The sequence below is a fragment of the Carassius carassius genome, chromosome 5 (assembly GCF_963082965.1).
Source record: "Carassius carassius chromosome 5, fCarCar2.1, whole genome shotgun sequence".
NCBI lineage: Eukaryota > Metazoa > Chordata > Actinopteri > Cypriniformes > Cyprinidae > Carassius > Carassius carassius.
In genome coordinates, this window is record NC_081759.1 from 35,938,531 (window position 1) to 36,003,648 (window position 65,118).

A 65,118-nucleotide genomic window follows, 5' to 3' on the forward strand; every position below is an offset into this window, starting at 1 on the left:
CGCAAACACACATACAGTAAACACTTGACGAGAGATGTCAAAATAATGTCCCCATATAGGCCCTGTCAGCGAAGTGAGATCATTTTAACATGCCACCCAAAAATTCTCATCATATTTTATATATAAAAACAAAACATCCTCCCACAGAGGGTGAGCAATGTTTAGGGGGAAAAATTACTTTTTTTTTGTATTCAAGTAAGATATGTGCTTTTTAGATAGCAGCCACATATCTAAGATGAATCAGAAAAGATTTATGATGGCGTTACACCTAGATGGGACATCAACTGATCATAGTGACACAATGCTAAAAGGTCTAACAGACAGCATTCCTGTTGTGGCTCATACAACAGAATTCGATTCCAGGGATAGTTCACACAGAAATACAAACCGTCATCATTTACTCATCCTCATATCATTCCAAACCAGTTGCCACTTGCTTTCTTCTCTTAAACACGGAAGATATTTTCAAGATGTCTCTCCTTTTCTCTGTTTGTTGTCATTGCTGTTTTCCACATAAAAAAAAGACAATGATGTCCAATGTTGTTTTGGACCCTCCTGACTAAAACTAAAACTAAAACTGAAATTATGAAAAGACATTTTTGTTAATTGAAAAAAGCAGAAATAACAAATATTATGCAAAATACTTACAAAACAATTTGTATTGCCTTGACAACTAACAGAACATGTTTTAAGTACTAAAATTCAAACAAAAAATTAAAATATAAAATGCAATTAAAAACAGTAATGAAGATTATAATATATAAATAATATATAAAGAACTACAAATTCATTGTGACTGGCAAATTCTTAAAAATATTATAATTTGTGCTCAGCAGAAGAAATAGAGTTTACAGACTTGGGTGTCAGAACATGACAGAATTTACATTTTTGTGTGAACTATCTCTTTAAGCTTTCCTGTTTCTACCAAATGAGCCCTACCGTACAAAAAAAATAAACCTTGTATGATAGTGAAATCAATCATATTCCGTTGTGATTTAAATCAGGTTAAAATATTTTTCCCTTGAATTGAAAAAGAATGGGGGTGTAGGTGTAGGTGAAAATATGGATAGAGACTTAAAAAAAAAAGAAGAAGGAAAAAAAGCTAAAGTTAACAAAGAGAAAAGGATTAAGTGCATCCTCTGTGGAGAAAAGAAAAGAGGAATTGGTGGAGGAGTGGAACAGAGAAAAGAAGGGGAGATAAGGAGGAGGATAGTCCATCTTCGCTCTACCCTGTGGGAAGAGATTTGGGTGGAGAACCTCCCTCGTATCCACACATGGGGAAGGCAAATGTGCGTTTTTCCCCCGCCGCATGTGTGCGTTTTATATCTACAGAGAAATGTGATTTGGATTTTGGAACTTTGATCTCCTAAAAGGCTTTGAGATTTACACAACAATAATTCTTCTTGGCCAGATAAATGATGTGCCTATGGCAGAAGTCCAGAGCAGATTTTAATAGACTGTAGGGAGAAGGCCTGGAAACAGAAGACATTCAGCCCGCATGTATCTGAAAGGCTCGCACAGACTATGCCGCACACTGGAGAGAGTCAGAGGTTAAAACAGTGTATAAATATCATAGGTAATAAAAAGCAAGGGCAGGGAGACTGCTGAATAACATTACAGGCATCCTGTCTTTCTCATCACTGCTTTAATACGAGCCAGTTAAGACCCTCATGTTTAACAAATGTTAATGGACACAAATGATAGCTTTAGCTCTGTCTGTGGAAGGAAGAGGGGTCATATATTGTAAACCTCAAGTTTTTTTAAGCATACGAAGGTTAAATGCCTTTTACATGTTTTAAAATAAAGACAGGAAGGGCAGCTATTAAGGTGAACGGAACAAAATGGCTACCAGCATCTGGTTATAACATTTCAACATTTTTGATCATTAATGAAATACTGATTGTATGACTTGAAGTACATACAACATCCATATTTTGGCATGTGCTTTGACCTATGATATAACAACAAAAGATACAAAAACTATATATTTACGCTTGAAAAGACCCAATCATTTCATAGTTCTCCACCAGTTTTTTTTTTCATGACCTCTTGTCATGAAAATACTGCATTTCAGTGATATCAATAAAAAAAGACAAGAAAAAGACTAGAAAGTCACACAGGTTTGGAATGACATGAGGGTGAGTAAATAATACCAGAATATCCATTTTTGAGTGAACTTATCTCTTTAAGGTCCTAAAAATGAGCACAAGGCATGTAGGGTAAAGTCACAAGCATTTGATTTAGACACATACTAGTTTTCAAGTGTTCAGACAGGCGAGTGTGAAGACAGACAGAAAAACAGAGAGAAAAGGCGGGGGGAGACATAAACGAAGACAGAGAGAGCACGAGCGCCAGCCTTTTGTCGTTTCATGTGTAATTTGTGCTCTCTTTCACCTTTCGCTGAGGGACTGTTTCTGTCATGAGAGGAATGCTCTACAGCAGCTCTGAGAATGGATGACTGACAGGCAGCTCTGGGTTTGGTTTCAATAACACCAAGCACAAACACTGTAAATTTACAGCTACGGATGACTCTCTGAAAAGATCACCCAAATCTCAGCAGTCATAACTCATTCTCTCTCTCTTTCCCCACCTCTCACTCTCTCGGTGTAGCAGCTGGTTGTACTCAGTATTGGGCCTGACACGGCACTTTGAAATAGCAATCAATGCCTTTATACTGCAGGGAGGACTCGTAAAAGTGTCACGGCTGGAATATACAGCACCGTATTTCACCGCTTTTCTCTATTTTTAAACGCTGAGTTATGGTGGTGGAAATGTGTACCTATTAAAGGTGATATGATGTATTCTCTGCCTTGTTCTGAGGCGCATTCATCAAGTGGGGACCGAAAAGAAAACTGCACCCACTTCTTCACCCATATTCCCTCCCCTCTTCCTCTCCTCCAGCTCCCCGGTTCTAGCAGCCTGTCGAGGGTAATTTATAGCACGCAGGCAGTGTAACCTTCTGGCAGGTTTTGTGGAAGAAGCTTGTGCGCTCTCTCTCTTGGCAACTAATAACCTTTTATAAGGCTCAAACTTGGCCAGGTCATTGGGCACGGGAGACAAATCCAGACAGGATCAGAAAAGTAAAATGCAAATGAACCCGAGTTTGCTCTCTACAAAGAATCATGGGGAATCGTGTCTTAACGAAATGGCAAAAAACTTCAGTGAGGATTCCAATGACAATTTTAGCACATCATCATCATCTGATGTTAATTTGGCTCTTTACTATGTGTGATTTAGTGTCACACATAAAGACGGTGAAAGAGGAAAGGGAAAGAGTTTTAGCAATACTGCAAGAGTTAGCTATTGTTAGCTTATGCTTAACATAGCATCTGAAAAGAGTATGCACAAATGACTTTGCCGTGATCTTGTACAGTGAAGCAGTTAACTTTTTCCTCTGCTATATTTACCATTATTTATTAGAGTATTTTATTTAGGAACCGGATAGAAAATAGCACTTTTTATTACAAAAGTAAATTATCTTTAATTTAATAAATTAAAAACCATTATACAGTTGCAATGCTAGAACTATAATGTATAATTATGAATACAGCCAAGAAGACAAGATAAAAAAAAAATCATATTCATAATATCCTGTTTCTCGAGTGAGCTCGCATTTAAGTTAGAACAAATGTTTTGAGATCCGTTTCCTTATCCAGTTTGTCTTATGAGTTCCTCGGTTGTGACCTCGTCTTGACAGGCGAACAGTGCAAGATTAATGAGGTGGGCGGAGCAGTATAATAAATGTTTGTTTGAAGTGACAAGGCTGATAGGTGTTGATTTACTTACACGCTGATAGGCTTTTAATTGAGCGCCTACATCTCTCATCACTTAAAAGTCACTGTGACCGACAGGGCGCTCCTCCATACCGCGGCCTGTGATGACTGACAGCTGACAATCTGCCAGAGTTTTTCTACATGCATTTAAATCTCCCTCCATAACTTCATTCTAATCCTGTATTAATAAATATAATCCAGCAATACAAACAATAATACAGATTATGCAACGACAGGTCTAAAAAACAGAAACAGTGTTCTATTTGCCCCCAAAGTGTAATAATAGAATATATATTTTAAATAATATTAACATTTATAATGCTTTCAAAATAAAAAAATATTAATATATTTTAATTGAATAGCAATGAAAAATGTGTTATCGAATGGTGCATACTCCTGTATTTTATTCTAACTGCTATTAGTAAATGGTGGAAAATGTAATGAAGAAAATGCGCCATCATGTACTTGTCAGTATATGAATATATGATGTAATCTTATTTTCAGGACTGATGGAGGACTCCAGGGAGGTGATGAAGGAAAACATCTGCGTTTTTACTGCAATTTTTACAAGCCGCCAAGAAACGGCTTGTTGAGTTGTTATTGTTCAGGCAGCAAGTTTACATCTTTTCATAATGTGTGACACAATGACACAACCTGCTTAGAGCTCAACTGGCAAGCGTTTGAGCCTTGTCAGTCAACTGTGAGCTGATCGACAAGACTAATACAGGATAGGTCAGTATCATCTTTTACTTTGACATCTGTTTTGTGTGACAAAGTTAATTATTAACTTTGGCGGTGCGCGCCAGTGAGTGTGACTCAGAAATGAAATGTGGGAATGAGCGTGGAACTTGTGAACTCTAAAAAGTGAATCAGACTTGCCTGAGGAATAGAGAGATTTCATTTGCCCCATGTATTACTAAAATGGAACGTGTCATGAGCCTCATGAATGGTGTGACTGTTGCTCCACGCTAGTGGTTTCTGAGCCAGCAACAGATAAAAAATACCTTTTGATGTCTGCTTAGATTTCACACAACAATATAGAGCAATCTGATTTGTGGCTCTGCTGTGTGTAGCCGGGTAGTTCTCCTACCCTTCCTGATAACTTCACCATGTGGAGGACAATGGGACCTTTTGTTTGAGCGAGAAGGGTGCATTTAAGTTCATTGTGTGTGTGTGCTTGTGTGTTTTGGTACACATGAAATGTTTGAAAGCTAAATAAAGATCTGTCATTAACTGTAGGGCATGTACATAATCACTCAGAGATAATCAGTGAGACAGGAAGATAAGCAGATCTGCCAAGCCCTTGATCACAGTGGCGACAAGAGAGACAAGCTATTAAGCCTGTGAGAGCACTCAACATCATCGATATCATGAAAAAAATGGAAATAAGCTTTTACTGGGTATATAACAATTACTCAAGTCTAGTTCATACCTCTTATTGTACAATATTCCATTCTGTCACATGTGGTTTCACACAAATATTTATCCTGTCATCACACCATCACTCACGTCTTTGGATCAGAGAGACTCAAGATGTTCAAGTCTGATTATACCAAAACACAGAGATGAGTCATTAAATCAACCTGAGAACCTCCCATTCTCTGAGGATTCTGGGAAGAGCCTTTTGTGCCATTGGTTCTCCCTGCATGTATGTTGTGTGCGCTATTCATGCTGAACTAAATTAATCTTCATTCTCGGCTCTTTTTTTGGCTCCGTTTCCTGACACATTCCTCATTTGATAAGCTCTCTCTATCATCTCTTCCACACGCACAAACATTACTCTTAGAAATACTGCACCAAGTTTCACAGTGGAACAGTGCACTTTTAAATATCTGATCTTAAAAAACTCACAATCACTCCGAACGATTGTGAGGTTTGTGAAAGCAACGAGAGAAAGAGAGTGCTATGTTTTACAGTTCTCCAGGGTTGGTCTCACATGTCGGCTACACTCCATAAAGCTGTCCTGTCCCTCTTTTTTCACAGGATTATTTTTTCTGGAGAACAGACCAGGCATGAGCAGCAGACTCCCTGCCTCTGGGCTCCCTTTACATACCACTCACCTCATAAATCAGTCACAGGTAATTAAATGCAAATGATTTGCATCCTTTTTGTTTGATTGGTTTTGCCGTCTCTCAGTCTGTACCAAAGAGTGACAAACTGTTCTGTGCCAGTCAAGTATAAAAATATTGAGAACTGCAAACACCAGTTTTGTTTTAGCAGACAAAACAAGGTATTTTAGTATTAATTAAATTATTCTTTTTATTTTTGTACTTTAAAATCTTTTCTTCTTCTCATGTTCATCTCCATGTTACATATCCTTTGCTGTTTCGTATTAACATGAATGATGGCCTTCTATAAAATTCTGGTAGGTTTTCAATAATCTGTTCTGATTGATCTCTCACAAGAAACAGTGAGGGATGTGAGTGGGCTATGGTCAAGCAGGATGTCTAGCCTCTGCTTTTAGCCCTTTGTTTAGTCAAAGTTATGGTAAAGCCCGTTGCTTTGATACAGTCATGCATAGGCGAACGCCTTCGGGCTTAACAGGGATTGGTCAGACAGGCCTCTTAAAGGGGAGGCCTGCCCCTTAAAATCCACAACAGGAAATGACCATCCGTCATTTATACGTCAAAACAGCTGTTAGCAGCCCACTTCAAGGCCAGACTTGAAAGGAGCTGTTCCCCGTTGTTCCAGCCCGCCCTCAGTTCTTTCTCTCACTCTTTTTCTCTTTTTTTTATTTTCCCTTCCTCCTCCTCTAGGGTGCCTTTAAACTCCCTCCATTCCACCCACACCTTTGCCCCCTGCCAAACTCACTTATCCTGAAAATGTTTTTGTAAGGCAATCCATCTTAATTCTAAACCATTGGAATTCTAAGATTTGAGGTTTTCAAGAAAGTGATCCTTCATTTTCTTTGCAGTCCTAAGAATACAACAATGGTTACACCCTGTGATTCTGGGTTTCTGACCAGTAACATCATTTCTAGTCAAACGGAAACATTCCAGACATCTCGACCAAACTATACAGAGTGGCAAAAGGGATGGATGACTGTAAAAGCAGAAAAAAAAAAAACATCTACCCGCATTAATATACTCGTTGACAGACCACACCTGTCATAACCTGAAGTATCTGTTTGTGTGGAGCAAAGACAACTGATCTGTTCAAAGAAAGCGATCGCATCATATCACTTAACCCTGAGTGCATCTGAATTTGAATGTTCCTGTAGTTTTTCAGATTTGCAAGTGATGGATGACACTAATAATGACAAAGTAAACAGCAAGGCTGTTGACAGAAGGATAGGTAACTTCATCCATCGCTGCTATCTCTCAACACACATGTGCATGCACACACACACACACACGTGCAGAATGTTAAATGGCTTTAGACGCCACGGGTAAAGAGATCCTTGTTTAACAACGGCAGATGTGCCTTTACGTTGACTCAACAATGTGCAGTTCCTGAATAAATAAGACAATGTGGGCTTAAAACCTAACAAACACTATATTTTGAGATGGATCTTTGTGTTGTGAGACAGAGAGACAGTTTAATTAACTTAACAGATTAGATTAGCAAAACAGAAATAACTGTTGTGTATGATTGAGAGCGGTTTAATACTTTGCTACTCCAGTCAACTTTGATCGTCTGTAGGTACTTGTGAAAATGTGGGAGCCTGTTTGTGTGTGTGCTGTATGTGGGATCTAAAATGACAGGTTGCTGACAAGCTTAAAACTCTTTCTGCCTCTGAAATGCAGTGTCCCGAGGCTTTCATTCCTCCCTGCACACCATTATTAAATGAATATTCACCTCTGCCACCCAGATACGCGAGACAAAGCCCTGCAAACACATGTTTGCCTGTGGCTCCTCCTCTCTCTAGGTCAACAGTTCATGCATTCTGTCTTTTTGTCATTTTTATTACACTAAGGCAGGCAACATCACCTTTCAAGAAGCTTCCCAGGTGCTCTTTGTTTTTAACCCAGAGAACAGCTCCAGATATCAGGCCATTGTCATCTCTCTGACTCACTTGACAGGTATTGCCATTCAGAGAAACATAAATATTCTCTTCCGTCCATATGTTTACAGCACTGTGCAAATGGGGGCAACTTTTACGCTGGCAGTTTAAAATATGGCTCATCCTAACGACAATGCATTAGTAATACATCACAGCTAAAGCAAATTAAATAAATTTACACACACACACACACAATGTACAACTATCATATCATATTTGATTGAATACAAAAGTCACAAAAATGTTTGCCTATACATGCAAAATTGCTTTGAAATAACACTTGCCAAAATAGTGTCATACAACTCGGTCCAGTGTCTGAGGTTTAATAATACAGGGTATAAGCACTTACGAACAATCAAAGCCATTAAATATACTAAACTTCAAAGTTACTTAGACACAAATTAGCACGGTCTCCCTGTAATAGCCTCTGTCAGGCTTCATTTTTCAATGATTAAGCCAATTCATTGCATAATTAAGTTAGCTAAATTACTTCAATGGCAAAGTAACATGGGATAATGTAATAAAGTTATTAACATTCCAGAACTGGAGGCGCACATCGGCCTGTGCTGTTATTATGTATTAATGTATTGCTCAATATCATTTGACTTAAAATAAGAAACTGCTACCACATTCTCAGCTTTTCCTTTTAACACAACGCTGTATTATTACAATTAATCTTGTACGGTAAAACTATATAGCATTGGCAGCATTAAATTAGAATTTTGTGTTTAACTGTGAAATACTCATTAGACTTTATTATTAAAATAATGTTTGGACCTTATACAAAGACAAGTTATAGTAATATGAACGTATAAATACATCTGAATTAGTTTACTTATTAATAGCAACTTAGTGTTTAATCTATAATTGTTCACAAGGTGTTTAAATGTTTATTCTTTAACTATGCTTTACTCATATTTAAAATTAGTGACTAGTAATTCAATAGTGACTATTCCAATACTTATCCATAAAGAATTCAGTAGCAAAAATGTCCACTTAAACAGTTTGGACCTTATACAAAGACAAGTTATAGTAATATGAACGTATAAATACATCTGAATTAGTTTACTTATTAATAGCAACTTAGTGTTTAATCTATAATTGTTCACAAGGTGTTTAAATGTTTATTCTTTAACTATGCTTTACTCATATTTAAAATTAGTGACTAGTAATTCAATAGTGACTATTCCAATACTTATCCATAAAGAATTCAGTAGCAAAAATGTCCACTTAAACAGAACAGACTAAGAAAGGTACTTGAAGTGACTAGTATACTGCAAGGAATTAATTACTAGTGTAAAGTCTACTCTAATTAAAGTTACTATTGCAATAACTAGTAAATACAAAATTAACTACTATTAATTCAAGCCATACTACATTACTGGCGATTAAAAAATTGACTATAAAAATAACCACTATTATAACAAAACTAGATACGTAATAAAATAAATGGTCAAACGGCATGTGAGAGTCTTTGCATGTTTTGACACACAACCAGCAAGCACTTGGCCATCGAGTCCGGAGCGAGGAGGACAGTCTCCGCCTCTGTTGTGCCGACCCACTTATTACTAATATAGATGCAGGCGATTGGACGGCGGCGGAGCGCTTTGAAGTTCTCCCTCAGATCTTCATGAGCAGAGTGTATATGCGTACTGAGGCTGTAGAGCTCACACCGGAGCGAGCACGGCCCAACGGAATGCCATTATTTGACACCATAATTTCCCAGTAGTTCTGTTGCGTAGTTTCTTTATTTTTATATTACGAAAAGTATACAAGACTTCTCTTATTTCTCTTACAAGTCGTCGTTTGCGCGTAAAGGACTCGTGATCGTTTTGCGGTTCAAGGCAACACTGAGTCGGTGACGGAACGATGTGGAGACGGAGTGTACGTTCTTCTTAGAGACTATAACAGCTCTCTTTCTCTGGACTACGCACAGAGCTGATGTTTCAACGGGATATTTAACTGCCAATAGTAGAGGATATAAAGTCGTTTGGCTCTTTTTTTGAAAACACTGGATATCTCTAAATGAAAACTGAAGGACACCCGCCCCGTCGCTGCCCTCGACAGGTCTCTGATCCGCCCCGATCCAGATGAGCGAACTGCCTCCTGGATTTGCAGTCAGTTCACGGAACCAGCAGACCCTTAAAAGTCGTTTTATTATTAACAATAGTTCGCCCACCGGTTTAAGACCCCAAACCGACTCGATCGCCTCGCTGCCGTACCGTGATCCCGCGCGTCAGGAAAAAAGGTTGCCTATACGGATTCTCAAAATGTTGACCGCTCACACAAGTCACATACTTCACCCAGATTATCTCCAGCCGCTCAACTCCGCGCCAGTGAGCATCGAGGTAAGAGTTACGACTTTCTAATGCATCTGTTTCTTACTTCATTCTAATTAAAAATAACGAATATTTTCACTCAGAAAGCTACTCGGTTATCCGAGTTTGTGTGTTTCTACTAAGTGAAAGGGGGTTAATACATGTTTAGTTTTCGTTTGTTACGTTTTATATCGTTTCTTAGTATTAGAGTTTATCTCTGGCGCCTCGAATTTAATTAGAAATTAAATTTTGAATGCGATTCAGCGCCGATTTGAAAGAATAGTCCGGATCTGGATGAGCCACTTTCTGGCAGCATTTTAAGGTTTCACATTTCCTGATGGCTACTGGCGTGTTTTTACGGTACTTACATAAAGCAATAGATGCTCAAAGTATAACATTGCACAGTGATAAAACATCAAAAATAAAACATTGCACAGTGTGTAATAAATAAAAATGTTCCACCTAATATATTTAAAATGTGACTATACCACGGAAACATATCGATTCGCATTTTAGGATGATGTCACAGTTTCAAACCTAATCTTAACATTGTCCAGAATTGGTTTTGAATTGGACATTTCTTTCAGTCCATGAGAAGGAAAATAAAGAGTTAATCGAAAATGTATTTTTTGTCCCTGTAGCTGGATGCTAAAAAGAGTCCCCTAGCATTGCTGGCCCAGACCTGCTCCCAGATCGGTAAACCAGATCCTCCTCCCTCCTCTAAACTGGGATCCCTTTCCTCCAGCAGCCATGGAGACAAGGACAGCCGCTCCACAAGCTCCAGCCTGAAGCCTGCGGAGCATCAGAACCTAGATGACAAGTCCAGCTTTAAGCCTTACTCTAAAACTGGATCAGAATGCCGGAAGGATGGCACTGGGATCAACAGCTCAGCAGATAAAGTGGGGTTCAGAGTGCCAAATAGCAGTTCTGCAGCTGTGACATGCCCCTCTTTACCTCCTCATGCCCCTTCTCCACGGGTCAGCTCTCCTTCTCAGCAGACATCAGGACAGTCGCACACACACCGGCAGGCTCAGTCTCCCGTATCGCAGAAACCAACGCATCTACAAACCTCCCACATGGACTCCAAATCTGCAGGTTCGGACCCAGGGAATGACAGCAGCAGCGGTAGCGATCGCAATGGGAAAAAAGATTCAGACCACAGTAAATCTGGAAGCCTGGACATTGCACAGATCGCTAACTCCAGTCATGCACGTGCTAGTACGAACTCCAGCAGTGCCAGCTCCTCTAGCAGTCCTCAACCTGACAGTAAGTCTGATGCCCAACCCCCTCAGCAGAGCCTGGGCACTGGCCACATCGCCCCAGTGTCTCCCTTCAAACCGGGCCACTCTGTGTTTCCCCTCCCATCCTCCACCATGGGCTACCACGGTTCCATTGTCGGGGCCTATACTGGCTATCCTTCTCAATATGTGCCTGGGCTGGATCACACTAAATCTAGTTTAGTTAGTGCTGGGATGGGTATTCCAGGAAAGCATCCCAGCTCCAGTCCTCTCACAGGGGCCTCGCCTCCCTCTTTCATGCAGGGTCTGTGCAGGGATCCATACTGCCTCACCTACCACAATGCACCCCATCTCGGGGGCAGCAACTGCTCATCCTGCGTTCATGATCCATCATCTGCCCTAAAGACTGGCTTCCCTCTTATGTATCCCACCCATCACCTCCACTCCCTCCACCCCAGTTCTCTGTCCTCTAGTGCCACCTCATCTCTATCCCATCCTCTGTATACTTACGGTTTCATGCTGGCCAATGAAACGCTCCCTCACGCCTGTAACTGGGTCTCAGTGGGTGGCCCGTGTGACAAACGCTTCGCCACCTCAGAGGAACTCTTGGCCCATTTGCGTACGCACACAGCTCTGTCAGGTGTGGATGGGAAGCTGCTCTCTGGCTACCCTTCATCCGTCTCCTCTGCCGCTTCCTGCCACCTCCACTTGCCTCCTCCCAGCAGCCCAGGAGCCCTCCCCAGTTCCCTCTCTTTGCGTGGATCACCAGGGCTAGGTTTGGCACGGTATCACCCCTACGGAAAGGCACACTTGCCAGGAGCTCCATCCCTTCCTATGCACTCTCTCCCAGCCACAGCGCCCTACTATTCTCCCTATGCTCTATACGGCCAGAGACTAGGCCCTGCTTCAGCTCTTGGGTACCAGTGATTATAAGACTTTGGACAGTGTAAAGATATTGGCATAAGCTTGCTGGAAAGCACAGGAACATGCAGGATTCCCCTAAAAAGAATGAAGCAAAAAACATTGGATAGTTCTATTCACAATGAGGAATAAAATCTAATTTACTTTGGATGACTGTTGCTTAATTAATGGTCACTCCAAATTTCAATTAGGTTATTAGGGAACCCTTATGAACTTAAAAAGGTGGAGAGCTAATGAGAATGCCGGAACTCAGTTTATTTTATCTGATCTTTTTTTCCTTCTTTCAATTTACCAAAAGTGTGTATTTATTTTTCACTTGAGCGCTTGACTTTTAGTTTTCTTTAGGACATTTACCGCCAAAATCAGTTGATTATCATTTTCACAGAGGAGCAATATTTTCACAGTATGAACATGGTTGTTCCTTTCATACACTTTGTAATAATGCAATGTTTGCAACAACAGACTATGACATTGTCTCTCAAACATAAAATCTTTCTTTTAATGTCAGTTTCTTTCATGTGTTAGATCTGTGCAACTCATTTTCTTTACTGGCGAAGAGATGAGCATGACTCGGTCAACAGCTACGTTGCTCTTTATGATTTGGCAATTATTTTGTACTTGTACAGATCAAAGAAAAAAAAGGAAAGATGTGATATATTTTCTATTGTAGCTGACTCTGCAAGTTGGGGATGCAAGTGGAGAGGGGTAAAGAATTCAAATAAGAGTACTATGTTGTGATGGCAACGCTATCCATTTAACAAAGTCTTATTTTGTGTAATAAATGATACTTGATTACATTTATTGAGGTGTTGATGTTCCTCGCTTCTCTTGCATACATGTTTCTTTCACTCTTAACAGCACGCCTGCTTTGCCATGTGTGTGTGTGTGTGTGTGTGTGTCTGTGTGTATATATATATCTCATAAATGCATATTTAAACATTCACAGATTATTATTTTTTGTTTGGGTTGGTATAAAAAAAGAATTGTACTTTAACTTGAGCAACTAATCTTTGACTTTAGCATTCAACACTACTGACAGTTTTGTACCCTATTAGTTCAAGCTATTAACACAAAATAAGCTCATCTGTCTGTTTACTGATCTGCTCGTAATGTGAAAGTGCAGTGTTAGTCACTTCTGCTTGTTCGTGCCTCTGCAGAATTGTCTAAAGAGCTGCCTCAGCACAAGGGAGTATTGGGTCTTAAATACAGCTCAATGATTGCCTGGTAATAGCCCATGGGAGCCATGCACTCACTTCCAGTGCACTCTGATGGATTGCCTTGCTACACAAAGGGCAAAAGATGACAATGGGAGGCTGTTAATATAGAAATATTTATCAAATGCTTGACATGACCCCCAGGAGTGCAGTCCTCATTGTTTGACCTGAGTGTGTTGTGTCCTGTGGTTCAGAAAGTCTTGCTTAATGCTGTGCTACAAAGAGGGTCAAGATTCAATATTGTTGATGTGATTGTGTGACTATGTCGGACCTAATGTCTCGAACAGAAGTGGCCAGTGTGTTAACTCTTCCTCAGAATAATTTTCCTCAAACAGGATGAGTGGAGATGCTCTTAAGCACTAAGATAAACCACACATACACACGTACACACAGATTTTCAGTTCATTAGCACTTCAGACAGGAGAGGACGCAGCACAGGTGTCACTTGACAGGGCCATTTAATGAATAGATCACTCCACCGCCTCTGTTAACTCTGGCTATCCAGCAAGGACACAGCGTACGGTTCCTCTTATGAGAAACCAGGAAGTCAAGACTAGAGGAGGAAGAGCTGAGATGAGAATAAACACTTGCTCTGTATGTTTCTGAGTTTGCATTACCCAAATCTATATTTTGGCCAGGCACAACATAGGCCTGCTAATAGTACACAATCTACTCATTGCTGCTACGGGGCAGAAAATGTATAAACTCTAGTGGAGAGTATCTAAACTGTAGTATTGCATTTAATTGACATAAAGAGAAGTACAGATCTAAAAGTAAGGTTAGGTGCCAAGAGTCTATTTTAGAAATGGTCTTAAATGACTTCCTGTGAGACTCCGAGAGGAAGTTATTTAACGGAGTTATGGACTATTTAGACACAGCCCAAGAGAATTAAAACTTCATAACATGGATTACATCTCCCCTAGTGGTGAAGCAATGCAACTCCAATAAACAATATTAAATCATTGGTAACAAATCAACAATTTGTTTTGTAAAAATCAGAAAATGGATAATATACCATGTTCTGAGCATGTAAACAGCACTTTGTTGAAGAATGGGAAAAAATATTTTTACAGAAAGTAGTTAAAGCAAGTACAGGAAGGTTAAATGGATGGGAGGAATTTTCACATTTTACCCGAAGGTGAAGGATTAATCCTGCCATCACCCCGTTCCCACTCGTTCATCACATTCCTGCTCTATCCTTCTCTCCGTCTTTCTCCTCATCAATCTCTCCCTGTCATTTATCTTTCTCTCCCTCGTCTCCCGGGCTCCAGCTGAGTCAATATGCAGTCACTCTGTTTCTGTCGCCTGCTTGTGGAGGGGAGGGGAGCTGGATGGATGTATGGGTGGGGGTGTGGAGTTAATTTAGTCCCTGACCAGTGTCTTCTCAGCAGGGCTACACCTGTTTGATTGATCTCTTTCTCTCTTTCCCTGCTGTCCCATTGGGGTTAGAATGGAGGTGGGGGGTACAACCCTCCCTCCCCCACCCCATTCCCGATGCGTCCAGTCAACTACTAAAGAGAAAAAGACTGAGTAAGTGAGAGAGAGCTGCAGCCCATCACAGCAGTGTCCCGGGCAGGCAGCCCGGCAGCCCCAGTGATTAATGACGACAGGGTGTGGAGCTGCTCCTCAATTAGCTGCCAAGTCCACAGCAACTCATGAGGCTGACAGCCCCAACCTGAAAAAGAATGAGAGAGGGAGAGCATTAAATCACCCCTCCCTCCCCGACTCTTTTTCTTGGGCTGTCCCTCTCTGTTTAGATCTTGTCTCTTGTCTCTCTTCACCTACACCCTCTTTTTCCCCGGCTTCTCTCCTGTTACTTTTTTGTTGTCTCTTTGATTATGTTAGCCTAATGTAGACTCTCTCTCCCTTCGCAAACTTCCATATACATTACACTCTGTTAATTACCACATGAGTACTCTGATGACTGTTTGTCACGGTGATACAGACCAGACCGCTCTCTTTCTCACACACACTCCTCAAGCTCATAAAGCAATCAATCACACGAATGCTGCTGCTTCATGACTAAAAAAAATCCATTGAGGACTTTCCACGGGTCTCTTAATCACATCAACCGCATGACAAAATAATGCTCCAAACACCAGCAACAAAAACAAAATAAATGTGGCAGTGAGCACCTCTACCCAGTGATCTCTTAGCCATCCCATTTGTCTAGCGAAACTCTGTGCATTTGTAACGACAGCCTGACAACGCAGGCAAACGAGTGTGTTGCAATTATGGCTAACCACTAATAATGCATTCCACCGCTACAGCTGGATTCTATTTGCAAACGCACTGGGGGAACACGGCACCGATGTCACGAATGTTGTGTGCATGACAAACCGTGCCTTGGCACCGGAACGGAGGGGTTAAGATTGATCCCGAGTCATGCCTGGAGTGACAGGACCTTTTCCTGCTCGGCATAGGAAAATGTTTCAGTTACCTCATGCCTCCCCTATAATATGATATTGAGGGTTTTTGTGTTTTTAGTTTATGTTTATTAGCAAAAAGACCATATACCTAAATTTAGTTTCAAATGTTTTTGAAAAAAGTCACCAAAACTGCATTTATTTGATTGAAAACACAGTAAAAGTAATATTTAATATTCCTATTCATTCACAGCTTTCTATTTTAATAGATTTTAAAATACATAAATATGATAATGCGTTAAATTTATTCTTGTGATGGCAAAGCTGAATTTGTAGGTACCAAAAAAAATGTTTAGTCAAATAAATAATGCTCTCTAGAATGAGAATAGCAAGAATCATAGTTCAAGGCGGTGACCTTAAGAAAAAAGATATTCCATTTGATATGTCCCAGTGGCCCAACTTCCTGTTTTCAACGAAAACGTCAACACAGGAAAACTGCCTTCATCAAACCATATCATGGAATCTTTTACATGTATCTGGCCTCTAATATAACTAGGAACACATACTATTAAGTATTCAAATTGTCATATTTTGAAGGACCACTGTAATAAATTCCGCAGCATGATGTAGTGACATCTGCTGGGGAATGTTTTCAGTTTCATTATGTAATTAGTTTGATTCATTGCATGTCATGATTGGACATTATGTTCATTCTGTGCTTTGTGTGCACTTCGGTGTCAGTATATATAAATAGTATATATAATCAGAATATCATTTCAAACAACTAGTTACATTAATCCAGAATAATGTGCTTTAATAAAATGACTAGCATATTGTAATTTGTGAACGCCGCTATGAGCACATGCGGAATATGGAGAGCTTTGTAACTGTTTATTTTACCTGCTGCCCTCAGCCTCAAGCTTGGCATAACATTGTCCTAATGTTTAAATCCTGCTGTCATGTGCAGTCCGGCTTTAAGTGGACAGTATGACATCATTTATAAACTTCCAACAGGCAATGTTAGGTGCGAGCATGACACAACGATGTGTTAAACCCAAAGGTCAACCAATCCGTTAAACACCATGTATTAAGCTGCCTTCTAACACTCAAATTTGGCAGGGTTAAATGTAAGGTGCAAAATACTCTTTTTCTCCCATTCACTATATATAGCGCTACTATTAAAGGTTAAATATGAATCCACACTCAAAACCTAAGACCACAGAAATGTATAGAAATCTGTCAGTTCTTGTTTAATGAAATATACAGAGATAAAAGTACTCTTTTCAACACCCTGCCATTTTTCTTCATAATGTGACAAGCCTGCACATACCACGCAGCTCTAAAACTTTTACCCAAGGCCTTTAAGTCACCAGATTTTCCTTCCGCGTATGTCGGGATATTTTATGGACCATCAATGTGTGTATGTGTGTGTGTGTTTGTGTGGTAGCGAGCATGCACCACAGAACAGCCAAGTTAATGTTATGAGAAGCGGCAGGGGTTTCTTAAGTAAGAGCAAAAGTTTTCCAGAGCTATGTGATTATTTTTACTGACTCAACGCCCCCTCCCTCTCTTTTAGCAGCGGTGATGGTAACCACTCGGTCTCCTTGCCCTCTCTGTCTTGGCGGTAAGCGAACCCAGCTGTTCTCAATGCCATTTTGGGGAGAGGAAAAACCGAAGGCAAGAGAGGGACAGAGAGTGCAAGAGAGTGAGAGAGAAAAGCTGGCAGGGAAGCGAACAGACCTGATTATCCAAATACAGTCATTAAAGGGGAAATGTGTTTTTCAAACTGTCAAGATGATTAATGAGGGAGAGCAAATCCTCACAAATGCTCTTGTTTAGTCTAACTGGCAGACATGATCCTGGCCACTGATTAATGGCAGTGCTGGTGCGTGAGGCCACCGCGAGGTGAGATGAGTGGGTGGGTTTGTGGGTGGTGGGGATAGGTGTTAGGTAGTGGAAGGACGTGTAGTGTGGCAGAGAGATAGAACTTCACAGGATGTTGCAGAGAGAGGGAGCGAGACAAGAGAAAATGCCTACTAGTCAACAGCAGTTTTATCTTTGCCACTTTTTAGAGGTTTAATGAGTTTAAACAACAACGCTGCATGGTTTCATCTCACAAATATGCTCATTAGATGTTTTTGGCCAAACTTGCAGCAGTTGAACAAATACCATGCATGTGATTTATGGCATAAATAACCGTGGTAATAATTATAGCATACAGCAGACTTCCAGTGAAGTAACAGTCATTAGAGTAAGAAGAAAAGCAGATCCTGTCAGCGCTAAAGGGATCTCGGCATTGTATTGAAGTAGTCAAATCATATGGAACACCTTAACATGGTTTGTGGGTAACAGTGTGTGTGTGTCAGAAAGCTGACCTTAGAAATGAGTGATTTTCCTCCTAGCAGGAGCTAAAGTGTTGATACCTGATTATTTCACTTTGCTGACCTTAAAGAGTGGCGGTTACAGCATGCATACACACACACACACACTCACTGGTTAAGATTTCTGTGGCATAATGACACAGAGCATACATTCATTAGCCACTGCCTCATTGACAGTATTGGAAACCAATGGGTCTGCAAGCTATTTATCAGGAATGCAGACAGGCTAACAATTCTTGTTTGGACCGCAGAGCTATTGCTCTGTGCTGGGAGGTCTTCTTTAGACTTAATGGTTACAGCTTTTTCAAACCACATGTTTGGTAGAAAATTAGCTTGCCACTAACCTATCAGTGTTGAACTTTAGACTATTCCCACATCCAACTGACCACTGCTTTATTACTTGATACTTTTCTTAGAATCTTCAGAAAATGTAAAGATCTCAGTAGAGAAGGGTAAAATTCTGGATGACATAATATAAGCCAGTAATTATTTTGAATAAGCCAGTAATTATTTTCATGTTATGTACACTGGCGTTCACAAAAATAATTTAATTTAGCAAGGATGTGTTTAACTGATAAGATTCAAGAAAATAAAGTTTCAAAGGTTCCTATATATAAGAAGCACAACTGTTTTTAACATGGATAATAAATCATCATATTGATAATAAATCAGAATGATTTCTGAAGGATCATGTGACATTGAAGACTAGAGTAATGGCTGATGAAAATTCAACTTTGCACACAGGAATAAATTATATTTTAAAATATAATAAAATAAAAAACAGTTTTTTATTGTAGTAACATCTCACAATATTATGTTTTTTTCTTTACTTTTTACATTAAAAAAATAAATAAATAAATAAATATAAAAAATCTTGCTGATTCCAAACATTTGAATGGCAGTGTACATTAACTTACAAATGGCTGATATGAAAACAAGCACAAAAAAAAAAAAAGTTCAAGCAAATATGTAAATGCTACAAGTGAAATTAGATATAAATCATTACAATGTAGAATATGAAAAAATATGGATATTTATTTTGAGATTTGTAAGATTTTATTAACAGTGTTCCATCGACTCACTTTAATGCAAGTAAAATTTATAGGCCTATACTCAATAGAGAGCACCAATTATATTAGTATAAAAACACCCAAAACAGATCTTGAGCAGCAGGAAACTTAACAACTCCTAACAGCTGCTGTTTTTATTTTTGTAATTATTTTCCTTCAGTTTTAGGTCTCCTTATGACCTCTCTTTCCTTACATCCACTCCCTGTACATAAATAAAATGGCTAACAGCTGTGAACCTCTCTTAACATGACAGAATGTGAAGCTGTACATCTCTCATTTCCTTCATGATAATGTTCTGTTCTCAGTTACCATAAACCCCTCACTGTGCCTCCCTGGAATCACACATGCCACAAACACACGCACACACACAAACACACACAGTATATCTTTAAACTAAGCAGTACAGCCCTATGGAAGACATTGAACAGACTGATCTGGCCTGTAACACACTCACTCAAGCACACATACTAGACAACTGTTCATTAATCTGGCTTCTAATACACAGACTAAACAGCTTCTATTAGTCAGAACTATAAGCAGATGATGGCAAGAAGCACCTAAGCATGCTAAATTACCAGCTATCCATGTTAATGATTACATGAAAAATAAGAAAAGGGAATGGAGATTGAAAAGGTGGCCCCAAACTCTCCAGACAAACATAACCCTCAGTATGTTCATGAGAATATAAAACATGTCATAGAAGGAGAATGATGACAAGAAGATGCTCAGAGAATGAAAACAGACAGGCAAAAGGGAGTTAATGGAGGGCACGAATGGAAAGGCTGGGTGGAGAAGTCAACGTTCCCGAAGCGCTGAGAGTAGAACAGCTGTGTGAGTGTGTGTGTGTGTGTGTGTGTGAGGAGGCCCTAGAAGCAAGCTCTGTTTGTGTGTGTCAGAGGGAGTAGTGATTAATGACCCACAGGCCTTGTTTCTCTTGCTTCCTTCCTCAGCAACGATGTCACACACACACCGTCACATTTCAGCCTAATGGACACGGGCAGACAGTGGCGGGAGCTGCCCGTCGCTCCAGACTCACACACACACTAAGAACATGCATGCGTGTCAAAAATCCCATGTTTTTATTGAAAGAGAAACAAAACAAAAAGAGCACCAAATTTCACTGCGCAGTTCATGGCGAGAGAGCGTGCAGCATTCGTTTTGTGCACCTCGAGAAATAAAGGAGGAAAAAAACAGGAGAGAAAGACGTTGTGCGTCAGAGAAAAAGGAGAATGTGAGACTGAGAGAGAAGTCAGTGTTTGCATGTGTGCCGGTTCCCAGCCCTGTCAGTGAGCTGTCAGAGCGTGATTTATGGTTGTGAGACTCACAGCAGTCCTTGCTGCCAGTTCAGTATTGTTACAACTGACATCTAATGAGGCCAGACGTGCTTTCAAGCACAGCACTTAACACAGGCCTCCATCTCCACCAGTCACAGGCCCTCTTTTCTCCTCCTCTCTCACTCCCATTTATTTTCTGCATCTGGGGTGGCAGACCAAGGAAAGGAGGAAAGACACGGTCTTGCTGCGAGAGCTTACAAAACGGAGAGCGCAGATGAAGCTGCAGTCAGCAGGCTTTTTTTTTCTGTCCCTCTCTCCCCCTCCCCCTGATACAAGCCTGCACAATGGCAAATTAAAGTAGAGCAAACCTTTATACACTGATGACTTTGCTTTGAAAGGCAATATCTCACCGTTTTTCTACACCATTCAATTTTTCAACTGCTTAGTAATTGTTTGGAGGATAGTCTGCCCTCTGGTCTAATCATATTGGTGGCTGTGTCATTTTGAAAAGGTGGAGGAGTAATGCTGGATGAGAGCTCCTTGGCTTTGACTTTTTCCTGATCTTGGGTTTCTGCTCTGCTCCTCTTCGGCTCCTAGCTTAGTCAGGACCCCTCGCAGTAATCATAAACAGAGTCGCTGGCAGCGACACCCGCGTACTGCGCTCCCTCCCTACGCCCCCTGCTCCGGTTCCTTGTCAGACGTGATTAATGGCACACGGGCCCGGTGCGCTTTGCGTTGCCAGTTCCAGCGATGTTCCCTTGATACTTAATGAAGTCTGACAAACTTCTTTTCCCTCATTGTGTTCCAGTTATTTTTCCCCGCTCCATTTAAGAGAAGCCCAATGTAGCTAAATTTGCCACCACCGCACAAAAGCACAGGTCAAAGTTTTCATATTTATTTTGCAGTCGAGGAGCGCAGCCTATAACACTGCTGGCAACGTCGGCTGTTTCTCAGGCAGCTCGTGTTGTTGTTCATACTTCAGATTTGAGTAGTTTTGATTGCAGTCATTAGACGTTCCACAACATCAGTTCCAAGAACTAAAGGTCGCAGTGGCCTTACAGGACAAGGTCTGCGGTGTCTCAAATACATGGGCTGATTTTACTTACTGCCATCCAGTGGAAGATCATGTAATATATCATTTTTTTGGTACTGTGCAAAGATCTGTGATTGCAGAAAAAAAACAGGTTTGGCTGATTAGCTTGTCAATGCAATGATGACCACCTATGGTGCTCGCAGCAGGTCCACAAACCAGCCTGAATTGGTCAAATTGGTGGAAATAGACGGACAAATTACAAAGAAAACAAGTTACACACGCAGACATGACCACTTTCAGTCAAGTCCAAATTGAACTTTAATTGATGGACTGTGAGCGATACATTTTTAGCAAGCACACAACTTTCTTTAAATTTAAGATTAACATAAAATACACTGATTAGCAGTTAGTAGCAGCAAAAAAAAAAAATATATATATGTATATGTGTGTGTGCTTACTGTTTTATTGTAAATATATTTTAAGCAATGGGGGGATATATTTTGATGCATTTAAAAAACAGCATATATAAATATTTAAAAAATCTTAAAATTATATTCATTTAAACAAAGAAATGTAAGACTACAGTACACTTAATAGTACTCACTGACAGTGTAATATAAATATATATAGAGAGAGAGGGGGAGAGAGAGTTAATCTGTCTAAATCTCAGTAAAAGAAATGAGCATGAATTTCCCATTTCATTTTAAAAATGTAAATCAGAAAAGAAGAAGCTTACATATCCATATCTTACATGACTTTAACCTGCTGCATTGTAGAACACATTATGATTTGAAATTTAAATTAATTCAAAGGCAATCTAAACAGCATGATTAACATAATTACTATGGAAAGGAAATGCAAACCATGTGGTTGATGGTAAGTGTTAAAGAATCAGCAGCGTGGAAAGGAGATAAAAGTACACTTGGGAGAACAGAGCTGTGATATGTTACAAAACTTAAAACTGTGTCATTTTAACAGAACACTACAGGTCTGCTACAAGAGCATCGATGATATTTAAAAGAGAAAGAGAGAAAACAGATTATAGAGCCACTGTGTTGCTGTTTTGTTGCCTTCTCTCTAATGCACTTTGTGTCTGCGGTGAATACTGATCTCTGTTCCAGCAGGGGGCTCTTGCGATTTAAAAGCAAAGCAAGTCAATACATAAGAATACATAGATAATAGGCTATATATCATCAATACATAAAAAGTGTTGCAGCTTTTTCATATTATTTCTACCATCTTGCAAAACAACCTGTTGTGCCTACCACACAAATAAGCTGTAGTTTCATCATGACATATCCAATCAAATATATATAGGGAAGTCGTGGCCTAGTGGTTAGGGAATCCGACTCACAATCGAAGGGTTGTGAGTTCGAGTCTCGGGCCGGCAGGAACTGTGGGTGGGGGAGTGCATGTACAGTGCTCTCTTCACCCTCAATACCACGACTGAGGTGCCCTTGAGCAAGGCATTGGACCCCCAACTGCTCCCCGGACGCCGCAGCATAAATGGCTGCCCACTGTTCTGGGTGTGTGTTCACAGTGTGTGTGTATGTGTGTGTTCACTGCTCTGTGTGTGTGCACTTTGGATGGGTTAAATGAAGAGCACAAATTCTGAGTATGGGTCACCATACTTGGCTGAATGTCACATCACTTTCACTTTCATATATCAAAGCGCCTTCACTGGATTTGCTAAGAAACTCATTACATGGTGAACACTTCTAACCTAACCCTAACTTTGTGCAAAAGACAAGTCACCAGTCTGTATTAAAAGTATAATACTGAAAGCTAACAAACATTGAAACATTCAGTATTACTGAAAGTGCATTCCAGCGTCTTTGGAGACCTCCTTGTTATTGTTATGAGATACATAACAAATACGAGAAAGTCACAACTGAATTTAGAGCTGAAACAACGAATCGATTTAATCGATAATTAAAATAGTTGTCAACTAATTTAGTCATCGATTCGTTGCTAAATAACTTTTATTTGCCGTAAGCGGCTAATTTCGTGCATATTTCAAATCTGCGGTGACCAAAGTGTGGCAGTAATGAGCCACCGGAGGTTTTACTCAGCCAGTACAGCAGGAGAAGTAGCGAATAGCCAATAGCTGGCCTCGTTTTATGTCACGTGCTTCCCGAACAGCGTCTCTGCAGCATTTAGCGGGATGTGGGAGACTGGGAGTACTTTACTTTGAGCCTTCAAAAAAGAAGAGTAACCTGTAAACTCGGCACTACTGAACTGTTTAAGGGGACGTTCACATATCGCGTCTTTTGCGCGCTCAAGTTCATTATTTCCAACACCGCACCGCATCGAGTTAAAAACATCTCAACTTTTCAGAATGCTGCAAGCGCATCGCAGGTCATGTGACAAGAACTAACCAATCAGCTTCATCCTTTCCCGTAACAACGTTAAAAGCTCAGTCAAGATGAAAGGAACAGCTGATCATAGTTGTATATGGTTTTCCATTTTGAAATAAATTTAGTAGCAGAGCTACTGCAAGCGATTTTTTGAGCTGCAAATCCATTTATCCTTTGCTGAAATTTCCGCGTCTTCAAGGAGAGAGCACGTCATGGTTGCTTAGCAAAGGCAGACGCCTCAGGGGCGCTTCTGCACGAGCGCTTTGGAAAGGAGAAAGCGGCGCGCCTAGCGTTTTCCACGCGTTTTTAGGCACGATATGTGAACGGCCCCTAAGACTTTTATTTGTGCAGATTCTCCAGTACAATGTTGTTTGCAAATGTTTAGTCGTAAAAGCTGATAACATTGCTTTTTAACAGTTAACATTTAAAGCTTTACAAACATGTTCTGTGATCAGTTTGTCGTTTACCAGTTCAAAATTCAGTCGTGCAGCCTAATTATGACTGAATGAGAGGGGTAAATGTTTAAAGATATTTGAAATGCACTTTTTTTTCTAAGTATTCACTGCTCTTTTTCACACAGCAGGTTTTTTGTGTGTGTCCAATTTTTTTTTCTGGACAACCTTCTGATGGTTTTTACTTTAAATTGTGAGTTCCATTCAGGTTTCATGCCATTAGCACTTTATTCGAAGGATTGTTTACAATTTCACAGCAAAAGCTATAAAGCTGTTTCCCAGTAAATAATAAAATACAATGCACTGCAATTTTATTCTGTTTTATCCTTATTCTTCGTGAAAATATGTTCTGAAAGATTCCTTAATAAGCTTCGTTCGGGATGTTAAACTACTTTAGGAGCTCTAAGGACTGCCATGGTGAAAACATTATTTGATATCTCCTTGTGAAATTTGCTAGAGTATGGGTCAGTGTTCTGATTGCAGAAGAGTTCGACAAAGGATTACTAACACAATAAAACAACTCCAGGTATATTTTTGATTAGGATATGACAGTGCAAAATGGTTAAAATCTCTTAAAAATCTATGCTGAAGGATAAAGACCATTTATTAATAATTTACTTGGGGAAAAAATGGGGAAAACTAAAATATAAGTACATAAACTGATTAATCGTAAAAATAATCGACAGATTAATCGATTATCAAAATAATCGTTAGTTGCAGCCCTACAACTGATAAATAAGTAGAAATTATGAGCCTGAACACACAAAGTCCATAACACATTGTATTCACTGGGACAAAAATGTTGTGGTCAATGGGACACATTCAGGCGCTGTGGTATCTAAATCAATTTTTTTTTTAAATAAGTGCTTACCATCTTTACTGAATCAGGGCCCATATTTTGGAACTCAATTAAGATCTACTGTGTTAAGTTAGATCTGAAATATTCTGTGTACTAAGAACAAAGCATCACAAACAGGGTTTTACACAATTCACACTTATTATGAGTTGAAATTTAAATGTATTTGGGCACACAACACATATAAATAGGCATGACAATTAAAAAAGAAATATGCAATGGCATTGACCCCTTTAAGTATTGTACTGATAGAATCTGTATCCATCTTCATCAAAAATTATTCATGTGAAGACAAAGAATAACTATAAAAAACGATATTGATCTTGTTTACTCCACATTACTATATCACAATAAATCACTGTCAATTTACCACCCCTGTCTGAACTACAACTAGAAATAAAAACTATTTAAAAAAAGGTGAACATTCTCATAGACTGATTAACCAGTAGAAAACAAGATATATATATATATATATATATATATATATATATATATATATTCATAATACTGTGAAAATCAATAAGCACAGAAATATGCACAGATTAAAACTGTGCTGCCATTTACAGTGTGTTCTTGAATGTATAGGAAAGACTCTATCAGCAGAGGGCGCTCGTGCTACAGAATTTTTTATTATGCGATATTCTTTATTTTGCCACCTTTGTAATTGTGATAATTAAATATATATATATATATATATATATATATGGCTTAGAAATGTGTTCCAATCTAGCTAACTGGAATGCTTTTTTATTTCGAGGTGAGATAAACTTTTAATAGGGGAAAACACACTGTACAACATACACTATAGTTCAAAGCCTTCTAACTTTGCAAAGAGGAAAAAGAAAGAAAGACAGTGTTCACAACCAGTCAAGCATATAGCATTTTCACTTCAACTCCATCAGCTGCACTTTTTTAATAAAGCAAAAGCTACAATGTAACTCCATATCATTCCTGGACTCATTGCTGACATAAACAATGATCAAATTATGTTCAAGACATAATCAAAGCAAATGCTGAAAGAAATGACTTGAATAATATTTGTTAACCATAAAGCTGTTTGATATAACTAGAAGCTGCTTAGAACAGCTAAGCCGAGCACATGACTCAGAATGACTCTCTAACAAGCACACACAGCATGTACTGACCTCACATATTTACAGCTCAAACTTCAAAGCCAAGCTAAGTGGCGTTGTGTCAGTGTCACATTACCAACACGCACTGGTGGATTCGGAGCTGTGCTTACACTATATACTGTACAGTACCTTGCTTTACTTGTTTCATCAGATCTTCAGATTCAAAAAAAAAAAAAAAAACACACACACACACACACGGTTACATAGCACAATTCAGTGGAATGAGAAAATTGCTTAAGTATCCAAACTCTAAAAATGCTCCTCAGAACAAATCCATTACTTGGCGCTTTGGCTTTACCACATTTAGGTCTTCTTGCAAACCATTCTTGCATGAGATCCCACATGTACAAAAACATAATTCATAGGTTTCTATACCAGGAGATTAAATATTTACAAGTCAAGTAGAAAGCACAATTTGTACAAATACATGTAACGTTTGACATGAGCCATGTTCACATCTGTAACATTGCTCAAAATATTAAACTTAAAAATGGTGACTTGCGTCACAAACAAAAATGGTTCACTGGAAAAAAAAAACCTTGATTAGCTTAACTTCAGTAGAAACTTTCTACAATATACTGGCAGTGCTCCAGACTAAAATTAATATAAAACAAGTAACAAGCATTCAAAAAACAAAAAGCATTACAATATTTAATAAACAAAATTAAAACAGCATGAAATATTAAAAGAAATTAAATAGGTGAACTACTGGCATTTCCAGAATGCAGAGAACAGGCCAGTGGCCTTACACTAGGGGATAGCTGGCAGATGTGGCAATGCCACAATGGTTCTGTTGGTCTTTGGCCATGTAGATGTAGCCTTTGTCGCCCCATTGCTCAGTCCAGCTAGAAGATACGGAACACGTTTAATAAAAATAAAAAAAACCACACAACATGCAAATGAGGTTGTTAAAAGGTTTTCGAAAATTAGAATGGAATGCATCATTAAAAAGGACTCCAGAGGCAAGTCACACCTGTTCTTCACAATCCAGTATCTCTTCCCAGCAACATCAGCACCCTCATAACCATAACCAACCACCAGGACTGCATGGTCAAGTTCTTCAGTGCTGCACTCACTCTCATAATAGATGCCTACAGAAGGTTAGAAAGGATTAAGATACGTTCATTCTGACTCCAGTTTAAAAGGCAAGCCATGTAGTTTTGTAATGGTTCATACAAGTTTTTGCATAATTAAAATTTATCAGAATTAGACCGTTTACACAGCTCAGGGATAGTCACTCACCAGACTGATAGAACTGGAAGGATTCATGTCCAGCATCAATGGCAACCGCTACAGGACCCACAGCAGCAACAGCCCTCATTAGAGCATGTTCTTTACCACTGGGAATGTCCACAAAACCAGTGTCATTGGCAGCATTATATCGGGGGTCATAGCGGCATGCCTGATCATCCTGTATGGGTTTAAAAAAAATAAAAAAAAAACCTACATGTGAATATTCAAATGATACATGTTGAAATGGGAACAAAACACTGAAGGTTGACACCCACAATAGATTAACTAACAAGTCAAAGAGAGCAAACCACTGATTCTTACCGTTCCAAGGTAGGGATATGACTCTTCTGAATCCAGCCCTTTGTTGTCCTGAACATACTGGAAAGCCTGGTCCATGAGGCCTCCATTACAGCCTAGATTGCCCTCCGGTCTGGAACAGTCCATCAGGTTTTGCTCACTCAGAGAAACCAACTTTCCAGTTTTGCGGAATAGCTGACCCTCCAAGGCACCAGTTGAGCTGAAAGCCCAGCAAGATCCACAACGTTTCTAGGACCACAAAACATGACTTTGTTGCCAAAGAGTCAAGCAAAACATGCGGTTTAAAATATTACCAGATACAGAATAAACAAGCTACAGGAACTAGTTAAACTGCTTACTTGGTCTTTGATAGGAGTAACATAACCCTTCTCTCTCCAGTCAACCTGTTGAGGGGCTTCAAAAAAGCTGGGTTCCATGAACAATGAGCCTTTTGATTTCCGACTGTGGTCATGATTGTAACCATGCATTGCCTGTCTGAACTCCTCATTTGTCTAAAGTGAAAATGCAAAACAAAAGGGTTTAATAAGAGGAGTCATAATCCCAGTGTTAATCAAGTATGTAAGAGCCAGTTTACAGCAGATCCATCGGTTTAGATGTTGTAGATAACAAATCAGAAGTCAAACTGAACCATTTACCATATCACCATATTGGTTCATGCCCAGTCGGAAGGCGTGTTTGCCCACAGCGTGCTCAAGGTTGTGCAGCTCAATTTTCCTCAAGTTCTTCTCCCACACTATTCTTCTCCAGCCCTCTTCTTTCTGAGGAGGAAAACAGACATTGTAGCCACTGAAAAAGTTCTGTAAAAGATGTTGCTTTTCAGTTGTGTTGAAAATTGATTCATGTTTGGCTACAGACTCTATACTACCCACTTCATGATAGTTTTTTCCATGCCAGCTCTTCCAGAGGTGCCAGTGATTGTCTAACTGCAACAGGTTTAAGCTTGGAGCAGCAAACACTGCACTCAAGCATAGCGTGAGGAGTGAAGCAAACATCATCCTGCCTGGAAGACTGTGACAGAGGAAAACAGATACAATTTGGAAGAATGTAACAGGAGTTACACAGACTACAGCAGTAAACGTTAAACCAGTTAAACTGTTAAACTCCGTGTGCAAGTTGTGCTAAAAAGACCTTATAGGCATACAACCACGTAACACGACGATCAAAATAAATAAATAAAAATAACTTATTTTTAAGTTTAACCAAAAAAATAAAAAAAACACTACAGGCCAAGCAGAAACCCACGTAAATATAATTCGAGCACCGTGTCCAAAAGAAAAAAGAAAAACCACACTAAAGCCGAAATGTAAATAATAACTCACCTTTAAACAGCAAACGAAATGATTGACTGTCATTATTGTTTACAACTGAGCGTGATTTAAAGCGTGCCGATAAATAGGCGGAATCTCATTGGCTGAGGGTGATGATGAGCAAAGTGTTCACAGCCAATCAAGTCAAGCAAGAATCTCATTTACTCATGTGATCCACCATCACAAGATCGAGAACTCATCACTTGCATATATTGTAACAAGATTAATAGTTACATCCAAAAACTCTTCGCCTATATTTTATATATAATCATTTATGACATACGAGGGGAACTTAGTTTAATTCGAAAATTAAACATTTGATTAGTAGGTGTGAAAATTAATGAGATTAAATGAGAATTATCAATCAGTTAAAATAAATGTTTTAAATGAAGGTTATTTTAAAGGATGCATTGTGTTCATGAGAGTTCTATGCTTTTCTCTGTTGTCTTTATTTATATTTTAATTTGTGCTTGTGATGATCATGACATGAAGCACACATCATGACAAATACAACATGCTCAGACAGAAATTTATCAGTGAAAACGCTTAGGCCCTAAAAAAATTCCCTAACCAAGCGTTCTGAAGCAGATCAGCGACTTGTGTTTTGTATGACTCAATATACTAAATATAGCAGACACAGTACTTCTTAGTATTGGTGGCTAAGCTTGGTCTTTCAGTTGCAGAAAACGCATAATTTTTTATATATAATTTTCACACAAATTGTATTTTAAGTTTAAACCTTTTTGTTGTTTTTGTTCTTAATATAACAACATATGCTGAAAAGTATATTACCTTAATATAATATCGAGTAATATTATAATTATAGGTAATAATGTATGAAAAACTCTAGAAGGATTCTTGGACATTAAAAGTGGCCTTTTAATGCAATAAACATCACTTGATTCCTTCAGAAATGTCCTCTTAATGCAGGGGTTCTTCTGAAACTCACTTTTTCTGCCTTTCTCTGTTACAAATGCAGGTATTTTATATGTATAAATAAATAATATTTACTGGACATGTTTTTATTTAGTACATACAGTATAAATCATTACTGTTATACATGTGCTAGTCTCTATGATGGCTTAAGTCACATTTTATTGATATAAAATTATGTCATAAAGTATTTGTTTTATAATAAAAACCAATTATTCCACACAAACCTTTGACAGTTACCAAAAACCACAATGCAACCACTGATATTTCTTGCATACAGCAAGGAAAAAGGAAACAGAAAACAAAACTGTGGTGTGGAGTGAGACTCTAAATTTACATGTAACCTTTGCAACTTGTTGATACCCTAAAAGACACAGCAGGATGTTACCTGTTTCACTTTCCAGTACATGTAATACAGTTTATTCTGTGGCTTTGTGCAAGAGCTGTTTTGTATGTTTGTATGTTTGCATTTCTGAAGAGGAAGCAGTGAGATGTGACGTCTGTAGTAAGTGTTTAAGATTATTGTGTGAATACTTTCATGATTAATTCAGTCAATCAGCTGTGATGTCATCAGAATCTGAGAGGAGTTGGAACAAATGACCAAACCGAGTGGTAATCAAACTTCAAACAATGCAACAAAAAAGAGACCCTTCTGCTCCTCCTGCCGATGAGCTGAAAGATCACTCAGAGGCCAGGAAGTGACTTTTCTTGTGGTTAACTGAATAACCGATGAAACTGAATAAAAAAGTCCACATACAACTAATGCCATTTCCTGTCACAAAAGTTGAAACTTCTGCTAATTTACTAATTTCATTATTGTTAATGATACTTTTGGAAGTGGTAATATTTCATTAAAAAAAACAGATATTTATATGGAACGCATCCTTGCTTAGAATCATTCAATCTTGTACACTGCCACCATCTGAACAACAAGGTTAATGCAAGTTTTTAGGATGAATTAAGCTGATTGATTGCACTTTTGACTTCTGCAAGTTACAGTGATCATTCCTTGACCCACTTCAGGCAACAAAGGAGACTTTAATCATAACTAAAACTCAGTTAGAGTATAATGATGTTAGCATCATGCTTTTGACTGAGGCCAGATCAAATGACTAAAACAAAACTACCGATAAACATCTTCTAATCATCCTAATCATATTTTTAAGTTATCTTGATGAAAAAAAGAACAACAGAACAAAAACAGAGACAACATGTTTACTGCCTCAGACAAAAAAGTGGTATATTACAAAACAAAAATTAATACAAAAATAAGAGAGTCTAAGGTAGAAAGAAAAGCACATGAGTGCATACCAGTCCACATGAGATCATTGTTCCTCATGATATTTTTCTGACTTCTTTTTTGCCAATTATAAAAATTATCTACAGTAAAAACAGTAATATATATTATAGACATAGTGTGTCAATTCATGTCCATGTAATTTAAGTCTTCATTTTCCACCTCTTCTTCATTCTGTGAGCGCAGGCGCTTGGGTCGCTTCTTATTTTTCATCCGCACAGAGGGCTGACTGCCAGGAGGTCCTCCAGGATGCGACGCAGTGTTGCTTTTTCTCTTCTAAAAGAAGAGACATTGGTCAAATTAAACATTTGGTCAAACATGACACCTGATGTTACTAAAACCTATTTACAGAAGACATTACACAACTTTTTTAAGAAGTGTGTGGCACTCACATTGGCCTTATTCATTAAACATGAGCAGAATGAATTTAACTTTACATTTAAGCATTTAGCAGACACCTTTATCCAAAGCGACTTACATTTATAGTAAGTTTACATTTTTGTAATCATTCACTTAAACCACTCAGTCATATGTCGTTGCATCGAATTCAGCAGATTATTATTTTTTTGTTCTGTAGCATGTGGACAGTTTGGGATTATTACCTTATAGCAAACTCCTCCGACGATGATTGCACATAATACCATTAAACCTATGCTGCAACCCACAGAGATTATCATGATGGGCACATCACCTGCGAGAAGATTAACACAAGGTTTCCTTTTTGTTTCTTCAAGTTTCTCTGTTTCTTATTATTGTGAAAAATGCAGGTCTGCGCATTAACAAACATCAAATTTATATTCAGATTATACAATTACAACAGAGTCAAAACAAACTATAAGTATATGCAAAAACAAATATTCACAGATCACACTCTATTATCCTTCTCTTTTTTTTATTGCATGAAGTTTGTCAGAACTTTAGAATGCATTTAATTTGAATGTTATGTGTATTATGTTTTTTAACAAACAAAGAAAGAGTTTGTTATATTGTGTCATGACCCTCATACTTGATTCTAAGTGTTAAATGGGTGTGACTAGGTAAATAGCCATAATAAGCAATAACAATACTATGCTTGGTGTTATGCTGAGGAAGATGTTTTATGAAATAAATGTTCTCACCATTTTCTGTCATTTTCTCTAGCTTATTTTGTCCTTGAAGACTCCCATTTGGGAAAGTGGTGAGTTCGTAACAGTAATTCACAAAGTCACTCTCTTGTAATTTATTCAGTATAATGTCATGGTTAGATTTTACGGAAATGCGACCAGCATAGTTGTTGTCAAATATTTCAAGTCCATGCATGGGGCTGAACACAAAAACCTTCTTATCTGGACACTTTTTCCATACAGCCAGGATTACTTTCATGCCTGTTGTAACCTTAAAATTAAAAGATGCACTCCCACCCAACCGAGCTTTTATCACATCTTCATTTGTCAAGGCCCCTATGAAAAACAAACAGAGAATGAAGTGCAAATAAAGTACTATGTAACTGTCAAAACAACAATTTTCATAATTTAAGATTTTTTTTTCAGTGTGATCAGTATATTAGTTTTTAATCAGCGAAGCAGTAAATGTACACTTTCTTTATTTTTTTTAGCTGCTATTGAAACTGTAGCAAATCTAACTCACTTTCCTTAAATAAATTTTAAGGAAACCATTTAAAGGTTCGAGGGCAGTAAGATTTTTCATTTATGAAATTCATTTAAGAAAACAATACTTTTATTCAGCCAAGATGCATTAAATTGATTAAAAATTACAGTAGAGACTTCTCATTGTTATAAAATATTTAATATGTGTTGATTTGAACCTTTGAATCCTGAAAAAAGGCATCATGCTTTTCACATACATATTAACCAGCACAATTGTGTTCACACTGATAATAATAATACAAAATAAAAAACGTTTCTTGAGCAACAATCCAGCATATTAGCATGATTTTTGAAGAATCATGTAACATTGAAGACTGGGGTAACAGCTGTTGAAAATTCAGCTTTGCCATTATAGGAATACATTTCTTTTAAACAGAAAACAGTTAGGTAGCTATTTCGTTATGCACTAATATTTTACAATATTACTGCAATTTTATTTGTTATTTTAAAAAAAATAATGCAACCTTGGTGAGCACAAGAGACTTCTTTCAAAATCCTCACAAAAATGTATAGACCTCAACATTTTGAACGGTACCAGCCTAAATATTAAAAAGTAAATCCTCTCTCTTTGTGTATGTGTGTGTGTGTGTGTGTGTGTGTGTGTGTGTGTCAGTCATATACTCAAAACATACCTGTTATAAGGGTTATAAAGAATATCAACAGATGGATCCAGTGAAGTTCGGTCAAAAGGAAAGATGTAGTTTGTCCAGTCCTCATGGTGTCTTGTGCAACACAGGACGTGTGATGCCGTCTGATACAATTCTTAGCACAGACATACAGTAACCACAAAAACAATGCTGATGGCTCTGTATAACGTAAGGTGGGGGCAGGGTATCAGTAAATCACATCTATAAAAATATAGATATAAATGTACCTCTTGTAAAGGATTATCACATCTAAGATCTGTAGAGTAGAGCAGGAGTGACTGTAATTTCTAGATTGAATAATAGACCTATGTTATTTTTAAAGTCAGATTTTAAATCAATGACACTTTGTACACTGCAATTTGTTTAAAAAAAATTAAGCTGTATATTGCTTATATCCATATTTTTTTATTAAAATTGTAATATTCTGGTGTGGTACTTTCACTTTATTTTGCATATTTGTAGGAGGAAGTGTATTTTTGCCCTGAATCTACGTTGTGGTTGCTCAAAGGCAAGAAGGCCAGCATTGTGCTAAAAACACTTCCTGTCTTTTCAGCTGCAAAGATCACTAGGTCACTCGCAACCTTTTCACAGTAATCAACACAATTAATGACTCTTACTAAAGCAAGAGGAATTCTATTTATTGTGCATGACAAAATTTATTTTGTACATTTATTTTTACATATATGACATGATGGATTAATTCAAGATGACGATACATAACTTTAAAGTACACCTCAACATATCTTAAATGGGTCATGAACTGCCTTTGCTTTTTATTTTTTACTGTTCTCTGAAGTCCACTTCTAATTATACGTCAAAAACATCATAATTTAGAAGTAATATGCTATTTTGTGTCCTGTTTTGACCCCCCTCATCAGAACGCACTGTTTGAATAGATCTAGCGGATTGTAGACTTGGAAGTAAACACTCACTGCTATGAACGGCTAATAGTTGTGTATGATTGACAGTCTACATCCTTTACAGGTGTACACTGCTGTGATTTAGGTTAAAAACACATTATTACTCAGTAAATATCAAACAATCTGTAATAACAGTCAAAGCAATAGTGACCACATACTAAAATCAGTTACTCACACTTGTGAAGTGCCACATTACTGTCGAGTCCAATATAGTCGTCACATTTCTGAAAAACCTGCGTAGAATTGTGCCCTGTTTGTAAATGAATCCAGGGTAACATGAAGTGAACAAAGGACCAAGTTCTTACTGATGCAGTCTGGAACTTCATTAAAAATAAAGTGTATTGTTCGATGACTGCATAGACCTGGGTTTGCCTCCCTCATTATTTATGCTACATGTGGGAATCAGAGGGCGGGGCTAAACAGGCAGTGATGTAGAATCAGGTGTTGATGATCTTCAGCGGAAGCAGTGCTTAGCAACACTATTACGTCATAAAGTGGCACATTCTTTCGTTTTGAAAGATTGACTTCAATATAAGCTGTTTTTTAACAATTATGTTTTGAGTTCTGAAACTTACAAATTGTTTTTATAGCAAAATCACTTCTTGTATATTAAAAGATATATAATTTAGATTTCTCAGTTCATGACCCCTTTAACACTGCTTTTCAGTGAGTACTAAACACAGAAACCTGTAGTCATTTGTCCTGAGAGAGAGAGAGCACACTACAAAGATAGTAGCATATTTACAATTACATGGATTATGAATTTGGTGTCAAATGTATTTTTTTGTTTATTAGCATTTCAGGGTGTCACATTTTTCCCGGTTCTATCTATCATCAGATCACATGTTCATAATATCTCTTATACTTATCATTAACAACATACACACACTTGATTGCTAGCCAGATTACAAAGTTGGCCATTTATACCATAAAGTTGCAGTATTTATGCACAGAGTTCTCTTACGAGAGTTCTCTCGTACTGCGTCTTAGCTAAGACGCTACGGGAAAAGTCTCTTTTCACGAAACACCGAAGCAAAAAATTATCCTTAATTTTGAATTATTGTAAAGCGCATTTGCAGCAGCACACAGCCATAGGCTAGACGGCTCGCTCGCTCATTGGCTGCTCTGCGGCAACTGCACAAGCCTATCGAGCGCAGGCTGATGCAACATCAGACCAATGAGGGCGCTCGCGCCATCCATGCCACTTCCCGCCGAAACGGGTGTGGCCTAGCCCTATAAAGGGAGCTCGAAAAGGCTGACTCACCTGATTTTTCATCTCTTCAGCGAAGCTCACGCATCATTGGATCACGAGAGGAAGCAAGCGCCGTCGATAGCATCTCAGCGGGATGAGCCACTCCTGAAGCCGCTGGCCTACGCCGCCTTCCACTGCCGTTCCTGCTGCGCGTTCCGGCGCCTATATCCTTTTTGTATCCTCGTGTGTGTTCGCCCTGCGACACACACTCGTAAAAGAGCTGCGTCTTTTTAAAGATGCCCTCGTGCGGCTCGTGCAGAGCCCCGCTCAGTGAAGGAGACCGTCACGTCATCTGTGTCTCCTGCCTGGGTGAGGATCATGCAGCGCTCGCGCTCGCTGACGGCGGCTGCCCTCACTGCGAGCTACTGCCGATGGTGACTCTGAGGACTCGCCTGGCATTCTTTTCCGAGCCTGCATTCCCCGCTGCACCGCAGCGCCGTAAAAAGCGCCGCTCCCAGCAAATTCCGGAACCGTCTCCAGCTCAACCAAGCTCGCCGGTTCTCCCTGCTTCACCGGCCTCCCCTGCATCGCTTCCCGATGGTCAGCGCCCGCTGTCTGCTGCCGCGTCTTCCGAGGAAGTGGAACTCAGGGCCGCGTCGGGGGAAGAGGACACGTGCTCTTTGCTAGCCTCGGGCAGTGAGGGTTGGGCAAGCTCCGGGGATCTCGCGCCTTCTGCTTAGAAGAAGAAGGAGCTGATGCGAGTGCTCACGCTGGCCGCGACGAGCCTCGGCCTCGAGTGGTCTGCACCAGCGCCCCCCTCTCGTTCCCGGCTGGATGGTAGCTTTCTTCCGGATGAGCATACTTCTCCTAGCTCAAAGCCCGCCCCGTTTCTTCCTGAGCTTCATGAAGAAGTGGCGAAAGCTTGGAACACTCCATACTCGGCGCGAACTCGTTCGTCTGTTTCGCCAGCATTCTCCGCACTGGATGATGCTAAAAACAGAGGCTACCAGTCACTTCCGCCGGTGGAACAGGCTATAGCGACGCACCTTTGCCTGCCCTCTGCTGGACGGCGGACGAAAGCGGCGTTGCCATCGAAAGCCTGCCGCATGACGTCATCTCTGCTCGCGCGGATCTTTTCTGCTGCTGGGCAGGCTGCGTCTGCGTTACACACCATGGCCACGCTGCAGATTTTCCAGGGTGATCTCCTCCGTAAGGTGGATGAGATGGGACCTGAAGCTATCTGTCTCGTGGATTTGAGGAGTGCTTCGGATCTCTCTCTCTCCGCGCTACTAAGTCTGCTGCACAGGCCATGGGACGGGTTATGGCTTCTGTGGTTTCTGTAAAAATGAAACTCGTGCACGTGCGCTCTGCCCAGGCAGACAGCGAGTCGAAAGCAGTAAATGTGCATGCTTACAGCCCACAGTTACTCACAGACAGCACGAGTCCCACAGGACCCGCTCAGCCCTCCCTCACTCGGTTAAGCACCGTGGCGGGGTCGAGGAAGAGCGATCTGCCCGCTGTGATCAGCACGCTCCTCGCCTCAAACGTCACAGGCATAACGCCCATGTTACAGCACACCGAAGTGCCGCCGTTGCCCAGCCAACAGAGCACGCTTCGCATCCAACCCTTAGCCATTCATGCAGATGCATGGTCAGCGCTTCCAGGGGTTTCGGATTGGGTGCTAGACATTATAAAGAGAGGCTACTCGCTACAGTTTTTTCGACATTCTCCGCGCTTTTTAGCGTGCGTCAAAACAGAAGTAGCACACCTACTTCGGGCCGAAATATCAAAACTGTTGAGCAAAGGGGCTGTGGAGCCTGTATCTCAAGCTCAAAGCGAAGTGGGGCTGTACAGCAGATACTTTCTAGTGCCCAAGAAAGACGGGGGTCTCAGGCCCATACTGGATCTAAGACAGCTGAACAATTAATTGGTGAAACACAGTTTCAAAATGCTTACGACCAGGAAACTCTTTGCGCATATTCGCAGAGGAGACTGGTTCATGTCGATGGATCTGAAGGACGCGTATTTTCAAATACAGATAGCGTCACGTCACAGGCGATACTTGAGATTCGCCTTCGAGGGCCAGACATACCAGTATACAGTCCTGCCGTTCGGCTTTTCCACGGCTCCTCGTACGTTTACGAGGTGCATGGACGCAGCGCTCGCTCCTCTCAGACTCAGAGGCATGCGAGTGCTGAACTATTTGGATGACTGGCTGATTCTGGCTCAATCACGATCAGAGCTCGTGGAACACGGGGCCATTTTACTCGATCACCTCGAGAAACTCGGTCTCAGTGTCAACTGGATGAAGAGTTCGCTGAACCCCAGTCAGACGATACTGTTTTTGGGTATAGCTCTGGACTCATGCTCCATGACGGAGCGGCTGTCACCACAGCGCGCGTTGGGCATTCAACGCGCAGCGAGCTCTCCGAATCAAGGGCCACCACGTCTTAGTCCGTTCGGACAACATGTCTGGGGTGTCCTATATAAATCGCCAGGGCGGTCTCAGGTCCCGAAACCTGTACAGGTTGGCAGAACGCCTCCTGGTTTGGGCTCAGCGCAACTTGCGCTCGCTGAGAGCAGTTCATGTGCCTGGGCTACAGAATCTGGGTCCAGACAGACTGTCCAGAAACAACATTCCCACGGGCGAATGGTCTCTACACCCACAGACAGTCCAGCTGTTGTGGGAGAGATTTGGCAGGGCGGAAGTGGACCTCTTCGCGTCCCACGAAAACGCTCACTGCCCCGCGTTCTTTTCCAAGAACGAAAGCGCGCTGTCACAAAGGTGGCCGTGCTGTCCGCTCTATGCTTTCCCCCCGGTCTCCCTCCTTCCGCAGGTGATAGTACGGGTGAGGGAAACGAGATGCTCAGTGCTGCTTGTAGCACCACTTTGGAAGAACGAACCATGGTTTCCAGATTTGATGCAGTTAGCAGACACTGCCCCGTGGCCAGTGCCGTTGAGGAGGGACCTCCTCTCGCAGGCCAGGGGCTCGATTTGGCACCCTCAACCGGAGTTGTGGTCCCTCCATGTGTGGGCGCTCAACGGTTACCCGCTGATCTCTCAGTGGGAGTGCTAAATACCATCACTCAGGCTAGAGCTCCGTCGACTCGACGGCTGTATGCCTCAAAGTGGTCAATATTCTCCAGCTGGTGCACAGCTTGGGGACGTTCACCCCTTAGTTGTGAGGTGACGGAGGTTCTCTCCTTCCTACAGGAGCTGTTGGATAAGGGCAGAGCCCCCTCCACGCTCAAAGTTTATGTGGCGGCTATTGCAGCGTTTTTTGAGACAACGCTCGGTCAGTCAATAGGAAGGAACGATTTGGTCATCCGCTTCCTTAGAGGAGCTAGGAGGCTGAATCCTCCCAGACCTCCGTCAGTCCCTGTATGGGACCTCTCGACGGTTTTGGAGGCCATGAAAGGTTCCCCTTTCGAGCCTATCCGAACGATTAGCCTCAAACATCTGTCATTCAAGACGGTGTTCTTGTTGGCTCTTGCTTCAGTGAAGCGTGTGGGTGACCTGCACGCGCTCTCGGTGAGCCCGACGTGCTTGGAGTTTGGGCCTAATGACTCAAGGGTCATACTCAAACCTAGGCACTCAACATGCCGTTTCGGGCTCAGGTTATTTCCCTGTCTGCCCTGTCGGTGTCAGGAGAGGATGGAGACTCGAGTCTTCTTTGCCCCGTTAGGGCTTTAAGAGATTATGTGTCTCGCTCCGCTGTCTTCAGACAGACTGAGCAGCTGTTTGTCTCGTTCAGTGGACGTTCCAAGGGAATGGCTGTTTCGAGAAAGAGCCTATCCAGATGGATAGTTGACGCCATAGCGTTAGCTTACGCTTCCAGGGGCCTTCAGTGCCCACTGGGCGTCAGAGCACACTCCACAAGAGGCGTCGCCTCGTCGTGGGCGTGGTCTAGTGGGATCTCCTTACAGGATATATGTATGGCGGCAGGATGGGCCTCGCCGTCTACATTTATCAGGTTCTATAACCTGGAGGTTCCCGCCCTGCAAGCAAAGCTGCTGTCGGTATAGTTGAATCAGGGTCCTGATTGGAACTCTGAGATCACAAGCGCTATGCGCTGCCAACTGTTATATGGGCAGTATTGCGTAAGACCCACATTACCACATTGGTCAGGCCTTGCCTTGATTATGTGATGTCATATTGCCACGTCTACGGACGCTGCTAGATATGGGACGGAGGGCCCCCCCCCTCCTGTTCTAAGACTCTCTGTGAGTCCCTCTGGTGATTGTGCACTGTAAATCCTGGGCGTCGCTTCCAGGTTTATTGGTGTGTGATCCCTGCATGCACGGCGCTTTACATGGGGTTCCCGTAGCGTCTTAGATAAGACGCAGTACGAGAGAACTCTCGTAAGAGAACGTACTCGGTTACTAACGTAACCTCGGTTCTCTCTAGAATAGGGAACGAGTACTGCGTTCTCTGCCGTGCGTACGATTCACTGTGGTTCGCTTCGGCGATGAAATAAATCAGGTGAGTCAGCCTTTTCGAGCTCCCTTTATAGGGCTAGGCCACACCCGTTTCGGCAGGAAGTGGCATGGAGGGCGCGAGCGCCCACCATGGTCTGATGTTGCATCAGCCTGCGCTCGATAGGCTTGTGCAGTTGCTGCAGAGCAGCCAATGAGCGAGCGAGCCGTCTCGCCTATGGCTGTGTGCTGCTGCAAATGCGCTTTACAATAATTCAAAATTAAGGATAATTTTTTGCTTCAGTGTTTCATGAAAAGAGACTTTCCCGTAGCGTCTTAGCTAAGACACAGTACTCGTTCCCTCTTCTAGAGAGAACCGAGGTTACATTAGTAACCGAGTACGTTTTATTATATTTCATAAAAACATTGCTGTGGTCATAGAACCCAATTCAATATGTCCATACAGAGATATGACCACTGGAATAAAAACAACAAAAAAAGGTATTTAATATGATTGTTTATCAGTTTAAAAGGAACGCATGCCTTAACAATACAACTGGTGCAAACAAGGTAAATGTGTCATCCTACTCTTTATGCCTAACATGATGCTTTAGTTGTTTAACATATCGCATGATTTTCATACTTTAAATACTACCTAGGATCACATTTGTAGTCCCTTGACTCATACCATGTCTGTGAAGGTGAAAGGGGAACCGTTCTCATCCGTGTTCATTGTGAGGAACTGAATCCAGTTCTGGAGTAAGCCTCGTGAATAGACGCCAGTCTCCACAACCAGGCCACAGAAGCGTTGTCTACCAGTTTTGTTGCGCAAAGCGATCTGAGCTTCGCGTTCCGTTACATTGTAACTGACATTGATGATCTGAAGGATGAACAGGTGGAGCAGACCGCCTGTTATGATCACGCTGTACCACACACATGTAAAGCACAGCGCTGTGCTACACACACAAACACACAGAAATGTGTTACATTAGGCTGAAAACACACTGTGTTTTTGCATATTTTCCATTAAATAAGAGTATTGGATAATATACCTGTATTGATTATAAACTCCAGGGCAGTATAAAATGGCTGTGAATAGACTCCGTCTTGGACATATACTCTTTAACACCAAACTGATCCCGTAGAACGATGTCAGCAGGAAGAGAAGGAGCGTCAAAATGAACTGTCTGTGATTGGCTTGACCTACACAGCTGTTTATCCTGTCATTAAAGGTCACATACATACAAAGACACAGCAAGTAAGCAGCCATACAAACACACATACAAACATTCTCATTCAAGGAACAGTTATACTATTTTATCTCTTTTTGGTGTGGCTTATTGAGAATTATGTGGCTCATGGCATGTTCATATTTTTATTTGTGGCTGTGTGACAGATTGGCCTGGTGAGAGTCCCCTTTACTGTGTTGAAAGCTGCATTCCTGTGGCCTTTGCACATGTCTCACCAGCCTGCCTGCTCCAGTGACGTCTTTTGGGAATCAGCTTAAACATATGTGTGTGTCTGATGGGGTAGGGAATACATGCATACAAGTGTGAAAAGATCAGAAAATAAATCAAATGACTGGCACTACATTAAACGATTTATTGTGGAATTGTTAAACTATTTCTGTAGTAGGGATTTGCATTTTATAAGGAAAAGCACAAATAACAACACAAAAATGTATATTTTAAATAACAGAAAATATTTTCACTTGACCGATTACCCAGCAAACAAACACAAATATAAAGTGATGTTATTAATGAACGTCTAAAATTACAATGCAATGGTAAGTCTGTGAAGCCGAGTTTTTTAATTTTTTTATTTGTAATGTTTCTTTCATATAAATGTTTTAAAATAATTATTTAATAATTCAATATTATATATTTTTTAATTCTATATTTTCAAATACAATTTGTAAAACATTATTTATAATAAAAATAATAAAATATAAGAATAAACACTTTTAATTAATTATACAGTGCATATTTGCTATATGAAACTCATAAATGGAATAAAGTTACATCCTTAAAGGGAGTTATTATTTAGGATATACATATCAGCATATACACTACAATTTAAAATCCGGGGTTGGTATGATTTTATTTTTTTAATTTATCACAAGTGACAAGTAAGGACTTTTATAATATTACTAACATTTTCCATTTCTAATAAATAATATAACATAACATAAATAATAAGACCTTTTTCTTGAGCACCAAATCTATATTAGAATGATTTCTGAAGGATCATGTGACACTGAAGACTGGAGTAATGATGCTGAAAATTCACAGGAATAAAATAAAATTTTTAAATATATTTAAAAAAGAAAACAGATATATTAATTGTGATAATCTCAAAATATTGCTGTTTTTTACTGTATTTTTTAAGCATAAGAGACCTTAAAACACACACACACACACACAAAAAACAATGTTCAATTCACTTTACACTAGGAATAAAGTGCTCGTGGTCAATTTTTAAAGAAGAATGAATGAGACACCCACCAAACACAATGGTGGTCCATTCGAAGGACACAAGCTCCACAGATCCTGCAGTGCCCTGCCCTTGGTGGGCGCACCAATCGGCAAACAGGACATAACTTCTTCTTCCCTTCCTTTTCCCCATTTGACTGGCTGATTCCATTGCAGGGGGCAGAGTCTCCAGGTATGTTTGGGTTCTGATTGGTTGTAGAGATACTGTTAACTCGAGGAGCTAATGACTGGGATTTGACAAAGCCTGGTCCTTGTTTGGTGCGCACAAGGGAGATAAGTGTCAACATCATGCCTGTCGTCGCAGTAACCAGCTGCAGATTACTGACGTCTCCTCTGGGAACGATCTCAGTAAGGAAAAGGTAGTACATGTAGGCAAGGGAGAAAAGTGCCAAGCTAAGGAAAAACAATGTGCGTCTTTTTCTTCTGTGAGTCACATAGTAATACCAAAGCACCAGTCCTGGTAGGACAGTTAGGACTACAACTCCCAACACACAGTTAAATGCTGCCACTCGCAACAGGCCAGGAATTAATACCATCGGAGGCAAGACAGATATTTCCAATCGAAGGTGTCCTATGGCACAACAGGGCAAACCCAAACAATCACCCATTCGAGAGATGAAACGAGAGAAGATGTCTGGCTTGTCCGGCTCTCCTCTTAGTAACCTATTGAGAGGAAATACAGAAAAATTCACTGAAAAGAGCAAAACAGCTTTAAAGTTAAACATAAAAGTGTTTAACTTTATGTTATCACTGACTTTTTGTATGGATAAAAGTTGCATAATTAAAAAAAAAGGGATTATTACCGACATAACATATATATAAAAGTATATAGCTAATGGAACTGAATGTTTTAGAAACTTAATAACATGTTAATTTCCATTAAATGAAAATGTATTAATGGTTTAAATGTATATTAAATGCAGTTAGATAATCTATAGTGCTTGAACCCAGTTAAGTAGGAATAAAGTTCATCTTTATATGTGTACTGCTAAATAACCATTAGTCATTTCCATTGAAATGTGTAATGGATGCATTTAAATATATTAAAATACACGCACACTTTTGAGTACTTTACAGGATGACAAAAACATGATTTAAATTTGACATTATTACAAAGTACACTTTAAAATGTGTGTTATGAAAGTGAACTCTTAAGTACACTTAAGTGGCCATTTATTTAATCAAGATTACATTATATCAGCAAGTACAATTTATAGGATTAGAAGTATACTACAAGTGCACATTCATTACCCCTTTCACAAGGGATTCCACTGATTAAAAAAAGGTGTTTGGACCAACATAAAGGTTAGTAAATGCACAAAATTCATTCCTAGAATCATTTTAGTATACACTTTAAAAAGCTTAAATGAACAAACGTAATGACAAACTTCCTCTGCATGCAATGATCTTAACTGCTAGATCTCTGACCTTTCGCAGGCGTCATCGAGTTCTTCACAGTCACAGCAGCAGTACTCTCTCTGCTCGTCGATGTCTCCACAGCAGCACAGAGGGTCATCTGGTTCTGGGGGCTTAAAGCGTTCTCGTTTCATCTCTTGATGTCAGAGACAACCTGCTTCCACTGTGAACTCAAGCTTTCTTTAGGAGTAGGTTAGAACACAACTGAGTGGAAAGGGTTAATTCAACTTGGAACAAGGCTGTTGGTAATTTTATCAGATTTCTTGTTTAGCTTCCTCACTGGTCATCTGCTGCTCTTTACATCAGAAGTGTCATGTCAAAGCATGCGTTGCATTGTCTGAAAAAAAAGCATAAAATTGAGGACAATTTCAACCACCATGCTCTTCTTATTGTACACATTTTTTCCTGTTGATCTCAATTCTTATCAGACAATCACAATGAGCAATTCACAGACTTATGACATAGATTTATGAAATGTGAATAACTCATTTACCCCAGCCATCTTGATTCTCAGTTCTTTCTTAGATTTATGAACTTTATGAACCAGATGGACAGATTCTGATTTATTTTACTTTTATTTTATTTTAAATGAATTTAGCTGTTTTCTTTGAAATCAGATTGTTTTGTTGTCATCATCACGGGCATACATATACTGTATATGAAAAAAAAACAAAAAAAAACAGAATATTCAAAGTAAGGTGAATTATTTTTATAGTTAACTTACACATTTGTGGCCTTCACACTTAACTAGTTTTAGGTCACAGAGGAAAAGCACTAATAACACTTAGGACCAGACATACAGGAGGACACACAATAACATAAGAACTGGTCTGTAAATAATTTACATGGAGTGTATCAAAGCAGAAAATATTAATATCTGAATCCGCTCTTTGTATCTTTATTGAATTAAGGCCATCTCACTTCTCATGTGGATCCCGTAATTGGGCCATCAAAAAACTTTTCCCTCAGAGGCCATTCTCCATCACAGTTGTCGGATAGAGAAAATTATTGAGTGGCATGTGTTAGAAATGTTCTAAATTACATTTGTCCCCTGGAGTAAACAAAAGATTTGCCCTTGCTGTGATTTAAAATTAACCCTGCACAGGATTATCATTTCTGAAGACCACTTAAAATATGTATCAACAATAATTTCTTTTTTAAATAATCTCAAAATCAATCCGTTACCTATGATTTAACAGCCTAAACAACACGGGTGGAAGTGCATCCCACGAAGAGGCTGTCAATTTAGTTCCTCATCTTCTGTCATGCACTTTTAGTAGTTTGGTGAAAGAACAGGTCACTCCAGCTCATTGTATTAGCCTAAGGTGTCAAAATGGCATCCAGAGAAATCCAGCTGAAGTTTTCCAGTTAATCCGATTTTTTTTTTTTATCCCTCTCAAATGATTACTTCCCGTAATTGAAAACAGATGGAAATCCAGGCAGGTCTTCGTTTCATTTAAAAAACGAAAGCAAATTTATTTTTTTTTTTGCTCCGTGAAATACATTCAACAAACAGAAAGGCGCGTCCTTGTAGGGTTTATCAGGAGATGAGGAGCAGCCCGTGAGGACTCTCAGGACTGTCCGGAAGGCAGTGATAGATAACTCTGCGCGCTAACGCTCCGCTCTCTCACGCGTTCTGAGAGGGCAGGCGCGTCAGAGGATCTGTTTACACGCGTTGTTACCGATTAGGGTTGGGTGGCGGCGATGAAAAAGGAAGCTGGCAGGTGTTACCGTGACAGCGACAACGTGAAGCAGCGCGGAGAGATAGCTGCCCGCATACCGTTCATAACCAGCGGGCCACAGGGTCACAGTCGCCTTTTCACCTCAACTCTAAACCCTTCTATTGTGTTCTATTTTAACCCGTTTTTGGTAATAAATAAGCGGTGAATACTTTTTTTTATTATTTTATTTTTTATTGTCAGGTATCTGGATATTGTATGTAAACAAACTGAAAGTAAATTTTAGTTTTATGACAATAATAATTTTTAAAAAGTATAACATCTTTGAGCTGCATGTCAAATTTGAACCAGTCAAGACCTTTCACCCTTGACCCTTCATTGTAGCCTTAAATAAGCCTATTTTAAATTCTGTTGTTACTATTATTTATATTGTCATAAACTGTCAAGCATATGTTATACATATTTCTTGTAAATTCACCATGAATTTCACTACTGAAAAGATTGAAGATCAACCAATGGAAAACCAGTTCTCTGAAATAGCTCAAAGGTGCATCTTATGAACTTCATGAATTGAAAAGCATATATTTAGACAGAGGACAAAACAAGATATACAAATTTTCTATTTTTGTAGTTTTGCCTTTGTTCCCATATATTTTTTTTTACATAAACCAAGGAATATGAATGTGCATGACGTCTCTGCTACAAACTTTCAAGAAACATCTGCATCTCACTTCAGCTTTTCTCAGACAGACTCACAAATGCCCGTACGATTCTTGCAAGTCAGCCATTAAAAGTTTTCTTCTGGTGGACAGCAGGTGCTACACGATGGGAAAGCCAGTGGTCTCTCATGGAGTTTTAATGGTGGCAGAGAGCAGACATTCCTGCAGTCCCCAATCCCATCCAAAAACAAAATACTAGGTTACTTCCAAGTCTTGACTAATGCTGAATACATGTCATCAGATCACTTACGGTGCTCATAACTCCCTTCACCCCAAACTTGGTTGTGTGTGTACTCAGCAGTTGGCGCCTTGATCTTTAGCAGCCATATTTGGAGGTCAGGGTCAAACTATGGTCACAGCAGAGATGATGTGTGACCTCCTCACGATAGTTCAGGACAGGCGTCAATCCTTTCAATGTGACCACACCCTCTAAGATCATGTTTCTTGTAGGTCCTGACCGGACCCAACAGGTGGACACAATGGTCCCTCATAAAACCAGTGCAGGTTCTTGCTACTGCAAAGCACACTAGGCACCTGTTAAAAGCAAATGACACTGGGACTACGGTTTCAAGAAAAGAAAGGTATTAAATATACACTTAATAAAACAGACTCAAGCACCACCCCTGGCTTTATATGAACTTGCTTTTACAATACAAAGTCTGTATGTGCAGGACTTTTTTGCTAAATAATATGCATGTGTATAACTTTCAGTTCATTAAATGGTACAAACACCAGTCACGATTAGCAACACAAAGTGCCATTAGCAAGAGTGCAAGAGGCTTCAACAGCCACAGTTTACTGATAAATCAGTCTCTAAAATGCAACAGGTGCTCCTCTGTTATGACCTCATCATTTGAGGCAAAACAAAACTAACTGGTCTTCATAATCTGCTGATTTGGAGCTCCATTTTGCCAGTTGGTATGCAGGACCTCAGATGTGCTTTTGTGTGTGCCTGTGAGTATTTCATCTGAGTATACAATTAATCACAAAACTTGTTTGCTTATACATTGAAATAAGAAAAGAGGTCTCAGCCTTTTTGACCCGAAGGCCCCTACCCCATGCACTTTTCAACAAAATCCTGTGTTCCACAGAGAAAGGAAAGTAATCCAGGTTTGTGAGTAAATGATGACAGAATGTTAAATTTTGGCTGAACTGTCCCTTTAAAGACAGCCATAATCAACTTAACAAAACATTAGTGTGTAAAAATATCTTGCAGCACACTGGCTCTGGAGTCTTATCTAGGCTCTGTCATGATAGTGCAGCTCTTACTGTAATGTCTTACAGTAATGCAGTTGGTATTGAGCTTCTCCGTGGTGAAGACTAAAAGTGAACCGGAATTAACTGGAGGAGTGTGTTAAAAGCCTGCATATGATTACCGCTCACACACACTCACATACGGCAGCCGACCTTTAGGCTTAATGCACTTGGTCTAATGCAGTCTGTCTGTCTAATGCATCTATGGGTGTAGCCTGTTGTCCTTCTTTGTCTGACGGAGATGATATAATGATCCGGAAACTCAGTTTATCCATAACCGTTATGCATTTTATGTCTGATAGAGAGCAAGGAAGAGAGACAAATTGCATGTGCCTATTTTTGCAGAGACTGTTGTATTTGCTCTACACACACTCTGTAATAAAATCATGAGCAAGCTGGAGAGTTTGAAAGAGGCACAAACAAACAGAAAGATCAGGGTGTGACATGGGACCCTTTCTAATGATAAACTGTACAACAAATGCCTTTATAATTATATCCTTAAAATAGCATGATCCATATGCATGCAGATTCATAATGGCCTTCCTTACAGGGGTTTTGAAAGACATTTATTTACAAACAGACAGTTACAAATCACTATAGAGTATTTTAACATAAACTCAATAAACATTCTTCCGCAGTAGAGTTGAGTTTTCATGCAAAGATACCCACATCTACTGCACATCTCAACACAACAGACCACATCCATTTGTCATCATGTAATCTCCCCCTAATAGACTTTGTAGACACTTTGTAGACTCTGGAGGGCTCACATTGCTCTTGCGGGAGATTTTAATCCAGAATTTAGAGAACTGTATAAATACCCTTTGACAGAAGCCACTTAATTTAGTTACGGCACATAATGGAGGGTGATTATGTACAATGACAAAATATAGGAAGATAAAAAAACGTAGACTGACAGATGTTTAGATTAGATTTTATTTTTATTTCTATATTTATTGTAAATAACACAAGTAGTCCCAGAAGGACTAAAAATCTGTACTATGAACAATAATACTTTATACAACAATACTTTATAAGTGTTTTGACATTATTTGCATGTTTTGTAATTTGTATGAAATGAATGAATACAATCTGTTTAGGACAATTATAGTATTCATATCACTGTTTTGAGAAAAACTCAAATGTAAAATCTTGTAGTAGGGTAACTATTTCAATTATTAAAGTAATGTAACTGATTATGTTCGATTACTTTTTTATTTATTTTCAAAAATTTTAACAAATGTTTCCAAAAGTTAATCAACATCTAATGCAGGCAGGGTCAACTTTACAGTATGTCAAAACTTGTTATTGTAAGACTTTCTCTAAGACTTTCTCTTCACTTGAATTAAGATCATAATTATTTAATTTAAAGCACAACCACCACAAAATAAGACTTTAGCAGGTATGTATACTTTGAGATCAGGTTAAATACAGATTCATGATCATAAGATATAGTTTAATAGCTATTATACTAATTTGAAATCAAAACCTTTGCATAGCCATAACTGGCATCTAGTAATGCTTTGGGGGGGAAAAAATCAGTTAATCTTAAAAAATTAAGCATATACATAAACCCAAACAGGAAATAAAAAAGTAATTGAATAAGCACGTGTCCTATTCTGTGTCCTAAACTTATGAAACATCAGTGTCTCATATTTTAGAGCAGTAAATGCAATTTGGGAAAGAAATCAATCAAATCTGTATGTGTGTGAAATATTCAGATGTAAACCCCTTTATAATCTTTAACATTTTCATAAGTAATTGTAATTTAATTAGAGATTTTTTTGGTTACTTTATTTTAAGATTAAACTTTATAGTAATGGTACATTTGAGTACTAAGTAATAATAATTAATTACATGTATTTACTATATGGTTTGTTAGGTTTAGGATTAGGGTTTGATTTACTTGCATGCAATCATGTGTAATTAATTAAAAATAATAAAAATTAAAAAATAAAAATAATATTAGTAAGTACATGTAACATAAGTAACTACTCCTAAAAATAAAATGTAACCTTTTTCTTAGTAACTGCATCAGATTAAAGTTGCATTTATTTTGTAATTAAATAACAAAATCCCCAACACTGCTGACAAATGCTTAGTTAGAATAGATTTACGTACACAAGAGTTCTAATAACTAAAAAAGAACTGTAGGAGGTACTTGATCCTTTACTTTAGATTTACTTGTGACTTAGTATAGCTGCTCACTAACTCCCAGAGTGAATTGCGGCATGAATAAATTATGCAATTGCTTTTTTTTGTTGTTGTTGTTTTTATTTGTCCATTTTATTTGTCTTTGTCAATAATAGCACAACAAAAAGAGCAAATAAAATGGTTATTGTTACAATTAATACAAATAAATAATGTAATTGTCACCATTGTTTTGATTGTTGTACTAAATGTTGAAGTCTGTGTGTGGCGAGCATATTAATACAAATATCAAAATATTATATTATATCAATTCAATTAAAAGTTCTTCATGTGATTATGAAAAACAATGAAAATGTAAAAGTTCATTAATAACATAAAAATACACAAGCTAATGATTTAATAATATATATCACCTTCTAAAAGCATCCTATTTATTACATTTCTTTCCTTGCAATCAAGTAACACTGATTTCATGATTCATTGCTACATCAAGAGACAGAAAATTATAATAAAAATAATATAAACGAAGTTCCAAGTGCCCAACCCAAGGGAACACTAATCACTATAATGGTGAGTAAAAAAAACAAACATTTTATTAAAATCAACATCAATTTATGAAGTCAGCTAATGTGATGTTCTCTCAAATATCAGATGTAATTCAGTGCAATGCAATATTCAGGTAAAACACCTGTAAAATATTGATACGCAAAAAAATCATTAACATTACATTGTAGCCTGTTTGTAATTTTATTTTAATTTTTCTACAGTAAAGATATACAGATAGATATGCAAGGTAATACAGTGTGGGTGAAAGGGGACTAAACTATGTGTGTGTGTGTGTGTGTGTGTGTGTGTGTGAGATGTAGGAGGGGGATGTAAAGTGAAGCTCTGTCAACTCAATGTCAGAGTGTTACACTTCTCTCAGAAATGGCTTTCCTCAGTCTCTTAACTTCTAGAAACTTACTTAGTAAACTTTTCCAATCTGATAACACAGGTAAGAGTATGTCTTTCAATTAGCATTGAGCGTTCTCATTTGTCTGTGTTCTACAGTAAAGTAGCTTTACAAAATGAACAAGGAAACTCAAACAAATGAGCAGACTTTAGAGATGAACATGTAATACTGTACTGAGGCTTAATGTTATCTTTAAAACATTACTCATATCAGTTTAACATTGAGTTACATTAATTATTTGACACCACTTTTGTCAGTTCTGTTTATTGGTAATTCAGGCTTGATTCAGAAAATCTGAGGAATTCATTCTGAACTGACTACTAGACTACTGCTGACCGAATAGAGTAATGGTTGTAGGATTTAGGCTCCACGCAGGACTTTTGTTATTTTAATCCTTGCGACTTTTGAGTCTCTAATTTTAGTAAAGGGACTTAGTGTGACCATAACACCATTAATTAAATTTAATTTAAATTTAATAACACTGCAAGCACTGTAAGCTATTGTATTTATAGCCAGGGGTGCGGGAAGATGTTTTAGGTTGGGGGTGCTGTTCGCGTGGGGGGTTGGTTTGGCTTAAAAAAATTACGCAAAAAGTAACCCAACTATGGATTAACATAGCACCTTCCCAACTGTGGGTTATTTTACAACAGTTGGGTTAATTATTTACTTTTATTTATGAGATTGTTTTAATGATTAAAATACAGTTTGTTTATTTTAGAAAAACAATAAATCTGTTTTAAAAACATTTAATTTAAATATGCGAACTTATTTGCATGAATTCAAAATAAATCAGTGAACATGTAGAACACATGGCAGATAAATATTGAAGTACAAATATAAAAAAAACATTAAATTCAAAACAAATGTATACATACAATATAGATAAATTAAAATACACGTTAAATTCAAAACACAAAACAGCACAAATATTCATAAAAAAGTACAGATCCGATATAAAAGATGCAAAACAAATGTGCACATACAGTATACCAAAAAAAGGTGCACATATAGTTTACCAAATGAAAACGTAAACAGGTGCACATATAATACATATTTAAAACACAGATGTGCACGTACAGTACAGAAATATACATTCGAAACATTTGTGCACATATTGTACAAAGAATTAAAATCACAAATGTTAACATTGAGTATACCAATTCAAAAACTACACAAATGTGTAAATGAGGAACATATGTTTATAATACTTATTATATTAAGAAATTAATATATTCTTAATAAAAAGGGTACAGTGTACACTATATGCATTGTGTTATAAACACCTTAGAAGGATAGGTCAGCCAAAAATGAAAATTCTGTCATTAATTACTCACCCTCATGTCGTTCCAAACCCGTTAAGACCTCCGTTCATCTTCAGACCACAAATTAAGGTATATCTGATGAAATCTGACAGCTCTCTGACCCTCCCATAGACAGCATGGGTCCCTACACGATCAACGTCCAGAAACGTAGCAAGGAGATCGGTAAAACAATCCATGTGTCATCAGTAATATGTTCAACTGTAATATTAAGATATGAAAATACTTTTTATGTGAAGAAAAGAAAAAAAGAGAAGATTTTACTCAGCAATTCTTCACCCTAGCGTCATTTTGGAGAGTATCAAAGTCCTTTTAGGCAAGTCGTGCCACTCTGCCGCCATCTTGGTGATGCCTCCGGGCAGCTATTTCGGACTAACAAGACCAGGCTCCTATCTAAATGAATGGGCAGAGAGTCAGGACTGCACTTTCACTGGCCACCCGGACATAAAAACTGCATGTATAGAAACAGCAGTAAAATATGATAAAAATCGTTGAAAAAGTTTGATGACTTTGCTCCAAAATAAGGTTTAAAACGCCTTTTTTTCTCACAGGTTATACTTTTACTACGCATGCGCAAGGGTTCACGACACCAACTTCATTTACATCTCTATCCAGAATGCCGGTGTTGTACCAATCACTTTTGTGTTATGTAATTTTGATTTTACATACAATAATTGTGTACGTAATTAGTTTTATCACTGTACAGTACAATATTTGGAATTATTATTTTTTATTTACTCTTCTATGTGGATTCCATTTGATCTTGCACACACCACAACTCGCTGTCACCAAATCATCTCTGCTGTCGCAAAACCTCAACTGTGCGCATGCGTCAGTGGAACCAGACGATAGGCTTAAATGTTTCTCAGCTTGACTGTTAAAAGCAGATGATTGGCTTTCCAGCAGGAGGGGCGGGACATGTGCATACAACCGCCATCTTTGCCGTTACAGGTTTTCCTTATATAGTTGTATTCAGGATTGAGAAAGGCATGTCTCTTATAAATTGTCTCTGAGAGTACCCACTAAACGCAAACAGCGTATGATGTTCTGTGTTAGCTGGGCCATGCGGATCCATTTTATGTATTATTTTACCAATCTCCTCGCTACGTTTCTGGACTTTGATTGTGGTAGTATCCTTGCTGTCTGTGGGAGGGTCAGAGAGCTGTCAGAATGCATCAAAAATAAATTAATTTGTGTTCCGCAAAAGCACAGCCTTACGGGTTTGGAACGACATGAGAGTGAGTCATTTTTGGGTACACTAACCCTTTAATGTGTTTTGGCTACTGGACCTACTGATTACTTCAGTAATATTATGGCGCTTTTCCATTACCAGTACCAGTACCAGCTCAACTCAACTCAACTCGCCTCGCTTTTCACTCCATTTTTCATTGCAGATAGTACCTCCACAATAGTATCTGTTCGTCATAGTGACGCCGCAAGAATCTGCCGTGACGTAATCTTCTACGCGACACACACCCGCTACTCAGACACGCAGGACAATGGAAAAAAACGAGTGTATGCTGTTTTTGATCCTCGGGATGTGGCTGTTTCTCACAGCAAGAAGACAAACATTGTTTCAGGAGAGGCTGAGAGCAGCAAAACTAAACTGCTGAAATAAACAGGAGAGTTTACTCCGTCTTGCGCGTGCAATGATGACGCCGTGAATAGTGACGATTCTCTCTGACCAATCAGCAGTCTGCCGTGTTTTCACCTCACATTTTAGTATCACCTCAGCTCGCTCAGAACCTCGCTGGAGGTGATACAAAAAAAAGTATCTGGAAGCAGGTACAGGTACAACTTTTACACAGTGGAAAACCAAACAAAGGCGAGTCGAGGCGAGCTGGTACTGTGTAGTGGAAAAGCGCCATTATAGACTGCATGAACTCCCAAATAGGACAGAGGGCTTTGGGTAGTTTATGTCATAGATGTGGAACATTTTGAAGCATTCATTCACTGCTTGAAGTAAGGAGTCCTTTTCAACTCCCTCTCCATTGAAAATGATGAAAATTTGGGAGGAATTTTCTTTGTCTCCAAACACAGAGACATGTGGACCCGGGCTTATCTCGTTGAGGTAGTGCACAATATTAATACCAATCCTGAAAGAATAAATAAACTTTAGGTTTCATATATGATAAACACAGTATTCTCGTCACTTCATAGCATTAAGTTGAAACCACTGTAGTCATGTTGACTATTTTATGGGTTTGGGATGACATGAGGGTATCTTACTTAATGACAGAAATTTCATTTTTTGGTGAACAGACTGTTTAATCCTTTGATGCTTTGAGCAAGTTACAGGCAACTGTGGCAAAGAACTCCTTATTGGTGGTATTGGGAGAAACCAGGCTACACCAGATGTGTAGTGACATACAGCCAAGTATCAGAATTCATGCTCTGCATTTAACCCATCCAAAGTGCACACACACAGCAGTGAACACACACCTGGAGCAGTGGGGAGCCATTTATGCTGCGGCTGCCGGGGAGCATTTGGTCGTGGTATTGCCAGACCAAGACTCTCTAACCACTAGGCCACGACTTCCCCATTGGATAGGTTCAGCTGTTGTAATCTTTTCATTACAAAGGAATCTATTTATCTAAAACATAAGTATAAAAGGTTTAGTATAACACATTTAATAATGCACATTTTTATTGCTCCATGAGAAAAAAAATACCATAACTTCAGGCTATTGCATTATTCCTGTAATGGATTTAATACAACATGCATGGCTTCATTAAAACAACTGTATGCATTTATTTATTTTTTTACCTTAAAATATCACTTTCAAAAAATTCTGATATATTTACTTCTAAAACTTGTAGGGGTAACGTTATGTAAGTTTGGGTCGCTGGTACGAATTTCCGCTGAAAGTGCGGACTGCCTTGCGCTCTATCATCAGGGTTTTGAACATTTCTAACAGAAAATTCAGCGAATTCAAATGCTTCTCACTGAATCTGTCGAATGATTGATGTCTGAGCTCAGCTAGCTCGAGCTGGTCCGTCCGGCTTAATGATTTCAGCGACCTTTCACATTTCCAACCACTTTCCGCTGAGTCGCTGACTGGACCGTTAAAATTTGAACGGAGTGAAGCGGAAACTATATTTAACCCAACAGAATAACCCAGCAATGAAAAAAAATGACCCAAATTTTAAGATAACCAAACACAGTGACCCAAATTTTGTAACACAAATGTTTGGGTTAAAAAAAAAAATTTTTTTTACTGTGCAGTTTAATATTTACTAATTAATAAATAGCTTAAATAGCTAAAATAGCTAATTTAATATTTACTAATTTATAAATAGTAAATAGCTAATTTAATATTAGCTATTTACTAGGGATGGTCAAATCGATCCTGAAGTATCGATATATCGATATACAAGTATCAAAAGTATCGATACTAAAGTGTTTTTATTTACCATTTTGTTTATTAAACAAAAAATAATGCCTACAATTTGCCTTAAATTGGACAAATAACCTATGTTAGCAAATAATTGTGTGGAAGGGATTTTCCATCTCATCTGTTTTTATACAGTCTATGATCTGAACCGATCTGAACACACGCAAATTGTTGCAAGGCAGAATCAATCAATTACAGAGAGCGTTCACTCACTTCTGACAGTGCATTTAATTAGAGCTGCGTTTCCCAAGCCTATGATAAGAAAGCATTTATGTTTTTGGAGAAGGTAGCCCAGAACAATGCAGAAAAAACCAACCTGGTCTCACAGAATTCCGTGAAATGTCCACGGGCCCTTAACTCAAAATCCGTGAAATCATCACGGAATTGCCCCAAATTCCGTGACGTGGCCACGGATATATCTCCAACGCAAGTCAATGACACTGACCTTCCGTGGTCCACACACGGATACCCGTTTCAATGACGGAGTACAGAACTCGCTCAACGGACGTGCTTTCTCATTTGGAAACGCAACATTTGAAGTATTTGTTTCTTTTCCAATGCCATAATGACGTTAACCAGACAGTTATTGTAGTTATTGCATTGTCCTGCCATCATAAAAATTCACTTTGATTCTGTTAGCCTAACTAAAATCTGTGATACGAGCACGGAGTCTGTGCTGAGATCACGGATAAGTCTAACGCAAGTCAATGACACTCATCTTCCGTGGTCCACACACGGATGCAGTCTCACGGCAGTTCGTGATTTGGGCACGTAATTTAATCTATTTATTCGTGGCATGGACACGTTTATTTCGTTATTTTCGTGATTGCAGCACGTTTTTTTTAAACTAATGCATTTCAATTGGAGGCATCTTTCGTGCATCAGCACGATACTTTCTGATTAATTAATTTTTTCCCCCCACAGGACAACAGAAGAAACTTACTGAAACTTTTTTTTTTTAAAATCGGAGCTTAACTTACTGTAACAAAACTGAGCAACATACTGTATTGCTGGTGACAAAAACACACATTAAAACTTTTTTTGCTGTAAAATGCACAATGGTTCTTTTTTTACTTTTTTTATTGATTTTTATTTTTTTCATAGGCCTAGATTTTTTTTTAATTACAGATATCAACATCAAGTCCTTGACACATAACTGTAACACATTTTCACATTTAGAAACAATATAGTTTAAATAAAAAGAAAAAATAAATAAATAAATAAATAAATAATCTAGCAGAGATCTTTTTTTTTTTTTTTTTTTTACTTTAGACTCTAAAGTTAAAAGTTTTTATTAAGGTTATTGTAAAGGCTGCTTAAAAATGCTGTTGCTGATGAGCCGCTGATCGCTGTCAGATTCTGCGATATGAATGTCCGCGTTGGATTGTGGCTAATGGGCTTAGAATGAGCCCCGCTCGGCCCGTGTTCTGGCTTACTGTAATATTTCACCGGTAATAAGACCGAAATAATATAATTAAAATAAAGAAATGAATGAATACAATGATAACATCTAAATAAATGTTGATAGATGTAGCCTTATAGTTTTAAAAATATCAATAAACAGCAAATCAACACAGCTTCGAAATAATAACCGAAAAAGACCTAAATAATAATAATACATAATTAATTTACAGCACCGCCACTTCCACCACGCGCATCACGCGCTGTGCGTCAACCCATTCACTCCCAAAGCATCAAAAACTGAAGGCTGGTCAAGCGCCTCTAGCGTCACTGACATGAGATGTTTATCGCTATGAAATCACGTTCAAGAAATCTCATTCAGCACACATCGCGATACTTGCCATCAGTTTACAAGAGCCGCAGGTGGGGTGAGTAGTAGTAAATATGCTCTTTTAATGCCTGTTATAAAATGTATTCTGTCTTCTTTATTAATCAGATGAGCGCCTTATGTTTACTCTCTGTATTATATCGGTCATCCGAGGCTGTCTTTGAGTTTCATTGTGTTTAACTAAATGAACACAGCTGCTAACTGGGGTGATTAAACTCTGTCACGTGACGTGCCATAGACCTGGGATCCGTTTTATATTCATTTCAGGTTCAAAGATGGAAGTTGTATTTGTAGTAAAATCATGGTAACCATGACACCTACAATAGTAGGTCAAACCCAGTAAAAAAGACATTTACCATGTTTTTTACCACAGTAACTGTAGTTTTACTATGGTTTCGTGATAGCACAATAATCACCAAAATAACTATAGTTGTACCACTGTAATGATAGTGTTTAAATGTGCTTTTATATGACATATTTCACAGTAATCACATTTACTGTACCATGCTTGTAATACCTTTCTAATGTAAATAAAAAAAAAACCAATTTTTCCCATCTTGCAGTTCATTCATATTAGTTTATATCTTAAATATTTTGCTCACAGATCACTATTAACATTCTGTATATAATTCTGTTTTATTTTCTCTCCCCTTGTATTTATTTTTTAGCTGAAAAGACATAAAGGAAGCAGTCAGCCCAGTCGTGTTTGTGGAGAGGTATTCCTTCAGAAATGGAGAAGACAGAAAGCTGCAGAGGCAGGTTGGTCTGTGACTGTGATAGTTTGTCCCTTTTATCAAACATTCCTGCTGTTATCATTTGCACAGCATTTGTTGTTTCTTAAACTGTTGTACGGTCCAAATACCCACACTTGCCATCTTTGCACATTTCCTTTATTTGGCCCAAGTGAGCATGAAGATCCCAAGTGTGTGTCGATCTTAACATGACAAAGTTCGTTTCAACTTTGCATTTTAAAATAAACTTCTAAATGTTTTTCCAATAGTCCCTATTAAAGATGACAATTTAATTTGTGGTGCTTCTAATTAAGTGATAAAAAGAAGTTACAAATGATGTACAAAATAAATATACTTTTCTGTGCGCCAAGAAAACGTGCAACACTTTGTTTTACTACTAAATTATTCTCAATATCTAATTATTATTATTAATATTTCACATACATTGGAAAGGTTTGCGTGACCTCCTGTGAGATCTCTGCAAAAAGTCTCACGATTAATTCCAAAACATGATGCATGATGGGATACACTAAGCGTTGTAAAGCGCTCCGGTGCAGTATTGGAGAGGTTTAGTTTGTGTTAAGGATGCTGTGCTTTGGCATTATTAAGACCGGGGACAGTCTTGTGCACGCACTGTCACATACACAAGCTCTCAAGTGAATAAGACCTCAAGTATGGGTATTTGGAAAGGGGAAAAGTCTTTAAAATGATCCCTAAACACAGTCGCACATCAAAGTCTTAATAATTCACTAATTCAATTTAACACTTGTATGATATTGTACAAGCCCCTGGACAATCTCATCTGACACTGTCACAATATTGGAAAATCACACAGTCAGAAAGTTTATATTGTTCATTGGCTTCTCATTAAATTACTTCAAATAAGCCCCATCAGTTCATGTTCCCACTATACGTGATCTCCACGAGTAGAAATGCTAGTTTAATGTGTCACGTGATATATATTAAATCTTTGATTAATTTGTCAGAACCAGATCAATTACACTACTGATAACAGCCCTATTAGCATGTATTAATTTTTAAACCAACTCATATGAATATAGCTTGCTATTAATGACTTATACAGCAATTAATTATACAGCATCTTTGCAGAGGATGCTTTCATGGTCTAAAAAATAATGTATAAGTAATGAATAAGTTGCATGTAATGAAATAATATTTCTGTCTTACAGGATTGTTTGCAGATAATGCTGCTCTTCTTTTTCAGAAGTTTTTGGTGAGCCAACCCTCACACACCTTCCTAAAAACTAAAAGAGCTATTACTGAGTCTCAGTGAATCTTGCCATGATCAGCTCTTCCCAGGTACCTTTTTTTTTTAATATTTTTGAATTAACATTTACTCATCAAATGCTCTGGTCTGAATCTTACTTTAAATTAACTTAATTATATGTTTAATGAGCAATATTAATTACACACAGAGTAAGTAGAGATTATCTTGTTTCACAGAAGAGAAGGAAGACCAAGGAAATGATTTGCTCAGGATGAGGAATGAAGACGGCCATCTTGTGCTCAAACAAACAGAAGTCCACTGGTATGTGTGTGTTGAAGCAATGCTGTGTTATGTGTTACAGCACTTTATGATGATCTCTCACAGGTCATGTCAGCCGTGATTATTCTTTCCAATGTTTTTATTGTTATGTTATTTTATTTGATACAGCTATTATAATTATAGCATGTTAGCAAAGTGTGACTGAAACATTTTTAATCTTAAGTTTTTAAAAAACACTACCTGTTTTTCTTAAAAGCATACAAGTGCCATAAAAGTGGTTTAATTGATATAAACACCAATTGACATTATCTCATTGTATTGTAAACGTTGTGTTATAAATTGTGGATTGATATTTGATTGGTTTGAAGCAAGGCCTTACACTCCACAGACTAAAACACATTTGTGAGAGAAGTCAGGAACTTTGGAGAGAGATTCTAGAGGAAGAAAACACATTTACTGCAACATTAGATCAATTCTAGAGTCTCTGAGAACTACACATGCTAATGGAGTCTCATGAGCAAGACCTTTGCCTCTGTAATTTTTTCTTAATTCTTGCAGAATTAAATTGTTTATTGCAATACTTTAACAATTTCACTTTGCACAGATGATCTCATCAGCCAAATGAGGGGTTTTGATCAAGTGATGCTCTTGAAAGGAGTGAAAGAAGAGGATGTGGTAAATTGTCTTCAGAGAAAAAGCTTCTCAAAAGGTCTTAAAGCAGCTTGAAGAATGGTAAGTGTACAATACTACAAGGGTCATAGTTGCTCACCCTGCTAAAATCACACAGAACATAAGCTGAGCTCTCTGTCCATTAAACAACTTCATCTGGATTGTTTGTTACACTTTGACCAGGTCTGGGATCTTAGGACTGAGAGATCCTCTGGCTGAGAACATGCTACACCACATCGGTGCTGGATATCAACCACAAACTGTTTCCAGACACGAGAGAAGAAGATCACGATGGGGAGATGAAACCAGTTTAGATGTGATGATAAGGAATCATTATTTTCTGGAACAGTATCACATGTCTTATATGTACTGTATCGCATGATCTGAATCACAGTTGACTGGATGGGAATGTGTGACTTTTAAGGACATTTCATCACTCATCTGTGTGAACTGATTAATATATGAGGTTAATGTATTTTTGATGATAAATAATTATTTTCCTTGAATCTTATTTGTCTTGATGCTACTTTTATCATCTTTATATTCTATGCTTCAATAAAATGAAAATGGTGAATATTGTGTTCTGAAGATTCTTGGTAAATACATCATTTTACTAGGTAGGCTCATATGTGTTTATTTTAGACTTGGAAAAACTACATATTATTAATTATCGGGATTATTTTTTACTTAAGACATAAAAATATTTGATCAGATTAATGACATCTGGGACATCAATACACCAGAAAGTTATTATTATTTATATTTAGTAACAAATGCCAATTGTTTTGTGAAAGAAAGGGAGTTACGAGATTAATTATTTTGCATTACAAGATGTTGCCATGGGCTTTATTGTTACAAACACTTGAGGGATAACTGAGAATGTAGCAGGAATGATCAATGTTTATCTTGAACTGCATTAAAACCAAGAGCATGCACATTACTGATGTCCAGTACCTGAGGAGCAAGATAAGGGGGTGAGGAGGACATTTTTACACAGATTTTTTCTAATTAGTTTTTCCATGTTTCATCAGATGGCCTCACCATGTCCTGTCAAAAGCTTTACTAGCCATGATGTTAAGATTAGAAAAGTGTGGACTGTGAAAACTGTCAGATATAAATGTGACTCAGCTCAGTTTGTTGTCCATGATGAGGAGAATACATATATGTAGGATTTACTGCCCTTCTACCCCCAGGGGCCCAGTAGCACCCCCTGGAAGAGCCCAAAACTGTACATTTCAAATGGCTGTAAATCAGAGTCAAATTAACATATCAAAGAGAAAATCAGCAGGATTACTACTTATGCTATGCTGATAAAATAATTTTGGGCACAGTTTTCAGAAATAAATGGAAAGGTGGCATAAAGGCATTTTAAATATTGCTCACTCTAAAATACTAAATTTCATCATGCCTCTCAAATATATCATAGATGTTTACACAGTGAACATATTTATATGTCCAGTTTACCATTAAATATATTATTTATTTCATTTCGTTAATAAAACGTTTTAAACTACATTACCCATAAGCCTCCGTCGTTCTATCTATGGAAAGGCAAAACTAGGCGCTGTTTTTTGTAGTTCATTGAAGTTATTCTTAGGGATAGGGTTAGGATCTCACTAAAAAGGTGATTTTTCTCAACATAGAAACACTTCATTGTTGACTTAATATATTTACTAATGTGATAATAGCAGCAAAACATACTTTTGTAACATGATGCGCTGTTTAATATGGGTTAAAAGATAGTCCAACCACAGACAGTCCTGCGGTGACAAGGAACATTCACAGCCAATGGCATCAAAGCTGAGCAGCGTCATCACACTTCCTTAACCATTTATGGTCATTCATGAGCGCTGTCTTCCGTTTTTCGGCTAAAGGGATAGATTGGTTAACAATAAATTAAATTTGCCACCTATTAGATAGTGTTTTATTAACGTCTACACCTTCTTCCAACAATAATGCAAATACAGAAATTATTGTTATTCAGCTTGACAAAAATTAGGCAATATTGATGTGCACATGTGTATTTACAACTACACATGTGATGAGAACTGCACAGTCACAGTTGTATCTTATCTAACCAATAGATTCATTTCATTCAATTTAAAAGATACATTTTTTTCCTGACCAAAGACAAGTGCATTTACTAATAAAAAGTAAAGAGTGAAATTATTAAGTTATTAAATTATTCACATTTGTTTCTGTGATTTGCCTTGCTTTACCAATTGATCTCTAGGAATAAAAACTGAAATAAAGCATAATGAACATACATAATTTTGTAAGAATTTTCCAGTATTTATTACAGTATTATTATTATGTCAAACTCATTTAAAGACAAAGAGCGCATATTACTGCACTGTCACCAAGCTCGTTTTTGAAGAATAAAATTATGAAGAATAAAAAGGCAGTTATGTTGTAAACGTTAACAATTTTCAGTATGCAAATACTTTTATTAAAAAACAGTATAAATACGGTATATGTCTTTCAGAGAACACCGGAAAAAGATACATTCTCTTTAAAAATTCTATTGACCAAAAAGTGATACAACACAATGTAAATGTTTCAAACTCACAAAATAACATCATGAAGTCATGCATGTCAAGTGTGCAATATCATCTATAAAACTCTATCAGCACATCATCAAATAAACACTGATTGTCCGAACAATGGAAGAAAGATAAAGTGTTCAGGAAAACAAACACCTGCTACATAAAAATGCAGAAATATAACTTTAACAATAACATCATTCACTTCATGACTGGAACTAGGGGATGGCTGTGTATGAATATGTCCTTTACTAAAACTCCCGATGAGAACTGATGCTTTTTTTATGATAAAAGCACCAGAAGTAAAGTTTACTGTATGACGCTTGAAAAATAGAACACAATGCTTTATCAATATGATAAATACTATTTTTAACTATTGTTATCATCACTGGTTCTGTATACAGTACAGTATATGGGTTGCTGGAAGGTCACAATGTATTCATTATAAGCTTAATTAAAACAAAGTTACATCTTCTGCAAAAATCAAACCACTGCAAAGTCTTAAGTCACTGATCCAGGAACCATTTCTGTGTGTGGGGGGGGGGGGATAAAGAGTTGAAGAGGTGAGTCCTTGTGCATGATGGAGAACTACAGTGTTATCTGCAAACAACCCTGGAAGACAGAAAGGAAGGAAATATTATTTCTTTACATGCAACATTACTGTGTTTTTTTTAGACCATGAAAGCATCCTCTGCAAAGATGCTGTATAATTAATTGTTAAATGCATCCATTTTATAAAAGCAAGTCATTAATAGCAATTTCTAATCATGGAGATCACGTATAGTGGGAACATGAACTGATGGGGCTTATTTGAAGTAATTTAATGAGAAACCAATGAACAATATAAACTTTCTGACTGTGTGATTTTCCAATATTGTGACAGTGTCAGATGAGATTGTCCAGGGGCTTGTACAATATCATACAAGTGTTAAATTGAATTAGTGAATTATTAAGACTTTGATGTGCGACTGTATTTAGGGATCATTTTAAAGACTTTTCCCCTTTCCAAATACCCACACTTGAGGTCCCTTGAGAGTGTGTGTACGTGACAGTGCATGCACAATACTGTCCCTGGTCTTAATAATGCCAAAGCGCAGCATCCTTAACACAAACTAAACCTCTCCAATACTGCACCGGAGCGCTTTACAACGCTTAGTGTATCCCATCATGCATCATGTTTTGGAATTAATCGTGAGACTTTTTGCAGAGATCTCACAGGAGGTCACGCAAACCTTTCCAATGTATGTGAAATATTAATAATAATAATTAGATATTGAGAATAATTTAGTAGTAAAACAAAGTGTTGCACGTTTTCTTGGCGCACAGAAAAGTATATTTATTTTGTACATCATTTGTAACTTCTTTTTATCACTTAATTAGAAGCACCACAAATTAAATTGTCATCTTTAATAGGGACTATTGAAAAAACATTTAGAAGTTTATTTTAAAATGCAAAGTTGAAACGAACTTTGTCATGTTAAGATCGACACACACTTGGGATCTTCATGCTCACTTGGGCCAAATAAAGAAAATGTGCAAAGATGGCAAGTGTGGGTATTTGGACCGTACAACAGTTTAAGAAACAACAAATGCTGTGCAAATGATAACAGCAGGAATGTTTGATAAAAGGAACAAACTATCACAGTCACAGACCAACCTGCCTCTGCAGCTTTCTGTCTTCTCCATTTCTGAAGGAATACCTTTCCACAAACACGACTGGGCTGACTGCTTCCTTTACGTCTTTTCAGCTAAAAAATAAATACAAGGGGAGAGAAAATAAAACAGAATTATATACAGAATGTTAATAGTGATCTGTGAGCAAAATATTTAAGATATAAACTAATATGAATGAACTGCAAGATGGGAAAAATGTGTTTTTTTTATTTACATTAGAAAGGTATTACAAGCATGGTACAGTAAATGTGATTACTGTGAAATTTCATATAAAAGCACATTTAAACACTATCATTACAGTGGTACAACTATAATTATTTTGGTGATTATTGTGCTATCACGAAACCATAGTAAAACTACAGTTACTGTGGTAAAAAACATGGTAAATGTCTTGTTTACTGGGTTTGACCTACTATTGTAGGTGTCATGGTTACCATGATTTTACTACAAATACAACTTCCATCTTTGAACCTGAAATGAATATAAAACGGATCCCAGGTCTATGGCACGTCACACGACAGATAGAGTTT

The 65,118-nt window shown here is 38.5% G+C and overlaps 4 protein-coding genes and 1 long non-coding RNA gene across 6 annotated transcripts; 2 read left to right on the forward strand and 3 right to left on the reverse strand.

The window, feature by feature from the left end:
• Nucleotides 1-9,404: 9,404 nt before the first annotated feature.
• On the forward strand, nucleotides 9,405-13,054 carry LOC132141455 (zinc finger protein 703). The gene is made up of 2 exons (XM_059550975.1): nucleotides 9,405-10,124; nucleotides 10,736-13,054. The coding sequence occupies exons 1-2, from the start codon at nucleotides 9,867-9,869 to the stop codon at nucleotides 12,257-12,259; spliced, it is 1,782 nt and encodes a 593-aa protein (XP_059406958.1). The 5' UTR covers nucleotides 9,405-9,866; the 3' UTR covers nucleotides 12,260-13,054.
• A 13,969-nt stretch (nucleotides 13,055-27,023) lies between these two features.
• LOC132141456 (procathepsin L-like) lies at nucleotides 27,024-29,278 on the reverse strand. 2 transcript variants are annotated; one of them, XM_059550977.1, is made up of 8 exons: nucleotides 29,260-29,278; nucleotides 28,810-28,948; nucleotides 28,576-28,698; nucleotides 28,279-28,431; nucleotides 27,944-28,168; nucleotides 27,632-27,800; nucleotides 27,363-27,480; nucleotides 27,024-27,234 (listed from the first exon to the last, which is right to left on the reverse strand). In XM_059550977.1, the coding sequence occupies exons 2-8, from the start codon at nucleotides 28,933-28,935 to the stop codon at nucleotides 27,135-27,137; spliced, it is 1,014 nt and encodes a 337-aa protein (XP_059406960.1). In that variant the 5' UTR covers nucleotides 28,936-28,948; nucleotides 29,260-29,278; the 3' UTR covers nucleotides 27,024-27,134. The 2 variants fall into 2 exon arrangements, with proteins under 2 accessions (XP_059406960.1, XP_059406959.1); XM_059550976.1 differs by lacking the exon at nucleotides 29,260-29,278 and having other exon boundaries at nucleotides 28,810-29,024.
• A 2,102-nt stretch (nucleotides 29,279-31,380) lies between these two features.
• Nucleotides 31,381-33,896, reverse strand: LOC132141457 (uncharacterized). Its single transcript, XM_059550978.1, has 4 exons — nucleotides 33,756-33,896; nucleotides 32,596-32,916; nucleotides 32,080-32,168; nucleotides 31,381-31,753 (listed from the first exon to the last, which is right to left on the reverse strand). The coding sequence occupies exons 1-4, from the start codon at nucleotides 33,838-33,840 to the stop codon at nucleotides 31,601-31,603; spliced, it is 648 nt and encodes a 215-aa protein (XP_059406961.1). The 5' UTR covers nucleotides 33,841-33,896; the 3' UTR covers nucleotides 31,381-31,600.
• Nucleotides 33,897-40,700: 6,804 nt separating this feature from the next.
• On the reverse strand, nucleotides 40,701-45,847 carry zdhhc23a (zinc finger DHHC-type palmitoyltransferase 23a). The gene is made up of 6 exons (XM_059550979.1): nucleotides 45,392-45,847; nucleotides 44,219-44,543; nucleotides 42,803-43,453; nucleotides 41,351-41,518; nucleotides 40,987-41,254; nucleotides 40,701-40,775 (listed from the first exon to the last, which is right to left on the reverse strand). Exons 2-6 carry the CDS (start codon nucleotides 44,338-44,340, stop codon nucleotides 40,734-40,736), a joined length of 1,251 nt encoding a protein of 416 aa, XP_059406962.1. The 5' UTR covers nucleotides 44,341-44,543; nucleotides 45,392-45,847; the 3' UTR covers nucleotides 40,701-40,733.
• Nucleotides 45,848-59,386: 13,539 nt separating this feature from the next.
• Nucleotides 59,387-60,731, forward strand: LOC132140452 (uncharacterized). Its single transcript, XR_009433812.1, has 4 exons — nucleotides 59,387-59,515; nucleotides 59,660-59,744; nucleotides 60,307-60,434; nucleotides 60,555-60,731. It is a non-coding gene; the product is annotated as an uncharacterized LOC132140452 (long non-coding RNA).
• The last annotated feature ends 4,387 nt before the right edge of the window (nucleotides 60,732-65,118 follow it).

Coding starts and splice junctions, on each gene's coding strand:
- LOC132141457 (XM_059550978.1), bottom strand. CDS start 33,840: ATGAGGACTGGACAAACTACATCTTTCCTTTTGACCGAACTTCACTGG. Junction 32,917..33,755: donor CTTTATAACCCTTATAACAG/GTATGTTTTGAG, acceptor TGTTTTTCATAG/GGGCCTTGACAAATGAAGAT. Junction 32,169..32,595: donor AGAGAAAATGACAGAAAATG/GTGAGAACATTT, acceptor ATCTTCTCGCAG/GTGATGTGCCCATCATGATA.
- LOC132141455 (XM_059550975.1), top strand. CDS start 9,867: ATGAGCGAACTGCCTCCTGGATTTGCAGTCAGTTCACGGAACCAGCAG. Junction 10,125..10,735: donor CCGCGCCAGTGAGCATCGAG/GTAAGAGTTACG, acceptor TTGTCCCTGTAG/CTGGATGCTAAAAAGAGTCC.
- LOC132141456 (XM_059550977.1), bottom strand. CDS start 28,935: ATGATGTTTGCTTCACTCCTCACGCTATGCTTGAGTGCAGTGTTTGCT. Junction 27,801..27,943: donor CATATCCCTACCTTGGAACG/GTAAGAATCAGT, acceptor AAACCCATACAG/GATGATCAGGCATGCCGCTA. Junction 27,481..27,631: donor CTTCCAGTTCTATCAGTCTG/GTGAGTGACTAT, acceptor AACCTTCTGTAG/GCATCTATTATGAGAGTGAG.
- zdhhc23a (XM_059550979.1), bottom strand. CDS start 44,340: ATGAAACGAGAACGCTTTAAGCCCCCAGAACCAGATGACCCTCTGTGC. Junction 41,519..42,802: donor ATGGACCACCATTGTGTTTG/GTGGGTGTCTCA, acceptor CTTTAATGACAG/GATAAACAGCTGTGTAGGTC. Junction 41,255..41,350: donor GGAGTTTATAATCAATACAG/GTATATTATCCA, acceptor TTGTGTGTGTAG/CACAGCGCTGTGCTTTACAT.